This window comes from Dioscorea cayenensis, chromosome 4, assembly GCF_009730915.1.
Source record: "Dioscorea cayenensis subsp. rotundata cultivar TDr96_F1 chromosome 4, TDr96_F1_v2_PseudoChromosome.rev07_lg8_w22 25.fasta, whole genome shotgun sequence".
NCBI classification, from domain to species: domain Eukaryota; kingdom Viridiplantae; phylum Streptophyta; class Magnoliopsida; order Dioscoreales; family Dioscoreaceae; genus Dioscorea; species Dioscorea cayenensis.
Window position 1 is genome coordinate 21,199,951 of NC_052474.1, and position 53,576 is coordinate 21,253,526.

Sequence of the window (53,576 nt, forward strand, 5' to 3'; positions counted from 1 at the left end):
GAAGTTACGGCTGTTGTAAACGCCAAGCTTTTGTATGTTTAAAGCGAGATACACATAGTGTTTTAAAATAGCTGGGTTAGCTTCGTTTAACTAGAGTACTATATCATGTAAATAATATGTTATTGTTTAGTCGAACGCGTCAGCGACATCGCGGCGTTGCTAGATGGGCTACCTCCCGGTCGTCGTTTAAAACATATTTCACGTATTTTCTTAAACACCGTTGTCATTGTTTAAAGAGTAACTTGAGTATTGTTTAACTTTTTCTATCGTTCTGATGACGTTGTTTCCATTGTTTTACTAGGTCTCTGCTTAAAATTTCGAGAGTTCACGCCACCAATCACGATTGCTTTTCGCTTTTATTTATAAAAGATTTACAACATTTACAACATTTACAAAAGATTTACAACATTTACAACGTCCGCTTCTGGACTTTGGAGCGCTCACGACTCGACCCTGTATATCGAAACAAGTGCCTCAGACATTCGAACGCTCACAGTGGCCTGATAACAAAGCGCATCAACCTTCGAACACGCAAAGCGTACTAACATTAGGTTAAACAACACACATTCATGAAAACGACTATTAATCAATGTGTCGTGGTAGGGACTTAAAGCGCACGTGATCCCGATAGCTAAACAGCGAGCGTCATAGCCAGACAATCGACGCGAATTTTCTTAAAGCGTTAACGGAAAGTCTCAAGCGGTAAAATGTCAGACCCTCGTACAAGGACGTTTACTTTGATCTCCTCCTCTAGAGAATCCTCACGATCACGCGATACGTGAAAACTTTCTTTTCATACCCAAGTCGAAATGCTCTCTTAATTGCTTTCCTCGTCCATCACTGGAGAATCCTCTGCGATTCGAGCAGATGTAGAGGACTTGCACTAGGCAGAAAGATAGTTTAACTAGTTCTGTGACTACGGCTAATCGATCTCTCGAGATAGGGCAAGAAGACCGCGAAACATCCTTTCGGGATAGAGTGGTTTGCCCATGGGAAGGGAGGAAGAGGAGGAGGAGGAGGAGGAGGATGACGAGGGACGATTTGTGGGTTGGTTGTCCAGCTGGGGGAGGTTCTTCACAGTTATTTGATGGTGCTGAAGTCCACAAGCTGGTACTCTTCGTGATCCGAGAAAAAGTTAAGCACGCGTTAGCAAGCGCTTTGGTGATCGAGCGATGCAGATATCTAACGGAGATGTTCTGTTACTGCTGCATAAGAATTAACGCCGCTAGTTAATTCTACGCACGGATACCATACACTCTGCACACTACGCGCCATACGCCAACAATTCAGGATCGAACGAAAAAGATCACAGCTTTTCACGTAGAGACTTTCAGAATTTACGCGTTTATGAATGAGTTATACACGAAAGATAACGTTAAACGAGAGATGGGAAGTATTAAACGGATGTGATAATTATTAAACATATTAGTAAAATATTTAAGCGGATAATAGCAAATAGTTAAACATTATTTAAAAATATCTGAATAGATAACCGTAAAGCGAGAAGAACTTTTACAATGAAATGAACTCGTCGTAATTATCTGCTCTGCTCGTCGTAATACAACTTTACGACCATAAAGCTAGAAGGCAGTAACGATCGCCTACTCTCTCGATAATAAAATCGATCATGCTCGATTTTGAAGATGAAGCCTGCAGCCTATGACCCGATGGAAATCAATTTCCTTTTACGACCGGAATTTATATATTTCGGAGTATGATAATGAGGAGAACAACAAGATGTAATGTAACTCTTGCCATTTTCTATCGAAAACCAAGAGAAAGTCCCTTCAAAAAGGTTGAACGTGATGTGATTTTGGTGACTTTCGCTTCATCAATTTTCGAGGGCTAAAATGGGATTTCACAATATGGACGCATTTGAAGTGAGCGGTGGGGGTAAAGGGAAGTTAAACACTAAAGTCTGGCTCACGTGGTGTCATAAAGTAGAAGGGGTTTTGGGAAGTTTTGAAAATTACGAGGGGTGAACAGTAATTTTCCCTATATATATATATATATATTAGTTTACATCAGATGATATAAAATAAGAGAAAAGAATATTGAAAGCAACGTATAAAATTGGAATTTAGTGATTCTTTCTTGCCAACATACCTACCACAAAGGCACAAACCTAAAAATGTAAAATCTCGTGGTCCACTTGAAAATTTCAAATCTTTTGGAAAGCTAAATTCAATCATGGCACACAATATGATTATATATATATATATAGCAAAATATCCTATAGACGTCCATAGATAAAAAATTTATAGACATCAAATCATTAATTGTTGAATTGTGATCTAATAACCGACATTGATAAACGGTAATATTATATAATGTACTGTTCTAAATAGTAATTACTGTATTTGTTACAGTATTAACTACTATTTATTAATATTAGTTGTTGGATTTAGATTCAATAACTGATAATGGATGTCCATTAATTTTTTATCTTTGGACATTTATAGATGAATGATTATATATATATATATATATGACAAGTAATTTAAAATATTTGAAACACTTAATCAAATAATTAGTGGAATAAAATGTTTGTTTATTCCACGAGATATTCTAAAGCATGATTTAATGATAATTAATAAGGCCTTTACCATTTAATTTATACTTTTATACAGAAATTTTAAAATAATTTACCATAACTACCTAAGTTATAGTTTCTAACTATGACCCGTTGTCGGTATATAATTAAAAAAAACTATAAAAAAAACACCCATATTTATTCATATAATTAAAAATAACAGTGTATTTTTCTTCTGGTTTGATTGTTGATATCCAAGAGCCTATAAACCTTTAATTATTTCAGGGTAAAGTTACTGAGAGTGAAACTCACATCACTTTTTGAAATGTACCTTTAAAGGTTGGACCAACTACCATTGGTCATATTTATTTTTCAATAAAAAAAAATAATGTATAGTTCAGTTTTATATAAAATTTTCCAATTGATCAGTCATAGAAACATTCAATAAATAAACTTAATATATATATAGTTTTTATATAAATATAATAATAATCACATATTTTTGTAATTATTTATTTTTGATCTATACATCCTAACAACTTTCAAAATTATTTTGAAGAAAAACCACAACCAAATAACTACCAAAAAAACCCTCCAATCACTTATTTTTTTAGTCATATGAGAATTAATCATTCAACCAGCACACCCTCAACGAGGAACAAATAATTTGAGCTGTGAGCATGTACTCATAATCAGTGATCTGTTACCATTATTGTTTTTAATGATTCTTGAACTCGAGATATTTTAATTGTTTTACCTTTGTTTTTCACAATAAAATCAAATATTGCTAGGTTATGAGCTTTTTAGTTTCCAACCACTCTTTACTTGCTTTATCTGATATATAATGTGTTTAAATTGATAATATATATGTTAAACAAATTTTTTTCCGCCTGACAAAATAAAAAGTTCTAAAAGACTTTAAAAAAAAAACAAACAAGCTTTGAAAGATGACCATTATTTTTTTTTCCTTGCTTTTGTTTTTATTTACAACATGGGTAAGTCTTTCTACATACACTTTATTTACATCTTAAGATTCTCAACCAAGAGAACCATTGCTATATAATTGTAGTTAATATATATATATATATATATATAGATATATATATGAGGGTCATTTTTTTATGGACGTCCATAGATAAAAAATCTATAGATACCTCATTATCAATCGTTAGATTTCAATCCAATAGCTAATATTTATAAACAGTAATTACTACAATAACTTATACAGTAAAAACTGTTTGAAACAATATAAAAAACAGTAATAATATTCATCAATGTTGACTGTTAGATCGTGATCCAACGACTGATAATTAGACATTTATAAATTTATTTCTCTGTGGACGTCCACAGAGAATGTATATATATATATATATATATATATATATATATATCAAAGAAATAAGTAAATAACTTGGCAACTACTTCCCAATGGGATGACGTTTGACAAAATGAATGAAATGATCACGTGGGCTGCTGCTATAAGAGCCATTCAACTCTTTGTAATGACAATTATATAAAGCACTTATCATTGTACGGAGGGGCGGGCTGCTGTTATAAGAGCCAATCAACTCTTTGTAATAACAATTATATAAGGTACTTATCATTGTACCGTTTAAATAAAAGGAGCTTTAATATGTTCATAGTTGCAAGCTAATTATATGATTAAATTGATTAATTTGGTTTAAATTCATGTAGATGGTAATGTTAAGTATGTTCATAGTTTTTTCAAATCTATGGACTTTTGATAAATTTGACAGCTTCTATTTGTCGAGTAGCTAGTAGAATTATTCTTAATTATTGTATTTTAGCACTGTTAGCTTCTAAAAAATATTATATATGAAATGATGTTCCGAGATTTCAAATTTAACGGCACCTAGAGATGATGAGCTTTATATATTCACATATTTATTGAGCGATTTATTTGAAAATAAACAGAAAAATAATACGAAGTTTTGAAGATTTAGATTTTTTTAATTATACAAATAAATTTGTGTACAAAGTTTATATAATTATGGGAAAACTAAGGAATTTTTTGAAAAAACACCGCATAAAAAAAATTCACAACTCATTTGACTGGAACGCAACAATCGTATTTTTAAAAAAAAATGTACACCTTTTTCTGCTATAATTTTTAAAACTGCTTATATGATTCTTTCTTGGATTTCTGCAGATTCTGAATCACATCAACAAAGGTCTCGGAAGGTGTTCGAAAAGATAAAAGCTCTCCTTAAACTTTTTGCACTCAGATCCACCGACCTCACTCGACGATATGGCGACCAACCTCGACTCAGGAGTAATTGCATCACTGCCTCTCGAGATGGCCTCCTGTCTCCCGATGGTCGACTACGGCCTGCAGTTTCCTGCGCTTTTTTTCCTTTTCTTTTTTCTCTACTCCTTATTTTCCTCATCTCTGGTGAGGATAACTGTTTACTTTTTCCTCTGTTTGTTATGTTTGTTATTTTCACCCTTTTACTTTGTTTTCCCAGTTTCTTTTCTCATTAATAAATTCGTGGTTTATCTACTTTATTCAAAAAAAAAACTCATTTGTTTATTGATAAAATCAAACAAAAAAATATTAAATTATTTTGTTTTTTTTACAACACTTTGAAATCCGGAAATCAATCCAAATTCATTGTTTGCGTATATAACAATAAGTGCGTAGATAATGAAGCACAATTAGTGTTAAAATTTTATTTTTAATTTTTTTAACTTTATAATTAAGATATAAATTTATAAATATAAGTTACGATTCTACCATATATTCAAATCATCACCAAAAAATATTAAAAAATTCCGACGAACTTTAAAACTTGCATTGAATGGCACTCTAACCAAAACATTTTGGCATATGTTATTAGAATTTTTCAACAATAATTGATGCAACGAATGACCCTTGCTATTGATTTGAGATAATATAATTTTATTTTTTGAAAAAATTAAAAAAACTTGTGGTTCGCATTTTGCCGACAAAGTTTTTTTATTTTTAATTTATATAATTTCTTCGGTTAACAAACGTTAACTCTTTCTTATTTGGTGAAAAGTAAAATCATTTATCATTTCAGTTAAAAGTCTACCACTTGAGATTATATATATATATATATATTGTGATTTTATTTTTTAGTAAAATTTTGGGGAAAAATTAATAGAAAGAAATAAAATCATATGGCCTATGCTTTAAATGAAATAATGATTCCGCTCTTACCAAATATGTAAAAAATAGCACGTTAACATTTTTTCTTTTTATCAGCCAGAGAAATCATATAATTTAAAAATTAAAAAAAATAACAATTTTTGACTTATTTTCACAAAAATGAGAAACCACACGGTTTTTTTTTTAAAAATTTTTGTTTTTCTTTTTCATATAGAATACATTCATTACTAAAGCCAACTGCCTATTGAGAATAAAAGATTAACAATTTGACCTACAATAAAAGAGTGTTATTTTATTCATCCCAAAATAGCAATTTAAAGATTTGACTCCGTTTTAATTTTTTAATGCAACGGTGGTTAGCTTGATTTGTGGCTTGAAGTGTTCAAATGCTAAACTTAAAAGAAAATCTAGTTCATAACTTATAAATTTAGAAAAATCATAATCTAAAATTCAAGAAATATTTGAAGATACAAATGATCTTAAAACTTGAAAAATAAAATAAATTAAAATAAAGGACACTAAGTAAATGGTGACATATTCAAGTATTACAGTTCTTTTTTTGTATGATGGCCAGATAGAAAAAAAAAAATTGGGGAAAAAAGTTTCTACTTCTTTTAAGTACAGCCAAATCCATGAATTTATGGTTTTTTAATGATATTAATAAAATAAATTTGTTATTTTATTTTATCTTTATTTGCATTGATTCTTAATGGGAAGTTTTTATAATAGAATTTACGGTAAGAGTAATGCTATATACAACTAACTGGTTGCACGAACCACGTGGCTGGTGACGTGTAATCCAGTTAATTTTAATTAGTTTTAACTATGATGATAATATCTTTTTGTTAGTCACTTTTATCTCTCCCTCTTTTAAAATATATTTTTTCACCTCTCCCGTGCCCTCACACTCTCTCTCTTTCTTTCTCCCGTGCCCTAGCCGCTGCTCTCCCATGTCGTAGGTGCCGCCGCCGGAGAGCTCTCCCGTGCCCTAGCCGCCAGAGTTACTTCGATCTCGGATGCCACTCTCCCACACCTCTCTCCCGTGCCCTCACTCTCTCTCTCTCCCGTACCCTAATCGCCGCTCTCCCATGCCGTAGTTGCCGCCGCCGGAGATCTCTCCAAGCTTTGTATTCATTTAAACCTCCAAGCTTTTCAGGAACTTTCTTCATTATATGCCAAAGGCAAAGTCGATGATGGGACTTTGGGAAAACCACTCTATCAGCGCCTTGAATAGCCATACATTGGTCTGTAATAATTGATTTAGGAGCTTTGCCTGACATACACTGCAACCAAGTTTTAAATAGCCAAACATAAGTTTCAGTATCTTCCTTCGACAATAACCCACAACCAAATAATATTGTTTGTCCATGGTGGTTTACACCAACAAATGGAGCAAATGACATGTCATACTTATTCGTTAAGTATGTTGTATCAAAAGAAATCACGTCACCAAATGCTTCATAAGCGGCAATAGACCTTGCATCTGCCCAAAAAACATTTCTGAAACGGCCTTCCCCATCCATGTCAATCAAATGAAAAAAATTTACGTTTCTTTGTTGCATGCGAGAGAAATATTTTCCAAGTGCCTCTGCATCGCCAACTCCAAGCCTAAATTCCCTTGCTTTGGCAATGTAATTCCTACAGTCTTTCTCAGTGTATGTTAAATTTTTATATCCCCCACTTTCAACCGCTAGGAAATGAAAATTTTTGCTAAGGCTAATTCCCGCTTGGTCATTTAATTCAAGTCTTCTTTTCACATATGCATCAATTTCCTTATTGCACTTCTGAAAACGAGATTTTTTCGGCTAAGAGCATGATTATGCTCTAAATGAGCACCCAAAATAGTAAACTGCCCATCATTGCTAACAATAATGTTAATTTTGGCCGGACAATTTACTTTAGTTGATAGTCTTGGATTGAAGGAATTTTTTGATGTAGATATCCGTTTGCCACCTCTTGCACATGCTAGCGTATAATACTTCAATTTTCCATCATCTCCCAATCTTGTGCTTTTTTTTGTGATGCCAAACCCTTCTCCTATAGAATACTGAAGATAGAAATTGTAAACTTCTTCCTCAGAACCATATATCATACCGACCTTTGGCACAATTTTTTCAGATGATTCTAATTGAACCAAATTTTCTCTATGAGGTATTTCTAAGCTTGAAGATCCATCTCCCATCTCATTTTTTTCTTGCTCAGAAAAACTAACTACCAATTCTTCCATGTTCTTGTTGCTTTAGGTCTATATTGAAGGACAAATGATAAATACAACAAATTAATATATTCAAAGACAAATGTTAAATACAACGAATGATAAAGACAAATGAATTAATGGACAATTAAGTCACCCAACCTTAGGTCTATATTGAAGGACAAATGATAAATACAGCAAATTAATATATTAAAAGACAAATGTTAACTACAACAAATGATAAAGACAAATGAATTAATGGACAACTAAGTCACCCAACCTTGCATCACTTAGGTGAATATTCCTACAATCCTATTTTTAGGATTTCTATTTTTTCAAACAAATCATTTTTTCAAAAATAAATAAATTTGACCAAAACCCTTGCAATGTTTTATTTAAGTATTTACTGTTTTAAATATATAAACAAATGGTGAATTAATCGCCAATTAAGTAACCCAGTTTTGCATCATCTTACAAACCTATGTTAAGAATTCAATTTTTGTAAAACAAAATCAATTGTAAAACCAAGGTTTCATCTAGATTATGGATTTAAGTTACAAAGAAATCTACCACCATGATTATGCATTGAATGTAAATTTCCAGTCTCATGATTCATACAAGCTTCTTTATACCTGATTCCAGTGACAATGAAGGGGAGCAAAGCGACGATAAGGTCAATAAGTGACGAGTAACAGAACAAGCTTGATTTGAGAAGAGACGTAGGAGTGAGGAGACCGGCATCCGTGGTCGGAGAATCTCTAGCGGCTAGGGCACAGAAGAGCTTGGGACCGGGAGAGTGGCATCTGAGACGGGAGAACTCTCCGGCGGCGGCAGCTACGGCATGGGAGAGCGGCGACTAGGGCACGGGAGAGAGAGAGAGAGAGAGAGAGAGAGAGAGAGAGAGAGAGAGTAAGGGCACGGGAGAGAGAAAGAGGGAGAGAGAGAGAGAGTAAGGGCATGGGAGAGTGATTAACAAAAAGATATTATCATTATAGTTAAAACTAATTAAAACTAACTGGATTACACGTCACCAGCCACGTGGTTCGTGTGGCTGGTTTGTGTAACCATTTAGTTGTATATAGCATTACTCTTTAGGGGCCGTTTGGTTCGTGGTAATGACATATTACCACGTAACGTGATTACCATGGTAATATGAGTGGGAATGTTATATGGTTGGGAATATTGTGGTAATTTAATATAACCATGTTTGGTTGGGAACTCTTATTACCGGGAATAATTCATTACCGTGTTTGGTTGCTATGGTAATCTATTTGTTAAAATATACAAAGTTATAAGATTACCACGGTAATCCAAGATAGACACCAAATTTAGTGGTAATGGGATTAGCACTTTCTTGGTAATATTTATAAGTTGGTAATGTGATATTACCATCCAGATTACCACTTGTGCAATGCCAAACGTGGTAATATTTTTAGATTACCACGTAACACGTGGTAATCTTTCTACATTACCGCGAACCAAACGGCCCCTTAGGGTAATCAAAGTTACAGAATCTTTAATAGAAATAGCACGCTCATTTAAAATATAAATAATTAAAAATTAATTTATAAATTCATTATGTTTTCCAAGTGAATGACCCCCACAATATATTATTAAAATCATTATTTCATTGTTAAAATAAAAGCTGAATATAAGGAGAGAATCAATCTTGTATCAAATGGGTCAAAATATCAAAATAGTCTCTTTATTTGTGTTTTTTCGGCATTTTAGTCCCTCTAATATAAAATCTGTTTTTTTGTCCTCGTATTTATATAATTTTATTCTTTTAGTCCCTCCAATTGACAAATCTATCTTTTTGGTCTTTCCAGCTAATGAACTAGAGGGACCAAAAAAGATAAAAATATATAAATACGAGGACCAAAAGAGCAGATTTTATAGCTAAAAGATGAAAATGTGTAAATACGAGAAAAAAAAAGAGCTGATTTTATATCAGAGGGATTAAAGAGGTGAAAAAACGCAAAATAGAATGACCATTTTGGATATTTACACCCTATCAAATATAATCAATTTAGTTTTTTTTTTAATTTATTTTTAAAACTACATCACAATAAATGTGACTTGACCTATGAGAGTTATAGCCAATGACTATCCACCTACTGGTTATATAACCAACCAAAACACTGAAGGGACTTTTTTTTTAAAATATATATATATATTGTTGTTTTAAATTAATTACTAAAATAAGCATTTCTATAATTATTTATCAAAATAGATATTTCTATTTTTTTAATATCAAATTGTAATTTTTTTAAATAGTTGTGGGTTCCACTATTTTTTAAATATTAGAATTTTTTTTTTTTTAAAAAAATTGTAGGTCCCACAAGTTTTTTAATATGAAAATTTATATTTTTAAAAAACTAGGATGAGTCCTACTAGTTTTTTTAAATTAAAAATAATTTTACACTAAAACCCTTATAATTTCATAAAAAATTTTATAACTAGTTTTATTCCCACTTCTACTTTCACTAATTCTATTTTCACTAATTATAATAGATAAAAATTATGGGTAATTTTCGGTCAAAATTTTAAATGATAAAAATTGTTGTGGTTAAAACTTTTTATATAAATAAAAATTAAAATTATCTCTAATATTAGATTAGCCAAAAATGTAATCGTTAGCGTAGTGAGAGAATCGAGCGATTGATCGGGATAAGTATGGTGCAGTTGTTCAGGGACAAATTGTTAGAATCTCGATAGCCATTTCGGTAACTCATTATATGACTCCTCCCACATGGCTATCAACATTACAACAATTTATCACTGGGACAACTTACCACCAATAATTTATTCCATCAATCCCTCAATAATACTCTCTATCTACCCAAACAATTACATCTTTGACTATTCTATTATTGGAGATCATTTTAATTTTTATTTATATAAAAAGTTTTAACCACAACGATTTTTATTTTTTAAAAATTTTGACCGAATATTACCCATAATTTTTATCTGCTAGAATTAGTGAAAGTAGAACTGGAAATAAAACTAGTTATAAAAAATTTTATGAAATTATAAGGGTTTTAGTGTAAATTTTTTTTTTAATTTAAAAAAACTAGTAGGACCATCCCAATTTAAAAAAAAAATTTAATATTAAAAAACTAGTGGGGCCTGCATTTTTTTTAAAAAAAAATAAAATTTAATATTAAAAAAATTAGTGGACCTCACAACTATTTAAAAAAATCAAAATTTAATATTAAAAAAAAATAAAAATACCTATTTTGATAAATAATTGTAGAAATTCCTATTATAGTAATTAATTAAAAAAAGCAATATTAAAAAAAAAACCAAATAATTAAAGGCATTCAATCACAAAAACATAATTTTTTTAAATTTCAAAAATAAAAATTTTTCATGTGTTTTTTCACACATATTTTTCATATGAAAATATATTTATTAAAATATTTGGTCCTAGAAAAACATTTGAGATTAATTTTTTTTAAATATTAAATCTAACTATAAATTATTATAATATCAAGTAAATAAATAAATAATTGCAAAAGCACTAATTCAACACATGAAGAATATTCACATAGCACCCACTATATAACAAGATGTACCACCCACCACTTATCAAAACACATATTCCTACATTACAAACTTTCACCACCACCACCAATGGCCATCTCAGACCAGTCCGTCACCACCGGCAACGGCGGCTCCGGCGAAGTCTGCACGGCCGCCGCCGGCGAGAACCGCCCATCTCATCCCAATTACATTCCCAATCACATAGATAACCCTTCATATGTGCGCATTCTTGACACCACTCTCCGAGACGGCGAGCAAGCTCCCGGGGCCGCCATGACTACAGAGCAAAAGCTCGATGTCGCCCGACTTCTCGCCCACCTCGGCGTTGACATCATCGAAGCCGGCTTTCCTTGCTCCTCTCCGGAAAGTTTCAACGCTGCTAAAGCCATTGCAATTGATGTTGGGTGCCACCCGGTGATAGCCGGAGGTCATGTGCCGGTGATTGGCGTGGTGGCTAGGAGTAATAAGAAGGATATAGATATTGCATGGGATGCAGTGAAACATGCTTGTCATCCACGTATCAATACTTTTATTGCCACTAGTGACATTCATATGAAACATAAGTTGAGGATGTCAAAGGAGGTGGTGGTTAAGACGGCGGTGGAGATGGTGGCTTATGCACGTAGTCTTGGTTGTAATGATGTTGCTTTTGCTGCAGAAGATGCTGGCAGGTTTGTTTGCATTTTACTTTCTTTTCATATATATATATATATAAATGTTCTTCATATTTGAATGTTATAAGGTAATTAACATAGGTGAGTAAAAAGAATGGAAAATAAAAATATGTTGTTAATAGTTGTGGGTTCAACTAGTTTTTATTTAAGGCGTCCTGAAGGTAGCTAGCCTTCATAATATAAGATTAGTACGTATATAGATGTAGACCATTATAGGAGTTCCAGCTGTATGTATTTCTCATTTTATATTAGATGAAACTCTTTTATAAAATTATAAGGGTTTAGTGTAAACTCTTTTATCTCATTTAAAACCTATCAAAATCTATTAATTTTTTAATATAATTTAATTGTATCTTATATTTTCTCTCTAAACAAAGTATTTTAATTTTTTTTTAAAAAATGGATTAGTATGTCAACAATAAAAGGTAAGTTGGAAAAAAAAACTATTTAATGGTTGATAAATTTTTCTCAATGAATATATAAAAAAGACCAAAATAAAGCCATAAGTACATAGGACCTGAGGGAGTATATATCATAAATTTAGAAAAAAAAATGATTAAATTTTAGCGTGCATTTAATTTAGACGAGGAAACGTAACTATTAGATAATAATTAAATTTTGTACTATTTGAATTTTAAGGTAACGTGGGTCAGTGGGTGGCTTAGAAAAAGCATGAAAAATGGAATCACTATTTGATAAATATATTGTATTATTTGAATATTAAGGTTACGTGTATGACTTAGGAAAAAAGCATGGAAAAATGACATAAATTGTTAGGTTACCAGCAAATACAATTGCAATTTGTTAACGACTTGGAAGACAAAAAGACACTGACTCATAGAAAATAGGCATGGGTTAAGGTTACGTGTATTTTTTTGAATATTAAAGTTACGTGTATTTGTCTATTTTATTTTTAAAAAAAAATCATAAGAATTGTGCGCGGTTTGTCTAGTGTTAGTATATTTATTTTATTTTTTTTGACACTAGCTAGGTGATAAGCACCCTTATATAAGATTAATAATTATAAACGTGTACTAAAGAATTTTACATAAAAAATTGATATCAATATGTCAAAAAGTCATTGATGTATATTTATGTGTAGAAAATAGAAGATAAGTTTTAAATAATAATAATAGTAATAATAATAATGATGCTGGATGAATTTGTTGACCAAAAGGGTCAAAACTAGTAATATACTATATGATAAATTTATAAAAGTAAATGATTGATAAGTATTCAATTAATGGTAAATTAAGAAAAAGTAGAAGTGCCCCTCTATTGTGAAATATATGTTATTTTGAGAAAATCTTTTTATTTCAAAATAGTTGCCCTTTTATAATATTAAAACGATATTTATTTATTTTTATTTTTAATTTTTTAATTTTTTAAGTTATATAAATAAAAAAAGTTGTATTCATAGTCTCAAGAATAAGTTATGTTTAAAAAAAAAACAGTACTTTAGTTGGTATGAATAAAAAAATTAAAGAATTTTCATTTTATAACTCTTGTTTATCTTTGAAAATTATCTTATGGTTTTAAGAAAAAAATAAAATAAATAAATTTATGTAATTAAAGATTAAAATGACCATTCATTTAGTTTTAAAACAGTGTGATGAATTATAATGTAATAAATAGGATTAAAGTTTTCTAGAATGATTGAAAGTTTGACTAGAGTTTTTATCAATCAGACTAAACTAATAATTTAGAATTATATTATATGTAAAATATTTAGAATTCTAATATTTCAATCATTTAAAAATTTAAAAATATTTAATCTCAAAAAATTATTTTTTCCTTTTTTATATGTTTTTTTTTCCTTTTTTGTTCATTTAGACGTATAAATCTAAATGTTTACTTTTTAATATATAATATTGTTTAAGCATTTTAGAAATTTAGTAAAGTTTTCAATAAAATGTTTATATTTCCACAAATGTCTTCAACTTGTTTACTCAACTGCTTAAATCTAAGCATGCATGTGAAAATAGAAATAGATAGTTAATGAGAAGAGTAAGCACTTCTTATATCTAATTAAGCAGTTGAAAAATCAAAATTACATATATATATATATATATATATGGAATATGTTTTAAAAAAAAATTATTATTAATTGATATTACTTAATTGATTAAAGTGATAATAAATATTGAAACATATATACAGGTCAGATAGAGAGTTTCTGCACCATGTATTGAATGAAGTGATAAAAGCAGGAGCCACAACCATCATCATCCCTGACACTGTTGGTTATAACATGCCATCAGAGTATGCAAATCTCATTGCTGATATCAAGCTCAACACTTCAGGGGCTATCATTGCCACCCATTGTCACAATGATCTTGGCTTTGCCGCTGCTAACACTCTTGCTGTACTTCTCCTTAAGCTTCTTCTTAAATATATATATATATATATATATTAGAAGTAATTTTTTTTTTTAATGTCTATTAATTGGGAGCACTGAAAATATAGGGAGCTGAGGCTGGGGCAAGGCAATTAGAGGTCACAATAAATGGGATTGGAGAGAGAGCTGGAAATGCAGCACTTGAGGAGGTATTCTTTTCTATTATATTCCTATATTGTTAGTTCATGTTTTAATAAATAATTAAATAAATGTGTATTCTAATTCTTTGCAGGTTGTGATGGCAATCAAATGTAGAAAGGAATTGCTAGGACTTCATACAGGCATTGATACTAAATACATTGTTGCAGCAAGCAAAATGGTACCTTAATTCCATCATTATTTCATAATATATGTGTATATATATTTGAGCAACTCTCAGGTGAAGTGCCAACTATGTAATTCCATGCAGTTCTCAATATAATGTTTACAGCTATTTCAATAATGACTTAAGCTAGCAGGGTTGAGGTTGGTTCAGGGTTTATATATATATATATATATATATTTCTAAGACACTCTGCAATGATATTATTGAAAAATACACAAACACTATACCTCTCGCACTTCTACCTAAGTCAGCCTTCCTATATATATATATATATATATTGTTGTATGTTAATATTGATGAATGTTATATACGATATTTGTTTGTTTGTATTTTTCTTATAAAATCAATATTATTATTATTATTGTTATTGTTGGTGTAGGTTGCGGAGTTCACCGGTTTATATGTGCAACCGCATAAAGCTATTGTTGGAGTTAATGCTTTTGCTCATGAAAGCGGTATTCATCAGGTATATATATACATTGTATTAATTTATACATATGTGATATTTAGAAGTTTTGACTTGTATAATTTGTAATGATGTTTTATATGATTAGGACGGAGTTCTTAAATATAGAGGCACTTATGAAATTATCTCCCCTGAAGATATTGGTTTGTCTAGATCCAATGAGTCCGGTATTGTTCTTGGAAAACTTAGGTAATATGTCAATAATCTCAGAGTTCTATAAACATATCATGTAAACATTATATATATACTGAAATATATATATATATATATATATATATATATATATATATATTTTTTGCAGTGGTAGACATGCTCTAAAAGCTCGGCTTTTGAAGGTAAATAATTCATGAGATAAATTCAATTTATTTTGTGTTGGTTATTATATTAAAAAAAGGTTTATATTTCAGTTAGGACATGATGTGAATGGAAAAGAGCTAGATGACATATTTGCAAGGTTCAAAGAAATTGCTGGCACAAAAAAGGTGATATATATATATATATATATATTGATTATTAAAAATGAAATAAATAAATAAACTATTGACAACTGACTAAATAATTTGTCATTTTTGCAGAATTTTTCCGATGATGATATTGAAGCACTTGTTGGAAATGAAAATGATCATTTAAAAACAATATGGTCACTTGTCGATATTCAGGTTCTAATGTTATCACATTAATATTTTTATTTAAAAAAAATCTCTAATTTTCATTCTATCAGATGAAATATCTAGTGGGATAATTAATTTTTAATTGTGCACACATTCGTGATCATTGCTCTTATCAAATTTATGAAATATATAAAAAAAATTATCAAATACTGATATTTCAAGTGATTAATTATTTACATTCATGCTCTTAGGTTATACATGGAACAATTGGTTTTCCCACAGTGACTGTGAAGTTAATTTCTTTTGATGGAGATGAAAAAATTTCATGCTCAACTGGAGAAGGTGTTGTAGATGCAGCATTTAAAGCAGTTAATAACATTGTCCAGGTGAGTTTCTAAATAACTAAATTTTAAATAATCATATATATATATATCGGTTAACTTTTTTTGAATAATAGACGATAAGTATCCTTTTTATATGAATATAAACAGATCTCGAATAAAGATCGAAATCCAGGATGATACGATATGATATGACAGCATGAGAATAATATAAAAAATCCCGGATGAGCGATGATAAACAGATGACGATTTAATAGTCACTGTCGGGAGGGATTTGAACCCATGACTTCCTCCTTATACTTTGGTGTCATACCATTAGGCTATATATCGGTTAACTTAATTAGTAAATATGAAATATATGATACTAATTTTATTTTATTTTTTAAGGTACCTGTGATTTTAAAAAAATACACAAATTCAGCCGTGGAAGGCATCGATGCTCTTGCTTCTACTCGTGTTGTTATAAGTCTCGATAGCAATGACATAAAAACTCAAAATGATCGGACTTTTAGGTCAGTTTTATATTTTTTTAATTAAATAATTTATGAAATTTTTTCATATTTTGCTAAGATTGCTATAACTTTTTTTCTTTGCAGTGGAATCGGGACAGGAAAAGATATCACCGTTGCGAGTGTTCAAGCTTATTTAAATGCGCTAAACAAAGCAATGAGTCTCAAAAACTTATCGGCAAAAATAATTCGGGCATGATCAACATTGTTAATTAATGTGTCTTTGAATCCAATATTAAGAGATGAAATAATTAATCCGGGCATATATAATCAACATTGTTAAATAATTGGCAAAAACTTATTGGCAAAAATAATCCGGGCAGTGTGATGGAGCATGCAGCAAAGCACAGTACCTGAATCCAATATTAAGAGATGAAATGCTATTTAATTCTATTTATTCATGGCTTGTTATTTCTATTTCATTTAAAGCATCAATAAATGTTGTTTAAACAGATGTGAGTTCTGTTACATTATTGGTATTCACTATTCATTGTGTAACAAAAGAGAATAATTAAATCTCCATTATATATATATATATATGTTTGTCGTTAGCAGCTTTGATTTCTTAATTAAATTTGTTGATTTATCCATTTTAATCAAATATATATATATATATATAATGTCAGTTGGGATATTCTCAAATGTATTCTAAATTAAACAATAATAGTAATTAAGTTTTTTTTAAAATTTATCAAAATCCAATGTAAAGAGATTGTTGTTTCATGTTACACAAACCAAAACATGCATGGTCAAATTGCTAAATAAAAATTTAAAAGGAATATTTATCAAATTTATTTATACGATTTTATTTTATTTTTGAATTGTGTACAAACAATAGATTGAAATGTAACTAAAAACCAAATCAATTCATATTAAATCTATTATATCTCAATTCTCATACCCTCATGCAAGTAAATTTTATTTGCTCTTGCTAATTAAAAAAAAGTTAAGCCATTGAACTTTTTGGTACATATATAGCATTTGCCTGATTACCAAAAACACTGGTGTGATAATTTTAAAAGCCTTTGGTTATAAATACATGTTTATAGCCCAAATTTTGTGTTATTAGGTGAGAACAGACATGTCAATGTTACACTTATATACATATACAACAACAAATTTTGATTTAACAACTGAATATGAATCTTCACTTTTGTAATGAAGTAAAAATTGGTTTTTCTCCCAACTCAAAAATCAAGGTTCAAATCCTATCTTTAGTTACTCCATATTTTTTAATATTTATGAATGTATGCAAGAAAGAACTATGAAACTATGTCATTAGAAGATTCACAAAGAAAAATATTAAAAAAAAACTACCATAATGAACGAAATGGTGAGTTTGAATCCCTCCTAATGCAGTTTTTTTAAATATTATATTTTAAAATTTTAATTACCAAAATGTGCATGTCCGTAATTATTTATGGACATGCGCATTTTTATTTTTTTAATATTTAAATTTTATTTTTATTTTAATGCGATGCTCACTAGTTTTTTAAATAAAAACTATGGCCCATTAGCTTTTTAAATAAAAACAGTTTTGCATTTAAACTCTTATAATTTTCATAATATTTTTTTATAACTTATTTTTTTAAGAGGTTGATGGGGATGAATTATTTTTTTATAACTTATAAAATTATAAGGGTTGTCATATGAAATTGTTTTTTATCTTAAAAGTTAATGGGCATGTAGTTTTTTATGTAAAAAACTAGTGAGGTCCATTGTTTTAAAAAAAATTTAAATTTTAATATTTAAAAAACAAAAATGGGCATATCCATAAATAGTTATGGACATTCGCATTCTGGTAATTAAAAAAAAAACATCCTAATGCATAGTTGAAACATAAATGATGTGCAAAACCCTTCTTCCCCTATGCATGGTTAAGACATAAATACTGTATAATTAATTGTTTATACGCATTATAAGAAAGAAAATTAAAACACAAACAAGCATCACTTCTCAAGAGGCTTATCAATAGAGGCAGAAGCTTCTCAGTGATCTTGTTGGGTGTATCATAGGGTCTGCTCGAGGTTTACGATGAGGGCGCTTAACTAAGATCATGCTTGAGGATCTCCTTGTTGGCCTTCTTTGCATGATCGGAGATGGAGGCAAATCCAATGGTGTACGTGATCCCAAGCTTTTAATTTGCTAGCTAGCTCCTCCATGCACCTTCTGTGGAACCCTAACCCTAGAAAGAAAGCAGACGATGATTTTGATCTTTTGAAGCTGATCTTCAACTTATAAATAAGTTACGGGCTAAAGCAGTTATGTTGTTGCTTGTTTGTTTGTTTGTTTGTTTTTTTTTGCATGTGCGCTACTGAAAAGTTTAATATGCTCTATAAAGTGAAATGAAATTGTTTTATATTTATGAGTGGATAATGTAAGCGACTGAAATATTTTTAATATGGCAAATCGAACCACATTCTATTTAAGAATGTGTTAAGATTAAATAGGAAAAAAAAGAAGAATTTTTTTAAACATATGTATATTATTGTTACTATCATAATAATAATCGAACGATAACACATTTAACTCTCATATGGATGTAAAGGGTTTAACTATCTCCTAAAGTATTTAAAAAGTGGAGATATGCTCATCTTGTTTTTGACTCTTTATATATATATATATATATATATATACTAATACGTTTACTGATGATTAAAAGTAAAAAGAAGAAATTGAGAGAGCATGAGAAGGATAGGTGGGGTTAAGATTGAGTGGGGATGTCTCCACAGACGTACATCAAATTTAAAGACATTCATAGAAAGTAGAAATTGCAAGCATATATATATATATACATATATATATATATACAAGTCTAGAAAAAGAGAATAATGAGATAGAATGAATTTTGTCTCTAAATATTCATGTTGAGCATTTACAATTTATAAATGGCCCAACATAAACAGAGAAGGTGGGTTTGTTCTATTGGTAATAATTGAGCCACGTATACCTCCTCTTCTTATTTTAATTTTTTTAGTATCATAAAATATAAACGTAAACATACACATGCATCATGGAATAAGGTTTTGTTTTCTTAGTATTATAATGCATATAGTTGTTGAATATTCTTGATAGAGATCCATTCCATAATTAGTACATACTATTGTCTAATATACACGCACGTATATATAATAGCGGCCATCCTTTTTCTCACTGTATATATTATACAAATTAATCAACCTAGCTAGCCCCACATTTCAACAAAGCAAAAGATTTCTTAGAATATATTCTTCGTCTTTTGTTTCTTTCTCTTCTGCTTTTTTAGAGATCATTGTCAAAAATATTTAGTTCATGCATGTTGCGTTTTGAATGCGCCTTTATATATATATTGATTTTTTTTTATTTGTGTAGATTAAGAATATTAATTGTTGTATGCTTTGAAATGTTACATATATATTTTTGTTTTATACGGATATATACACCTCTTTCGCTCGAAGGTATAGAAAAAAATTATTTCTGAAATTATATATGCAATTATTTTTTTAATGTAATACATAGAAAATTAATGGATATTTGTTGCATTTCTTTAGTTAGTATTCTATGAAAAATATTGTGTTTTGATAGGTTTGGAAAAACAGTGTGGAATTAGAAGACAAAAGATGAGGAATATTAAAAAATTTGATAAGCACATCACTTTAACATGCATGCAATATGCATGCATGAAGCATGCTTTCTTGATTGCCATGGGAATCTATCTATCTATATATATATATATATATACACACTATTCAAAATGTCAATTCAGTGCTTCACAACCATGCAAAAGGATAAGGACGATGTGTCAACCATCAAACCTATTATTCTCTACTTACCAAAAAAGGGACATTTCATGCAAATTATTAGATAGAAAAAGAAAATGCTTCATTATATACATTCAATTGTTGAAATCAAAATGATAAGATATATATGTGTTCTAAATTATTGTTTATATTAATTGATATTTAGAACTTGAATATATATATATATATATATGCATGCATGAAAGATGACAAGAGAGAGGCACGTAGATTATATTCTGCATGGCAATCTCTCTTCCACTTGTAGGTTGGCATATTGCCAATCTCTATCTAAATGGTATATATATGATATAAATAAAGTATAAGATTCCAACTTCTTTCTCTCTCTCTCTCTCTCTCTATATATATATATATGAATGACACTATGTCAATACCATGTCACCATTTTTCTCCTCTTTTCACACATTATATATACACACTTCATCATCTTCTCCCCTTCATATCAAATTAACCTTCCATTCTTCTTCTTCTTCTTCTTCTTCTTCTTCTTCTTCTTGAGTTAATAAATTATTTATATATACATGTCTACAGAAAGAGAAAGAGATCCATTGGTTATTGGACAAGTAATTGGAGATGTGGTTGATCCATTTGTTAAGAGTGTGAATTTAAGACTAGTTTATGGTACAAAAGAGATCACTAATGGATCTGGATTTAGAAATTCAGCTGTTGTTAATCAACCTTCAGTTGACATCAGAGGAAATGATGGCAACTCTCTTTACACTCTAGTAAGTATTTTTTATCATTAATTACTGTTTATTAATTTTAAAAATGCTAATTAATTAGTTTCTGATTCTTTATTTAGGTGATGGTTGATGCTGATGCACCAAGCCCAAATAATCCTTATCAAAAAGAGTATCTCCATTGGTGAGTTTTATTTATTTATTTATTTATTTTTTTTGCTTTATTTTGTCATAGTATATAATAACTTTGTTTTTTATATATATTTTTTTCAATCTTAATTAGGTTGGTGACTGATATCCCAGAATCAAGAGATGTAAGTTTTGGTGGGTTCATTTTACTGACATTTTTATCATACAGTAAAATTCACTAATTATCTTCATGCATGAGTAATTAATTAACTCTCTTACCCTTTAATTAAAGTATCACAAAGAGATGGTGATACTTTAAGAGACAAACAAAGAATGGAGGGCTATATGATATTCCCAACTCTTCGAGATCGGCACCGGTGTATTGCCATTTAGAATCAAACTGTAATCCCCATGAACAATGAATGTTTGCAAGATATTTAGTAGTATATAATTTTTCATTTCTGCAACATTAATGAGCTCTTGTTTGATCATACTTATTTTCTGAAATTTTTCAAACCCAATCATGAATAACAACTAATGCATGCAATAATGTTCTACAAATTGTCAACAGTTGTTTCTCCATTGAAAATTTCAGGAAATGAAATTGTATGCTACGAGAGCCCAAAGCCGTCGGCCGGCATTCATCGTATTGTGTTTGTGTTGTTCCAACAAAAAGTTCAGCAAACTGTGCATGTGCCCGGATGGCGTCCAAACTTTAACACTAGAGATTTTATGGCATTTTACAACCTCGGACCGCCCGCCGCCGTGCTGTTCTTTAACTGTCAAAGAGAGCATGGTTGCGGAGGTAGACGGTATGCTTGTTTCTTTCTTATCAGATATTAGAGAATACGAAAATTTTATCGTACTATTCTTATTAGTTTTCATTGTGAAATTTACAGATACTGCGAATGAGGAGGTTATCTATTACATGCACACATCATTTCCCTTATGGCTTCTACTGCTGAAAAAAAAACAGAGCATTAATACATAAAATATTCAAAATCTACATTTAAGATTAATTATCTGCAGAAACAGACATGTGAAACTGATATGAAAGTATGATAATTCTGTGATTTTAGACTGTTGTTTTCTTCACAGATAACAACTTGATCAGTAGAAGCAAGAGTATCGATGTCTTCGATCTATGAATTTATTTATACTTTTAGAATCATAAATATTTGCATAAATTAAAAGAAGAATTGAAACAAGTTAATAATACAACAAATTTAAACAGTAACAATTTATGAAAATTTCTGAAACTTACTTCCACAATGATAATGGCTTAATTTGCATGATGCATTAACAGGACTTTCTTCAATTGAGCTTGAAATTAATATTCTCTTCTTCTGCACAAAAAAAATTAACTTAATTCTAACTGTGGAAAAGTCAAGAATTCTTTGAACCTTGCAAATATGTTATCAAATTCCTTAATTTTCATTGATATTGTACATCAACTGAAAATAAGATTTATTAATTTCATTGTTGTATAAAGGCCATAACCTTAACACAAATTAGGAATATTGTTTGATTTAGTACATTGAAATATTTAAGTCAATTCCATTAAATTTAATATAAAGTAATTCAATTCATCATATAGATCACCATAGAGTGACAAATCCAACCTTTAAAGGTGTATATTAAATATGAAACTTCTCAAGGATATAACTACAAAAAAATAAAAACCTGATCCGGTTTTTTTATCCGAACCGAATTACAACTTCGGCCCGAATTCGGTTTTATTTATCCCTTCGAAGTTTATTACTTTATTTATCCCTTCGACTTCGAGATCGAGAGATCGAGAGAGAGAGAGAGAGAGAGAGATCAACGCCATCGTCTTCTTTCGATTCTAGGGTTAGGGTTTCAGAAAGGGAGTAGGAGCCATGTACAACGGCATCGGCTTGCAAACTGCTCGGGGATCGGGCACCAATGGCTACGTGCAATCCAACAAGTTCTTCATCAAGGCGAAGGCAAACTCCGTCTCCCTCCAGCCTCCCTTCCGCCTCCATCGCTGATCCTGGCGCCAAGAAGGCTAACAAGGAGATCCTTGAGCACGATCGCAAGCGCCGCATCGAGCTCCGCCTCGTCGTCCTTGAGGAAACCCTTGCTGATCAGGGATACACCCAAGCTGAGATCGCTGAGAAGCTCCGGGAAACTCGCGCCGCCCTCGAGACTGCCCCTCTTGATAACCCTCCTGAGAAAGAGGTGATTTTTCGTGTTTGATTCTTGATAGGGGTTGTTGAATCGATGTTCAATTGTTTCTTTGTGAGTCTTTGTGTGATTTGTTGAATTTGGGGTTTTGTGGTTGTGTTTGGATTTATGGAGAATTAATAGTAGGAAATGTCTTTAAAATTGATTATATTGTTTTTTTTTTTTTTCCGTCCATGAATTTCATGCCCTAGGTTTGCATTGAATTCTATAGCCTTTCTATTGATTGAATTCATATATGTTCAGTTAGGGTTTGTTTTTCTTTTCAAAAGAGCCAGACAGTGGAGGTGATTCTTTGTACTTGATTGATGATAATAAATATTCATTATATTGTTTCTTTCTCTTAGGCTTACCAGGATTTCTTGGTTTTGTGATTCACTTAGGTAATGTTTGTTAGGAGGAATTTGAAGTTACATGTAATTTGAGTTACATGGTTTTTAGAAATCCAGTGTTTGGTTGACTGGATTCTAAAAACCCATGTAACTCAGATTACATTCAATGAGGGATTTGGTTTTACGCCCAAATTGAGCGTAAATCGAAATCCAGGAGTTGAAAATCCTTAAATGATGTATATATATACATATGTATATATATATACATATATACATACGCATATATATACACATGCACATGCTTATGCATATATACACACATACATATACACATACACATACCCATACATATATATTTTATATAAACGTACATAGGTATGCTTACATTATACATACACACATATGCATACACACCCACTTATACATATACCTATGCATAGTATGTTTACATATACAATATTCATATATACATGTACATATATGATGTATATATATATATATACATATACATACACTTATATATATGTATTTTTCAATTTCAGATTTATAAATCTTTCCAAACAAACAAAAAACAATCTTATAATACACCCAAACAAACGTAACTGCACTATATTTTAAAAACCAAGTATTTCCAATTACATTATAACTAAAAATCCCACTGTATTTAGAATTACATCCAACCAAACGCCACCTTACTTGACTTAGGGTTTGTGGTTGTGTTTGTATTGGTCCTTAATATTTAAGAATATTAAGGAAGAAAACAGGTGTTCTTAATGCATTTTTTATCCCTTGTAATTGATAATATGCCTTATTGAGCATTTAATTTGTTGTTTTTCTACTTTCTAAGTTTGAGACTTTTTCAAGTATGGTGTGTTTTTTGATTTATATGTTCAATTAGGGTTTGTTGTTTGGCTTTGAGGGAGAGCAATACTAAGAGAAGATAAAATAGAAAGAATTCCTACAAGGTTGAAAACTTTCTTGTTTATTGATGGAATTCAGGCTCTTAGTTGTTGTTGATGCTGGAGATAGCTATTCTCATTTCTCCCTTGCCATTATGTGCAACATTCAAGTCAATGTACTCTTAAAATGAAATAGAGTGACATCAAATATAGCGTGATGAAAATGTTTGTAGTAGTCAACATTCAATACATTGTTTTGAATTACAAATTTCATTGAATTATAAGCTTGAACCGTTGAACATGAATTAATTCCAAGATGATGTCCCGCACTCTATGGCAATTTGTTGCAAGTATGCCATTCGGTATTTGTTCCTCTTCTTGTAATTCATGTCAGCTTGTGTGTTGTCTTATGACTCTTGCTTTGTGATGTATAACTAAAGAGTGAACCTATTTTGCAACTAAAAACTGTATTAACCAGCTACACAACTCGTAGTCATGATTTGCTTTCCTCCAATACTTCAGGATCTCAGATACACAGACCCATCAAATTGCTGCACGGAAAGAAAAACAGCTTGAAACTTTCAGAGCTGCCCTTGGTATCAAACTTGGTGATGAATCCCCCAAGCCTGACACTGAAGAGCAAAGGCATCAGGATAAAGCCCAAGTTTTAGAAACTGAAGAAAGTGGTGGTGAGAAAGACAGAGAACAGATGAAATTAACCGATGGTAAACAAGACCATGGTGACAGAGAGAGGGAGAGTAGCAAGAACGCAAGAGCAACAGAAGAACACAAAAGTAAGGATGATTTGCATGACAAGAAGAACCGGGAAAAGAAAGCGAATGAAGTTGAACACAAGAAGATGGAAACTAAAAAAGGAAGATACAAGGATGTTTCTGCCTCTGATAGTAGCGGAGAAGATGTTAAAAATGACAAGATGAAACCACCCCGAAATTCTCGGGGGCTTGATTCCCGTTATGACACTGATATTAGGAGAAGCAAGAAGAGCTCAAAAGTTTCTGAGAAGGATAAAATCTCCAGTTACCTTGATAGTAATGAGGATTCTGACTCCAGCAGTGAGTCTGGTGGGGAAAGGACTAGAAAATCAAGGAAGGTTGCGAAGCAAAGGAAATATGACAGTGATTCAGGAACAGATGGAGACAATAAAAGAAAGAGAGGCAATGTGAAGGAGAGACCATCTAGCGGGAGAAGGTATGATCATGATAAATCTGATTCTGGCCATGACTCAGGCAGGGAAAATACTAGAAAATCAAACAAGTATGTTAAGCAACGAAGAAGGTATGACAATGAGTCTAAAATAGATGAAGATGCTAAGAAGAAAAAGGGGCATGCCAAAGAGCTACCTTCTAGGAGGAGGCATGATTCCGATAGTGATTTTAGCATGGATGAGACCAGAAAATCAAGGAAGGTTGTCAAAAAACAAAGGAGATATGATAGTAGTAGTTCTGAAACAGATGAAGATGATGGAAGGAAGAAAGCCCATGTCAATGAAACTTCTAGGAAGAGAAGGCATGATTCTGGTGATTCAGATTCTGATAGTGATGATTCAGGAATTGGCAAAGGGAGAACAAGTAAACATTACAATGACAAAAGGAACAAAAATGACTCTGAAACTGTCCAGGAAAAGAGAATCACAAATAATAAGAAAATACTGGAGAAGTCAAGACGGCATGATTCTGAAGATTCAAGTTCTGGTGCTGATTATACTGAAAGTCATAGTTCAGATTCTATTAGTGATGGTGATTCTAGTGATGCTAGTGATTCTAGTGGCTATAAGAGGATGGATGCTAAAAATGGCAAGAGGTTGAAGTCTATTGTGGAAAAAGATATGAGTTCTGGAATCAGCAGAAGGGATGATCGGAGGACAAGCAAGATTACTAATGAAGATAGGAATAGAGATCACTCAAGTCTATTGAAGAAAAGTGAGAAGAATCGTCATGTTGAAATGAAGAATGATAGGAAGGAAGTTGGTGATAAGGAGAATCAAGCTGCACAGGGAAAGAGGAAAATTGATGATGGGCGTGATGATCTACCAGTTTTGGAGTCAAGACATTCTGGCCTTGGAAAATCAGAGAAAATGAAAGAGAGTGTGGAGGCCAAGAAAGACACATATAATAGAGATCATAGGACTCATCATGAAAGACGAGATAACCAGAAGAGAGATGATTACAAATATCATGGAAACTCTCAAAAACATTATGATGAAGATGATTATGGCCAAAGACACAAGAGTAGGGATGACAGGAGTAGGGATGACAGGAGCCACACCGATCCCAAACGGAGAAAACTTGAGAGTTCTAGACAGTATGCAAGGAGTAACAGATATGACAGTGACTCTGGTGAAGATTTAAAGTCACACAGGCAACGTTGATTCATAACTAAGGTGAGTTCTTTCTGTTCATGCTGTAGCCTTTCCAATGTGCAAGCATAAAGAATGATGAGCTTAGAGGCTGAGCTTTAGATATAGTGCACTTTTGCAAACAAGTAAACTATATACTACAGTACAATAGTGGGCAAGTAAAGAAGAAGACATGCAAGGTGCTGTTTTTTACTGTGATGTTGCGGCATTTCCTATTTTTTTTCTTAAAAAATCTTTTGTTTACTTTTATATATGTTGTTTTTGTGAAGATTCATTATATTGTCGTATTCTTTGTACTAAGTTTTGGTTTATATCTTCTTCTCTCATTGCTGCAATGGAGAGATGTTGTCATTTTTAGCTCTTTCAACAGTGCAGTAAGCATTGGAAGCAATCAAGATCTTTAAATTCTTTTATATGATTATTCACTTTAAATTGATAGAGATTGTCTTTTTTAAGTGACCATAAGTTGTCTTATTTTATTTTTTATTTTCCTTTTATTTACAAAACTAGATGTTAAACTTACCATGTGTGTGAACTGATGCCTGCAGCTGACTTATTTGCTATTTTCAACAAATGTCTTTGCTCCTTTCTAATTGAATAGAGTCCCTGGAATTAAAATGGGCCGTTCTTTTGCATTTAATTTGTACATTTTAACGTTTTAGTGCTTACATGACACCCAGATGATAGTTTAAAAAATAATGATTTTATTTTATTTTTCTATGTAGATGTAGAAATCACTTATTTTTTTTAAGTGTAGAAGTATAATAAAAAAAAATTGAACTTCTTAAAAATTAATTTGGTAATCTGTTGACACAAATAATAATGATAATAATAATAATAATTTTTATAGTATGTGCAAGCTGGAAAGATGTTCCACATCAGCAGATTAAAATTAGTTACAATTTTTTTAAAAGAATTATTTAAAAATTGTTTATGATGCAAAGATGTTATCAAACAACGGACAAAAATGAAAAGAAGATACAAAATATTTACACATGTAAAACAAAAATTTTAATGAAATTTATTAATGACTGTCTAGTGTCTATGCATTAATAAATGGATACAAATTAAAATAAAAGTGACAAATCGCCCACAATGGCCATTCATGAACATGATGAAAGTTACCTATGGTAGAACCAGAATTTAATTAAGCAACAGTAATAAAGAAGCAATTTCAAAGATCATGCACATAATCAGGAACAAAGCTTAAAGAAATTCTTATCACACACTACAGTGCAAGCATATAATTCATTTAACAAGACAATTATTACACAAAATTATACATAAAACCGAGAAAAAAGAAGTCCAAGTTGTTTGTTCTGACCAAACTTTTTCTTCAGGATATCAGGTAAAACCTCTCTTGACAACATATCAAGTGAAAACCATCAGCATCCCATACTTCACTTGGAAATACACGGTGGAAAACATGATTCACCTACAAAATTTAAAAAAAAAAAACGTTTGTTATCAAAATATGTACACCATACCAGTTAACACTTTTCTCAAAAATACCAGAAATAAAAGAAAGAAGGTGCAAGAAAACATGAGCGCGCTTGCGTAGATACAAATTAAAGCTACCATTAATTTAAACCCAAATCAAACCTAGGTTATGAAAGAGCAAAGCTCAAATAAACAATAAAGCTCAACAAATAGATAAGTATCATACCATCTTTGAATGACAGTTCATACGATGAACTGCATGAATCAACGTTGCCTGTGTGACTTTAAATCTTCACCAGAGTCACTGTCATATCTGTTACTCCTTGCATACTGTCTAGAACTCTCAAGTTTTCTCCGTTTGGGATCGGTGTGGCTCCTGTCATCCCTACTCCTGTCATCCATACTCTTGTGTCTTCGGCCATAATCATCTTCATCATAATGTTTTTGAGAGTTTCCATGATATTTGTAATCATCTCTCTTCTGGTTATCTCGCCTTTCATGATGAGACCTATGATCTCTATTATATCTGTCTTTCTTGGCCTCCACGCTCTCTTTCATTTTCTCTGATTTTCCAAGGCCAGAATTTCTTGACTCCAAAACTGGTAGATCATCACGACCATCATCAATTTTCCACTTTCCCTGTGCGGCTTGATTCTCCTTATCACCAACTTCCTTCCTATCATTCTTCATTTCAACATGACGATTCTTCTCACTTTTCTTCAATAGACTTGAGTGATCTCTATTCCTATCTTCATTAGTAATCTTGCTTGTCCTCTGATCATCCCTTCTGCTGATTCCAGAACTCATATCTTTTTCCACAATAGACTTCAACCTCTTGCCATTTTTAGCATCCATCCTCTTATAGCCACTAGAATCACTAGCATCACTAGAATCACCATCACTAATAGAATCTGAACTATGACTTTCACTATCATCAGCACCAGAACTTGAATCTTCAGAATCATGCCGTCTTGACTTCTCCAGTATTTTCTTATTATTTGTGATTCTCTTTTCCTGGACAGTTTCAGAGTCATTTTTGTTCCTTTTGTCATTGTAATGTTTACTTGTTCTCCCTTTGCCAATTCCTGAATCATCACTATCAGAATCTGAATCACCAGAATCATGCCTTCTCTTCCTAGAAGTTTCATTGACATGGGCTTTCTTCCTTCCATCATCTTCATCTGTTTCAGAACTACTACTATCATATCTCCTTTGTTTTTTGACAACCTTCCTTGATTTTCTGGTCTCATCCATGCTAAAATCACTATCGGAATCATGCCTCCTCCTAGAAGGTAGCTCTCTGGCATGACCCTTTTTCTTCTTAGCATCTTCATCTATTTTAGACTCATTGTCATACCTTCTTCGTTGCTTAACATACTTGTTTGATTTTCTAGTATTTTCCCTGCCTGAGTCATGGCCAGAATCAGATTTATCATGATCATACCTTCTCCAGCTAGATGGTCTCTCCTTCACATTGCCTCTCTTTCTTTTATTGTCTCCATCTGTTCCTGAATCACTGTCATATTTCCTTTGCTTCGCAACCTTCCTTGATTTTCTAGTCCTTTCCCCACCAGACTCACTGCTGGAGTCAGAATCCTCATTACTATCAAGGTAACTGGAGATTTTATCCTTCTCAGAAACTTTTGAGCTCTTCTTGCTGCTCCTAATATCAGTGTCATAACGGGAATCAAGCCCCCGAGTATTTCGGAGTGGTTTCATCTTGTCATTTTTAACATCTTCTCCGCTACTATCAGAGGCAGAAACATCCTTGTATCTTCCTTTTTTAGTTTCCATCTTCTTGTGTTCAACTTCATTCGCTTTCTTTTCCCGGTTCTTCTTGTCATGCAAATCATCCTTACTTTTGTGTTCTTCTGTTGCTCTTGCGTTCTTGCTATTCTCCCTCTCTCTGTCACCATGGTCTTGTTTACCATCAGTTAATTTCGTCTGTTCTCTGTCTTTCTCACCACCACTTTCTTCAGTTTCTAAGCCTTGGGCTTTGTCCTGATGCCTTTGCTCTTCAGTGTCAGGCTTGGGGGATTCATCACCAAGTTTGATCCCAAGGGCAGCTCTGAAAGTTTCAAGCTGTTTTTCTTTCCGTGCAGCAATTTGATGGGTCTGTGTATCTGAGATCCTGAAGTATTGGAGGAAAGCAAATCATGACTACGAGTTGTGTAGCTGGTTAATACAGTTTTTAGTTGCAAAATAGGTTCACTCTTTAGTTATACATCACAAAGCAAGAGTCATAAGACAACACACAAACTGACATGAATTACAAGAAGAGGAACAAATACCGAATGGCATACTTGCAACAAATTGCCATAGAGTGCGGGACATCATCTTGGAATTAATTCATGTTCAACGGTTCAAGCTTATAATTCAATGAAATTTGTAATTCAAAACAATGTATTGAGTATTGACTACTACAAACATTTTCATCACGCTATATTTGATGTCACTCTATTTCATTTTAAGAGTACATTGACTTGAATGTTGCACATAATGGCAAGGGAGAAATAAGAATAGCTATCTCCAGCATCAACAACAACTAAGAGTCTGAATTCCATCAATAAACAAGAAAGTTTTCAATCTTTCCTTCAATCTGTAGGAATTCTTTTTATTTTATCTTCTCTTAATATTGCTCTCCCTCAAAGACAAACAACAAACCCTAACTGAACATATAAATAAAAAAATACTTCATATTTGATAAAGTCTCAAACTTACAAAGTAGAAAAACAACAAATTCAATGCTCAATAAAGCATATTATCAATTACATGGGATAAAAAAATGCATTTAGAACATCTGTTTTCTTCCTTAATATTCTTCAAATATTAAGGACCAATACAAACACAACCACAAACCCTAAGTCAATAAAGTGGCGTTTGGTTGGATGTAATTCTAAATACAGTGGGATTTTCAGTTACAATGTAACTAGAAATACGTAGTTTTTAAACTACAGTGTAATTATGTTTGGTTATGTGTAACTGGAATTACTGTATTATAAAATTTTTTGTTTGTTTGGAAAGATTTGTAAATCTGGAATTGAAAAATAATGTGTATAAGTGTATATATATGTATATATATAGATATCTCTGTAAATGTATATATCAGATGTATATATGAATATATGTATATGTAAACATACTATGCATAGGCATATGTATAAGTGGGTGTATATGCATATGTATGTATGTATAATGTAAGCATACTTATGTATGTTTATAAAAAATATATATGTATGGGTATGTGTATGTGTGTAAATATGCATATGCATATATGTATGTGTATATATATGCGTATGTATATATGTATATATATACATATGTGTGTATATATACATTACCTAAAGATTTTCAACTCCCGGGATTTTGACTCACGTCCAATTTGGGCATAAAACCAAATCCCTCATTGGATGTAATCTGAGTTACATGGGTTTTTAGAATCCAGTCAACCAAACACTGGATTTCTAAAAACCATGTAACTCAAATTACATGTAACTTCAAATTCCTCCTAACAAACATTACCTAAGTGAATCACAAAACCAAGAAATCCTGGTAAGCCTAAGAGAAAGAAACAATATAATGAATATTTATTATCATCAATCAAGTACAAAGAATCACCTCCACTGTCTGGCTCTTTTGAAAAATCAAACCCTAACTGAACATATATGAATTCAATCACTAGAAAGGCTATAGAATTCAATGCAAACCTAGGGCATGAAATTCATGGACGGAAAAAAAAAAACAATATAATCAATTTTAAAGACATTTCCTACTATTAATTCTCCATCAAATCCAAACACAACCACAAAACCCCAAATTCAACAAATCACACAAAGACTCACAAAGAAACAATTGAACATCGATTCAACAACCCCTATCAAGAATCAAACACGAAAAATCACCTCTTCTCAGGAGGGTTATCAAGAGGGGCAGTCTCGAGGGCGGCGCGAGTTTCCCGGAGCTTCTCAGCGATCTCAGCTTGGGTGTATCCCTGATCAGCAAGGGTTTCCTCAAGGACGACGAGGCGGAGCTCGATGCGGCGCTTGCGATCGTGCTCAAGGATCTCCTTGTTAGCCTTCTTGGCGCCAGGATCAGCGATGGAGGCGGAGGGAGGCTGGAGGGAGACGGAGTTTGCCTTCGCCTTGATGAAGAACTTGTTGGATTGCACGTAGCCATTGGTGCCCGATCCCCGAGCAGTTTGCAAGCCGATGCCGTTGTACATGGCTCCTACTCCCTTTCTGAAACCCTAACCCTAGAATCGAAGAAGACGATGGCGTTGATCTCTCTCTCTCTCTCTCTCTCGATCTCTTGATATAAATAAAACCGAATTCGGGCATCTCGAAGGGATATATAAAACCGAATTCGGGCCGAAGTTGTGATTCGGTTCGGATAAAAAACACGGGATCAGATTTTTATTTTTTTGCCGTTATACCCTTGAGAAGTTTCATATTTAATATACACCTTTAAAAGTTGGATTTGTCACTCTATCGTGATGTATATGATGAATTGAATTACTTTATATTAAATTTAATGGAATTGACTTAAATATTTTAATGTACTAAATCAAACAATATTCCTAATTTGTGTTAAGGTTATAGCCTTTATACAACAATGAAATTAATAAATCTTATTTTCAGTTGATGTACAATATCAATGAAAATTAAGGAATTTGATGACATATTTGCAAGGTTTAAAGAATTCTTGACTTTTCCACAGTTTAGAATTAAGTTAATTTTTTTTGTGCAGAAGAAGAGAATATTAATTTCAAGCTCAATTGAAGAAAGTCCTGTTGATGTATATAGCACACAAATTAAACCATTAACATTGTGGAAGTAAATTTGAGAAATTTTCTCAAGTAATTACTGTTTAAATTTGTTGTAGACATTTGTTGAAAATGGCAAAGAAGTCAGCTGCAGGCATCAGTTCACTCACACACATGGTAAGTTTAACATCTAGTTTTGTAGATAAAAGTGAAATAATAAAACAAAAATAAGACAACTTATGGCCAGTTAAAAAAGGCATTTTCTATCAATTTAAAGTGAATAATCATATAAAAGAATTTAAAGATCTTGATTGCTTCCAATGCTTGCTGCACTGTTGAAAGAGCTAAAAATGACAACATCTCTTCATTGCAGCAATGAGAGAAGAAGATATAAACCAAAACTTAGTACAAAGAATATGACAATATAATGAATCTTCACAAAAACAACATATATAAAAGTAAACAAAAGATTTTTTAAGAAAAAAAAAAAGTAGGAAATGCCGCAACATCACAGTAAAAAACAGCACCTTGCATGTCTTCTTCTTTACTTGCCACTCTTGTACTGTAGTATATAGTTTACTTCTTGCACAAGTGCACTATATCTAAAGCTCAGCCTCTAAGCTCATCATTCTTTATGCTTGCACATTGGAAAGGCTACACCATGAACAGAAAAGAACTCACCATGGTTATGACTTTGTTTTCTTTTTTTATCTTTTATTTTCCTATTTTGGAGTGATATGTTTAATATTCTACTCAGAAAATAAATTCGATTTACAGGCAGATAGTTTTTGGGAAATAGTCATTATAAGTTACACATGTAATAATTTGCTATTCTCCTTATATGCATGCAATTGAAATTGTAAAAGCAACTCAAGTTGAACAAATAAAAGAATGGAGAAAAGACTCACAGATCAAAATTAAGTTGGGAGAAGGGGTTGTCTTTCATCAGGTCCAATGCGATGACTTGCCTGAAGAAAAAGAAAAAAAATAAAGACGCAAAATTTAGTTCATTGCAATTATATATAAAAAGGCTTCTAAATAGTAAAAGGTTTATCTTTTACCTCTTCAGTAGCACCAGCAGCTATATTAATGAAGGATGATGCTTCCTTTGACCTGTCCGACACATGTGTCCTCATTAAGTCAATTTGGGCAAACTTAAGTTACGAAATAAATGAAAACTTAAAATATCTCTAAGTGAACATAGAATTGTAATTCCAGTTTAACCTTGTATTTTGAGACTCCATTTCTAGTGATCCATTGGGTGTCTCATCTTTGACTTTTGCAAGTGGGGAGAAGAACTGAGAAGAAAGGTTAACTTTCAGAACATCAACAAAATAATCTGTAAATCAGAATGGCAGAGAAATAAAAATGGCTATTACCTGGTGCATCGATATAAACACTATTGAGATGCCCAGCATAAAATTAACTGTCAGAGTGTGACCGAATAATGCAGCAGATGCAATGCCAGTAAAAATAGTAGCCACTGTTGATGAATATTTCTTCAAAATTGTGTCTGCATGCATCAAAGACTGGTTAAACATAATTTAAAAGAAAGATATGCTGAATAATTTAATACGTAAACACCATCTGCAAGACATCAATAAGCAATAACTCATCTATCATAATCCGCGTACCAGCATATTTAAAGAAAAATGATGATAATATGCCTTGTGCAGCATTATTGCAAATCAGAAACATTGTGGCCCTGGAGTGACCTTCAAGGATGTTAAAGCTACCAGGTCCTGCGTTCCAGATTGCATAGCAAACATTAAGAATTAGTTACAGCAAGATATTGTGCATTGATATAAAAAAAAATTTCAACATCAAGGTACAATATTTGGTGAAAAGAAACTAAGAATTTAGCATGGCTAGTACCCTGCTGTTGTACAACTCACACACCTGTTAATAAATTTTTATAACATTTATATTTTGGCATAAAAAAATGTTCAAACCCCAAAAATTCATAGGTAGGGGAAAAGAAAAAGATTATTTCCAATTATCTTCAGTTATAGATACAGTTTAGATTCAGGAAGATTGAAGCAAAATGACTAAGCAGCCATTAAATAGAACAGCAATGAACACAACCATTTGGAGTGTTGACTACTTGTTGACGTAAATTAGCATTTGGAGTGTTGACTACTTGCTGATGTAAATTAGCATTACTTTAGAGTGCAGGTACTTTCCTCAGCTTGGTAAGGCACTATAACTTTTTTTCATCAATTCTGATATTATGCTCTTTAAAGTATTGTAAATGTTTAATTCCCAAGTCAGTATGGAAAAAATGGGACACTAAAAAATTGGATGTAGTGATATCTAACCAGAGAATTCGTATCTGTCACATCCAATCCATACAAGATAGTGGTAAATAAAATCTATCACTTTGCATCTACAAAGTTATACATTCATGTTATTGATGAGAAAACAACTTCCATAGCATAATTTCACAAAATGCTTACAGGTGTGTATGTATCTGAGTTTTAACACCTACACTTGTCGAGACTTGCTAAGGGTAGAAGGTTGCCAACAGAATGTCACAATTTGAGCAAAGAATGTAAAATGAAGGGGAAGCAAAGTAAAACTCATGGCAATAATTAGCATAAAAATAAAGCAGCATCAACCAGATGGGGCTGAAGCTTACAAGCATCTTAGTGTCCAATAAACACCTTCATCAATTGATTAACTCGATAGCAATTCACACCAGAAAATACACTCAGGTCTCATAGAAAAATGGATTTTAAGAAAACTAGATAAAGGATAAGTATGAAGATAGTCAACTTATATAATTAGATGATGCAGGAGGGCTGTCTATTGCATGTTCCTTTGTCAGCACAAAAAAAATAAAAATAAAAAGGTTAGGATCTTCAATGCAATTCCTAAAGAGTCAAATATCAAATTCAATTTAATCTGGCATGTACTGTTCTAATCAGACAAGAATAGAGTGAAGAGTATATAGTTGCAATTGTTCGCCACTTTCTGCTAATTTTATCCATACATTTTCTTCAAGGGAACAACAACACTTCATGGTGAAACAGAAAATCAGTTGAGCAATTAAAGTACTATAAATGGGTGCATTTTTCCCCATTCCTGCAACAAGTGTCTCAATTGTAGGTTAACCAATAAAAATCAAAGGTCTTTACCAAAAAAATCTAGCTTGCTGAACAGGCCAGACAATAATTATTCATATTGGCCATGACTCAATCTAATGCGGATGGGTTGAAAGCATGCACTGAACCTTAAAGATTACTCCTTAAGGAATTCCAACTACACTTTCTTTAGAATCCATGAAATAGGCACCATGCAATAAGCTGTCAAAGTAATTGATCCTTTCATAGGACAGGCATAGATACTGACAAATCTGTGGTTGCCATAAGAAAATTCACAAAAAGATTGCGTGCATAGGTTGTATGTAACTTTTCATTAACAAAAAAATTAACTAGCATAGAGTTTGGTACCTTTGATGATTGCAGTTATAACAATGCCAAGAAAATTGAAAAATGCACCATAGCCATACAAAAATAAGTTCTGCAAAGGGGAAAAAATTCAAATTGAAGCACCCAAAGCAAAATAAAAATTAGAAACAATGGACCAAGAAGTTGCTAATATACATTAAAAAAAAACAGTTTCTGTCAAGTGGTAAAAGTAAACTTTAAGTCAAAACAGTTATCTTTCTACTAAACAAAAGAGACTCCAAAGGGTGCATTTGGTTGTGGAATAACTCTTATTAGATTGTACTAGATTTAATTTTCTAAAATAATAAATATAATTACAAGTTGATGATTAAAAAAATTATTAAACTGCAATAAATATCAATCAAACCTGGGTTAACTTTGTTTCCCTCTAAAAACAAATTCAAACTTCAAAATTCTTAACTCAAACTATTTCAACCTTATTCCACCCCAAACAAAACAACACCATAAAGCAATAGTATCAATCGCCTAAAGAGTGTCATTTACACTATATTCTACAAGGCAATCATCAAGACACTAGAACTACAGTTACAGAATACCTGAAGATAGATGCTTGTCTCAAACTGGCTTTTTAACGCATACTCATTGAAAACTGAGGCCATTGATGGCACAGTCACCTGAAAAATTAGATATAGATATAATGCATAAAGAGAACAGAATCAAGAGGAATACAAAAGTACTCCTCAACCTACTAATAAACTAATCAAAAGATCACACAAGAAAAGCTCTCATCCAAATTATTATGCAAAGTATCAGTAGCAATTCTGAGGACTCACGAAAATCAACGTGTAAATGTATGCACCCGTTGAAACAGGAAGACCAAGTGCTGTAGTACCCTCAGGCAGAGATTTAAGTTGATTAACACTGATTCCAATAAGCAAAAGTGCAAGAGCCTCCCACTGCCAAAGATAAACAGCAATCTCATAAAGGCTAGAACCATTCAGGCCAAAAGCCATTTATTATTTCATCAAATGACTTATCACTTATTAGTTACCACATTTTTAAGAATTTCTGAGATCAACAAAATGGAGATATTTGATTGCAAAAATACCAAGAAAGAGTTGCCCATAGCATAGCCATATTGAGTCATCATCCTAAGGATGGCAAACTCTCTACATGCCTCAAAATATAAAGTATAGGTCTGTTAACAACACAGAACCTAACTAACCTGAATTACAGAAAAACGTCTTTTCATTATCATCTTTAAGAGGAGAGCAATCACCAGTACCTGCACATTATTTCAAAGTAAAAATAGTGCGATAATATCTTATTGTTCAAAGTGTAACTAAATGTAATAACATATGTAACATAATGTACTAAAAGGATGACTCCTAAACATTTAATAGTTCATGGTTAGGAGATTTAAATTGTCAACATAGCATGATTTTGTGTTTGAAAGCATCAGAAAACAGATTCAAGAGAATTAGGATAAGTACAAGTTAACTGCCCAAATTCAAAAGTATTCCACGGTTAGGTCAGAAACAACACTTAAGGGGCCTAACGAGTAATCAGAGGTATTGCATACATCAGACAACAGATTTCTTTTAACATCAGTCTTTGCCATGCATAGAAATTATGACCAATAAATAACTACCAAATTATAAATAAAAGAAAGCAAGAAGACTCCATAACCCTTATTCTTTCCAGGTGGAAAAGTATAATTTTCACTACAACAATCCATACAAGAATCTCCAAAGCCAGGTTTCTGTAAATAAACCATTTGCATGCATTTACTAATTTACTTCAAAGCAATTCAAAAAAACCAAGAAAATGAAAATAGAATCATGAACAAAGATACAGAAAGATCATTTAGGAATCACAATGAGAAAATCATTTATGCTCATACAATTGATTTATAAAATTTAGCATAGTCAAAAAATTAATATAAAAGCAAGCTGAGTATGGAAGCCTTAAAATTCACAATGATCAACAATAAAAAAAAATTGCAGCTGCAGAATACTCCAAGTTAAATGCATATTTTTCGGCCAGCGAATTAACTGACAAGCCAAAGAATAAATCTCAAGAAATAGACATTCTATAACATCCGTGAGAAAGTCAATGTCAACCCCAACCCAAAGTAATACCTTCAGATTGCTCAACATTTTCACAGTAGCAGGGTTAAAGTATAGCTGCGTAAACAAGTAAAATAATTAGAAAGAAATCAGATAAATGTAAACCAATGAGTGCAGCAGTTCACAAAACTTGTCAGCACTTCTAAATAATTAAATCAAGTGTTCCAAACATTTCCAAACATATAACTCTATATGGAGTAAAGGAAGACATTGGATTTTACCTGCATTATGAATTTTAAATAGTTGTTTATTGCATACAAGAGTGCTGGAACAGCAAGAAGAACATTACTCCGAGCTGCCTGCAACAATGCAGATAAGATGGCATTTTAACACTAATTTGCAGCACAAAAACATATTATAGCCCCTTTGAGGAAATTCTTCCTAAACCAAATGTGAGACGATAATGAAACCTAGGGCATCATGTATGCTTATTGATAAGAAAATCAACTAAATTCTAAATATCTGACTGATAAGTGATTCAAATAAACAGAAATGTCATTTCCTTCTTTTTGCACAGAGATATGTTTAGCAAATCATAGGAATTTAACCATATGCAATTTAGATCAACCATACTAAACTTGTGCGGTTACAATCAAGATATCATACTAGATTTCTACTACCAGGAAGCTATCACGCAGTCAATTATGAGGAAATCATACCTGCACAAAAGTAGAAAGTGAAAGAAGTGGTTTTTCTCCAACTTTTTGTCGTCTTGCCTATGAAACAAGGAACAAAGTTAGATGAAATTATCACGGCATAGTTATAAGAAAATATAGAGACAAAAGCTAACAATTGGCCATCAAATGCATGATACTTTCTACTTGGCAAAGGTTTACTTGTTTACATCCTAAAGGTGGCAGCAAGCATACCAGTAACAAATATAAATGTGCCAAATTATGCTAGTGGAGGAACACAGAAAATCCATAACATGTTATTTGAACCACAAACATGATAGGTAGCCAATAAAGGAAAAATTAATAAACTCTAGAGTTATCATACAACAAGTTTTATCATAAAGAGAAAAAAAAAACTGCCTCAAAAGGGCTAACTCATGACCAATCTGGAGATACATATATTGATAATGAGTTCATTATATACTAATCACGTTACTGTATTTGCCATTCAGCATTCTATCCTGTCTGTTGGGTGTGCACCTTTTAGAATCAAGACAGAACAGGTCAGAGAAATTACTGTTAATCATGTTATATAGACTACACATGCATAAGCACACCCAACTGCCAATCCATACTGAACAGTGCATCAGCACATGCACACAGAAAAATACCTGAGACTAAAGGCATAAGGAATTAATAGTACCAAAACATCTTTCAAATAAGCTAAAGAAATAACAAGTCAATAACCAATGTAACTGACAATCCAATCTGTTCAGTGTCATCTATATCATCTGAAATTAATTTAGAATCTTGAAAAATGATCAACTTTGTAGGTGCATCTTACAAAATCATAAGATAATAATAACGAACCTGCAATAATAGCATGACGATGGCAAAGATAACTTTTGCTGCCTCTGTCAAAAAGTTAACACTGATGGGACTAAACATAAAGCGCCCATCTACCTTAGACATGTAAACTAAAATTGGCTGCAGCAAGAGAAAAAAAAATTGTCAAATGGTGTCAATGTCAAATAGAGAATAAGATAAAAGAGCCAAGTAATTGAGACAAGCCTTGTTGATGGAGATTTTTGAAATATATGCAAATGATAAGAGAAAGAAAAGATTACATGCCTTCTGATGGCTTCCCAATGAACATTAAAAAGGACATATAAGCATCAATTCATAGATAGAGGACACCTCTTCATCTTCCACAATATTTTATAAACCCTATTGAAACTTAAAAGGCTGTTGCAGGTCCCCTAAGAAACCATGAGTAGCATCAGTCTCTTTGCTCTCCAAGAGAAATTCAAATTTCAAGGCTTTAACTTAAAATTCATCCTGGCAATTAATTCTTATTCTATTTTATTTTATTTTTTTATTTTATTTTTTTACTACCTATGTAACACATTTGAAACTACAATCCAGACTCAAAACCATAAACAAACAACAACAAAGTATTAACTAATTAAAGAGCCATTAGGCCAACTAATATATAACCTCCTTCACTCGTCTTTTACCCGCATCATCACTTCATTTACATTCTATGCATTCATATAATCTTCTATCACCTCCATTCATGCCCTTTTTAGTCTTTCATTTATTATTTTGGTAATACAACTTGAATGCTCACCAATTCTTTCTCTTAGTTTGTACAACCCCACTAAACCATGCAAGGAATTGTCCGCTTTTAACCCGTCCCATATTGGACCTCATGATTTCTCCTATAAAATGCTTCTCACATATTTTGGTCCAAATCATACATACAAGCACAGAATTTTTATCCCCCGCCATTCTCCCATTTTATGGGTGAAAAGGCTTAGAAGATGATGTAGTACATCAGTCTTGTGAATTACGCCTAAGAATTCCAAAAAATAAAAAATAAAAAATAAGAATAAATACTTTACATCTCTTCACCAAAAGATATCCCCAACCATGTCCTTGAACAAAGGTACAAGATTTAAGGCTCTTTTGCTGCTAAAGTTTCGAATTATGATTTTGTGCCAAAATGAGAGGCTATAATTAACTAGTCTCCTACATGCAATGAGCCAGTGCCCACGCTCATCACTCCCTATATCCTTTAAAAATACACAAAAAGAAAGAAAAAAGGAAAAGCTTTCCAAAACACAAAAGTAAAACGGGTGATGAACGAATATATCACCTGAAGACCAACCAAGACGCAATCACCAACAACCAATAAGACATTGAGCGCTCGCTGCTTCGACGACACCTTGCTCTCTATGCCTATCATACGCCCTCGAGATCGCCTTCGTCGAAGGAGAAAGCAATTTGGAGTGGCAAACACTGCACTCCATCATCCCGTTCTTCATCATCCCAAAACCAATCAAATCACTCACCTACAAAAAAACAAAAAAAAAAACCCCAAATCCACCTCAAATCCAACCCAATTCCCCCTAATCACACCCTGATCCCTCTCTTTCTCATCCCAAATCCCTAGATCTCGCAATAAGAAAACAAACCTAAGATCAAAGACGAAAACAGATCTGGATCACGGATCTGGGAATCAAACACAGCTCCACCTCAACAGATCTACAGATCTCCATCAAACCCTAGCTCTCCGGCGCTCATCGGCATCGCCAGCGAACCCTTCTCCGATCCAGAGAGCAAGAGCGATCTCGAGAGAGAGACGGGTATTTATAGGGTGGAGGAATGTGAAGGTCTCTTTAGCTTCGATTCTAAAACAGTCGCTGAGCTTTCTCTTCTCCTTCTCTCTCTTTGTTATTGTCACCCCCGCTTAGTGGAAATTGCACGCCTTTGCCTCGGGATTCGGATTTTTGGGGTTTGGATCTCGAGGTAGATGTGCGGTAGATGATGCGGGTGTTGAGGTTGGGAATTTTTCCTAGGTGGAGGTCTCTTTAGCTTCGATTCTAAAACAATCAGTGAGCTCTGTCAAAGATTGTAAATGGACTAAACAACTCGCAAGCTACTCGAGACTCGTTTAAAAAAAAATTATTTATTAAATAATGAACTGAGCTTAAGTCTCAAACTGTTTTATTTGTTAATACTCTTAAGAAACTTGAGTCTTGAACCGTTTTATTTGTTAAAGTTCGTAAAAAAACTTGATACTGTACTATATAATAATATAGCAATTTAAATATTTTTTAAAATCATCATTGTAGTTTATGTCACAATGATTGAAAACACTGTAGTACATGAGCTGTAGCTGCATCATTATAGCAAATTAGTGTACCAGTATACAATATAGTTATTATACTGTAGTTATCCTAACGAGCTCGAGCTTGATATTTCCTTAGCAAGAAAAGCTCGAGCTTTTTAAAAAAGTTTGAAATAGACTCATCTCAAACTTGAGTTCAGTTCAGATAGTATTGAGTCAAGTTTGAACATACCAAAACTCAGCTCCATGTTACGTTAGTTTTTTCTTCATCTCCTCTCTAGGTTATAGTCACCCCATTTAGTGGGAATTGCACGCCTTTGCCTCGGGATTCGGGTTTGAGAGTTTGGATCTTGAGGTGGGATGTGCGGTAGAGGATGAAGGTGTTGGGGTTGTTGTTTGGCGTGAGGACTGGGCTGTGATTTGGTGGTTTGATGAGGGGGTAAGTGATATTTGGTTAAAGTGAGAGATGAGACTTGGTTTTCGAACTATGGACTTTTGTCATTGTTTTTTAAAGGTTTAGAGTTTTTTAAGGGTTTCTTTGCATAATTCAAACTCGTCTGGTTGTGAAATGCTTTTCTAACGACTTTCATGTGTAGTGTCCACGTTTGAAATTAATTTTTGCTCAATTATTAAAAATATATAAAAAAATATATTATATAATATTACTATTTAGATTAAAAAATTTTTTAAAATTTAAATTTTTTAATAAACATGGACAAATCACATGTTAGGATGGGTACTTAAGTTTTTAAATATACCATACACACTCTCTGTCTCTCTCTGATGAAAGACTTAATCCTATACTTATAAAAAAAAATCTGATGTCAATAGATTAAGACGATGTTAGCTAAACTCCACTTATGAAAAATTATAATAAATATATATTAAATTTATAAGATTTTTTAATAATTATATCATTTTTTACACTTTACCTTAATAAGAAATTAGAATAAATATATGTTAAATTTATAAGATTTTTTAATAATTATATCAATCTTTACACTTTACGTTAATAAGAAAAATATATAAATTTACTTTTATGAAATGTACAAGTGCAAACTTTTGAATTTTATAGGGTGTTATATAATTTAGAGTTTTTAGAAGGACTTATATGCGATGTAAAAATGCTATAAAAAATGAGATTGGGCATCTCCCATTTCCTCAAAAGGGATTATGCTTTTATTCTCACTGTTCATGGAATGGATATTCTCAAGAATGACTTATAATCATCATTTGCCTATAAAAAAAGGAAACCATTGATATATATTTTAAAAAATATATATTTATTTATATACTCTTTAAAATTAAAATAAAACAAATAAAATCAATGAGCTTTTTGGTGTTCACCCAAGCGAAGATCCGATCTTACTTGATCTCAAGAGTTTTCTCGTGTTTCTTTGTGCTTTCTAATTGTTATTATCTTACTTTCCACATCTAGTAGATTGTCATCTTTTTCTCTATTTTTAATTATATTTAATTGATGGCCCTTTGTTTACTCTTTGTTTTAGATTAGTGTTTTCAGCTTGAATTAGTATTATGTCTTTGGACCATTGTTGTACTTTCTTAAAAAAAAAATTTATAATGATGGTTTATTTATTTATTTTTCAAAAATAAAATAAAATATTTTTAAAAAATAAAAAAATAAGTATTTTTTTCCCATAGTCATGGAAAAAACACACACAAGAATCAATTTATATCTCATGTTTCTTTGTGCTTTCTAGTTGTTATTATCTTACTTAGTAGATTGTTATCTTTTTTTATTTTTAATTATATTTAATTGGTAGTCCTTTGTTTACTCTTTGTTTTAGATTAGTGTTTTCAGCCTGAATTAGTATTATGTCTTTGGACCATTATTTTACTTTCTTAATTTTTTTTATAATGGTGTTTTATTTATTTTTTTTCAAAAATAAAATAAATTATTTTTTAATAAAAAATAAGTATTTTTCCCCATCATCATGGAAAAAAACACACAAGAATCGATTTATATGTTCATAAACTTTATACCCTTGATTTACAACCATAAAATATATAAAGTAAATATAATTTTTACAAAGGTAATTATTCCCTCTTTGCCAGCAATTCTCTCTCTCTCTCTCTCTCTCTCTCTCATTTTATATTATTAAATTATATATAATAATTTAATAATTAAAGGCACTTATGAACGTGTTGAAGAAGCCGTAATGGGTTGGTTTGGGCTGGGCTGGGCTTTTGGGCTTGGTTTAAATGTGGTCATGAACTCTAGTTTACAGTAATTTCCTATAAAATCCAAAAATATAATTAAAAAAAAAAGAAAAAGTTTGTTGACTTTATTTATTTATTTATTTTTCAAAAAAATATTTATTTAGTTATTTATTTGGGTGTATTACCAGTAATATAAAATCATGATAAACTTAGATTTCATTGTAGGCCCATTTTCTTTTTATAAATTTTCATAAATTATACAAATAAACCCCCAAACAATTCTCTATTCACTTTTTTCATAATTTTTGCAAATAAATACAAATTTTCACATTTTTCTATATATTTTGCAAATGTTTTTTTCATGTTTTTCACAAATTTTTCCATATAATAGTAAATTTCTATTTATTATATTTCTTCGATCCAAACACTTTGTCTTAACCACATTTCACAAAAAAAAATAAAAATAAAAAAATAGCAAATGCATACTTAAAGATAAGCATGTTAAAAGATTAACAACATTTAATGGAAAAGTAAGAAAATCACTCATTTTTAGTAATTTGTTAAGTTGAGCTTACCTATTTGGTGAAGCTCTCAAACTAGATGTAATTTTTTTTTAAATACTACAATATTGATAATTCATCACACACATATTATTATGACTCAACCAGCATTATAAAGAAGCTCAATCTCGATCACTTGCAAAAGAGTCAAATACATTATTGTTTAATTATATATAATTTTTTTTAATACAACAGTATATAGATAATTCATCACACATATGTTATATATGACTCAACCAACATTGCAAGAGAGTCCAACCTCGATCACTTGTAAAAGAATCAAATACTTTATTGTTTGGCTAGATGTAATTTTTTTTTTAATATTACAATATAGATAAGTCATCACACACATTCTATTTACGATTCAACTAGCATTGCAAGGGAGTCCAGTCTCAATTACTCGCAAAAAAGTCAAATATTTTATTGTTTGGTTATTGTAACGGTAGCTAAGACCATTGCAGAGAAACCAACGAGCGCTCAGATTTATGATTAAGGGGAAAGAGGAAGAGGAAGGGAAAAAAATAAAACCAATTTTGGAGATGGATCAAGTTTTATTATTGGTGGACAGGCGGCAAGACGAAGAGCCACGCCACGGCCGGAACTGAACACGGGGAAAAGACGCAAAAAAATTAAATATGATTACGCATTAAAGAGCATAACCACTAAATCAAAGTTAAAGAATAATAAATAGTACTATATATAAAGTGGATGAAGTTCTTGTAGCTAGGCAATGTGGTACTAAACTTTTAGTGAAAATATTTTGAAACAAATATGGGCCTAAAGTATATAGGCCCTCTAACATTTTCTTCTTCTTAGCATCTGAACTAATTAATGATCTCATGTTAATTAGAAAAATAATAAAGGGAATATCTTTCACATGAGATTTCAAGTTGTATTCATCACTGGAGTTTAGGGCAAGGGTTGCTATGAAAGACAGATAAATGAAGGAGATGGCAAATTTCATTAACGTCGGTGAAAAATAAATCATTAACCTCATTCTGTCAAAAAAAAAAAAATTAACTAGAGTTGGTAGACTTTAACTAATAGAGTATTCTGTCGCTAATGCTTAAATACTGAAAGTCCTTTTATATTTAGTAGTATTTATTAGTTATTACCAATGAAGTTTCGTCACTAATGATGTTAATACTATAAATTTCACAATATGTTTTTATTTGTTTATCTTGACATACGTGCTGGGTGCTTTAGTTAGTAAAACAGTGCTATTTGCTACCTTTGCATACTGGTCCAATATCAATATGGAATTCAAGTTCAGATAGTGGTTTTTCTTCAACAACCACAATTGTTTGACTTGCATGCATTGTTTGATTTATATATTTATAGGCCACCAAACAAACAAGTTGGTTGTAACTAGATGTAGTTAGATGCAATTATATTGATTGTGATTATGACTTCATTTTGGGAACAAATATTTGATGAAATTTAAATAATGTTTTGATGCTATAATTATTATTTTTTATTCTATTATTGAAAAATAATATTTTTGATACGTGTAGAGTTTTAGATGTTATTGCGCTCTTGCTTTAATTGTTTTCCTACGTTGTCGTTTTTCATTTGATTGTTTTTTTTATGAATTATTATCACAAAAGCAATTAAAGCAAAATAAGTATATAAATACAAATAAGTAAGCATCTTTACAATGTAAATTCAAAAAATAAAATAAAATTTTTGTGAATATAATGAAAATAAAATACAAATTCTCTTCGTTGTGCAAAGTCATATTACATATATACATACAAATGTAAAATTATTTTATTCTTGTTTTTTAATTATAGATTCTCCCATGCATGCGTGTGAATAATATTATTTCATGAAAGGTAATATAAGAAAACACAAATAAGTGATTCAATTATTCAAATATGCACAACATGCAACACAACAAAGGCCCCCAAGAATCAATATTGCCGACGTAATAATAATAAGTATTTGTTAAAGTTTAGTGAAGGAAAATTTATGGCACCTAATTAAATCTAATTAATAAAACAATTTATATATCATATATATAATATAAAAAAAAAGAAAAAAACCATGTAGTTAGAAAGGGATTGTTCATAGGTCATGATAGATCAATGTCAAAGAAGTTCATGTTTATTGCTAGAAAGGTGCATGATTGATCATCCACACAATTGTTTGACTTGCATGCATTGTTTGATTTATATATTTATAGGCCACCATACAAACAAGTTGGTTGTAACTAGATGTAGTTAGATGCAATTATATTGATTGTGATTATGACTTCATTTTGGGAACAAATATTTGATGAAATTTAAATAATATTTTTGATGCTATAATTATTATTTTTTATTCTATTATTGAAAAATAATATTTTTGATACGTGTAGAGTTTTAGATGTTATTGCGCTCTTGCTTTAATTGTTTTCCTACGCTGTCGTTTTTCATTTGATTGTTTTTTTTTATGAATTATTATCACAAAAGCAATTAAAGCAAAATAAGTATATAAATACAAATAAGTAAGCATCTTTACAATGTAAATTCAAAAAAAAAAAAAATTTGTGAATATAATGAAAATAAAATACAAATTCTCTTCATTGTGCAAAGTCATATTACATATATACATACAAATGTAAAATTATTTTATTCTTGTTTTTTAATTATAGATTCTCCCATGCATGCGTGTGAATAATATTATTTTATGAAAGGTAATATAAGAAAACACAATTAAGTGATTCAATTATTCAAATATGCACAACATGCAACACAACAAAGGCCCCCAAGAATCAATATTGCCGACGTAATAATAATAATAAGTATAGTGAAAATGATGCATAATAATATATATATATATAAAAGATAGATATATAGGTTACATCTTATTTTTTTCAATTACAAATTTCCATATTAAATTGATAATTGAAGTTTATCAGTAGCACTACGCATGCATGTGAATGCTATTATTTCATGGAGAGGGTAATTAATATATTTCAAAAAACACAAACAAGTGATTCAAGCATGCACAACAACACAACAAAGCCCCCTCAAGAATGCCGACATAATAATAATAATAATAATAATAATAATATAACATTGTAATAACACCCCATGAAGTGACCACATATATATGGCTCATAGAGGACTGTAGCCGACACAAGCGTTGACTAATCTTTTATTTTTATAACCCCTCTCCATCTCCAAAAAGTTATTATTGTAATGTTTATTTTTTTCTTCCTTTTCTAGTGAATTTTTATGTTTCTTTATTAGTCTTTTATGTGTTGTAATTATATTTATGCTCAAGTTATTGTCATTATTTTGTCACAACTTATTTATTTTATAATAATGTATTATCTATAATTTTTTTTATATATAAAAAAAAAACACAATGCTTTTATGAGAAACCTCCTTCACACTCATCTTTATATCATAAACTCCACATGCATCACCTTTCCACATCTTTCAACAGTTCCTTCCAACTACCTTCTTAATTAAATTCTTGCTTTATACTCGTCAATAAATATCAATATTATATATATATATAATTATATATATAATGTTTGAAGCGTCAAAGAGTCAAAAGTGAGGCTATTTATTTGGCATTTTCACGGAAGGCATGCAATGCAAATTAATTGCAAGAACAGTTGTCTATATTCCAGGCAATGACCCTACATTACTCATTTATATCTCATGTTGCCCTTTTCTTAATTTCCATTATTATTTTAGACCATTACATTATGGGTTTTTATTTTTATTTTTATTATTTTTGCTAGCATGCTGCTTCAAAAATTAAAAATTATTTATATATCCTTATAAAATAATGTTTGTTAATATATCTCTATATAAAGTATTCTTCTCTGTTTATATACCTCTCCACAAAAATTTTCAATAAAAAACTTATGTTTTTACCCTCTTTTCTTTAGTTATTTTGAAAAACTATATATATATATATATATATATATGGAAAAACATCATCTAGGTAAGTACCTAGATTTCAAATTTAGAGATGTTTTAAATCTAAGCCGTTGGATCATCATTTGATGATTGATTGTTTACATAAACACTGTACACTTTTTACCGCTTTATGATCACTGCATGACAACACCGTAGAACGCGGTCCCCTCATCGTTCATAATCGATAAGAGCCATCGATTACCATCCATCATTACTACGGACATCCCCTAGATTTGAAATCTAAGGACGTCCTGGGATGATGGATCTCATATATATATATATATATATATATATATATTATTAAGCAAGACATTTAATTTTTTTTTTTTAAAGAATAATTTTTTTTATCAATATATTGGTTGCATGGGAAGTTTAACAAATTTACGCATAAACAATGATTGGGTGAGCAAAAAGACCACAAAAATATGTCCATTCATTTGAAAACAACTAATTATTATAACAATAATAATAACAATAGTTATCTAAAATAATTATTTATATTATAAAAATAAAGTCATAAATATAAATGTCACTCTCTATTTTCATGGCTACTGTCTTTTAGCCCTTCTAATATAAAAACTCGCCTTTTTGCTCCGATTTTTTACATTTTTATCTTTTTAATCCCTCTAATCATGGGACTATTCTTTCTTTGCTCTTCTACATAATGAATTAGAGTGATCAAAAAGTGATTTGACGCAGACATTTAGAACTAAAATGACGATTTTACAACTAAAAGCGATGTAAAAACGTGCAAATATAAGGACTCAGTGCATGGATTTATATTAAAAAGCGATTAAAAGATGACAGAAACTAAAAATGTATGACCATTTCGATATTTATACCTAAAATAAACTAAAAAAACCTCAAAAAATCATAATGTTGAGTTTTACATATGCATATTTATAAATAAAAGTTTATTTTTTAATCGAAAGATTAAAATGACTCACTTTAAGAGACCATGATCAAGATCAACATAAAAAATAAAAAATAAAAAAAGCAAAACTTTTAATGCATCACCAACCACCAAATAAGTAAAAACTATACAAATATTTTATGGAAAGCATTTGTTCACAAGCAAATATTAATGTGGGCAAACAAAGAGACAGTTGGACTTTCTATCTCAATCTGAACATACTACAAGTCAACAAGCAAATAAGGCTCAAGCAACATTACTTCTTTATCTAAATTTCCAAGTTATATATATTTATATATTTTGCGCATATTTCATTTATTTAATATAATTTAGAATTACTGGTTTGAAACAAATAGAAGATATATCTTAGATAAATAATGTGTTTACTTATAAATTGATTAATGATATTTATTTGTTATTCTTCTTCTTGTATAATAAAAATCAAACTCATTAATTTTAATTCTAAACTATATATATATATATATATATATATATATATAATTATCTTGTAGTATATATATTAATCTCTAAAAAGTAACATCAAATTAATTTGAATAAAACTTCAAATTTTTATTGCTCACCTCCAAAACCAACACAAATAAATAAATAAATAAATAATGGACATCACATGATTTTTCTATGCCACTCTTAATTGCACCATCCCTTTCATTTGTACTCCAATTTCATTTTTATGTAATTAACCCTAATTACTCATCCCTAACCCTAATTACTCACTAATTACCCACCAACACTCCTCTACATAAACAACAGTCTCCAATCTCCACAACACAACACCAAACTCCACAAAACATGGGATCCTTATCACTCCAAGAACAAACCCTTGTGCATGACCTCAAGGTCACCATTCTAAGCTCCACAAAACTCTACCCTTCAGAGAAACGAAAGAAAGAAGGTCCATGTTCCTCTCAAACATAGACCAAGTCCTAGACTTCAACGTTCATACAGTTCATTTCTTCAAGAAAAATACAAAATTTTCGATCGAAAATGTCGTCGAAAAGCTCAAGTTGGCCTTAGAAAAATTGTTAGTAGCTTATGATTTTTTGGCAGGTAGATTAACTTTTAACAATGGTGAAGGAAGGTTGGAGATTGATTGTAATGGTGAAGGTGTGAGATTTATAGTTGGTTCAAGTGAGCTTTTGTCTTGAAGATCTTGGTGAGCTTGATTACCCAACTGGCTTTTTAAACAACTTGCAGCGGAGCAAGCGTTTGATGATTGTGTTGAGGAGTAGTTAGACCAACCTCTCTGTGTTTTTCAGGTACTTGTATATTTGATTTAATATCATGTTAGATAGAATTGATTTTAGTTTATGAAAAATATTATTTTAAGTATAACTAGAATAATTAAATGATTTTAATTTTAATAGTTAGATTCGTAGGAAAAATATATTTTTCTTTACATTAATTGGGTTTTTATTTGTATCAGATATAAGAGCTAGCTAGTAGTTTTGATAGCTTCATATATATATATATATATATATGGGGTATACGTATGCTTGTTATTTTTTGTTCTTTTAAAATTAACAAGAACCATTTGTTTAAATTTCAAAAGATTAAAGGATTTTTATATATAATTCAGGAACCACTTTATATATATATTGTTCTATCGACTAAATCAAACTTTCATTTATTATTCATAGATTAAACATAAAAATAAAGATATATTTTATGAACATAAAATGCACTTTTTAGACTATATATATGTAACAAAATCAGTCTTCCGCGTATGTCACACCTTTTATTTTTCTATCATATAATATTTGTTATGAATAATTATGCATTTGCACTAATATAGTATTAGAAACAATACTTTAATTCAACCAAATTTGATTAACCTTCCAACATTTAAAAGGATCACACCACAAGCTAAAGCCCTCCACCCACACTGTCACAAGCATCACCATCTTATTTACATATATAAAATATATTGTCCTCATCATAAACAATATATAATTCTATTTTTTTAAAAAAAATTATTTTACTTTTTATTTTATGAAATGACATAAACAAAGAATGAATTGATGAAGCACCACCATTCATTCTCTGCCTAGTGTCTTGTTCACCACTACTTCATCACTTCAATGTCCACCATATATATACTATGCATACAAAGTTCATCATCACATGCTAGGACCTTACAATATATATATATATATAGGAAAAATATGGAAAAATTATATATATATATAAACTTAATGATAAATTTATTTACACCACAATTAATTAGTAATTATTCATAATATGTTTTCCCCGCTCAATTTCACCAAATTAAATTAGGATGATCATCCTTCAAATGTGAGGCTGTGCAATGGAGTATGCAACAACCATTGCACATCTGATGGAATAAGTTTCCAAACATTCTTGATAAACCTCGTGCCATCGTCCGCCGGGCAAGCCTCGCTCGTGCCGCCATGCAACGACCGCCATCTCCTCGCCGCCCGTTCTCCTCCCACCGTCAAATTCCACCCTGAACTCATTAAACTCAACCCTCCTCTAACCCCAACTCTTCCATGATCACATGCACCAACACGAACCTCAAGCTCAATCACAAGCTCTTCCACTTAACCCTCAAAAGACATATATCTACCCTCAAACACAGCTCAAGGTTGCAAATACACCATCACTAGCTTCAATGTAATGGCAGCTCATCTATGGAGATGCAAAGCATTAGTATCAAATACAATGAAGCTCAGTACTGATGAAACAAGCATGCTTTTTGCTGTAAATCTCCGGCCAAGGCTGAAGCCACCTTTGTCACAGTCTTACACTGGCATACGCAGTGTTATGCTTGGTGTTCAACCACAAACAAAGCATTGAAAGAAGGGAGTTTTAAGGAAGTAGTTGAAGTAGTGTGTGAAGGAGGGAGGAGAATGGATGATGAGTATGCAAGGTCAGTGATAGATTGGGGGGAGTTGTATAAAGGGTTTCCAAAAGGAGATGTGTTTGTGTCTTCATGGTGGAAATTAGGGTTTGAGGAAGTGGTTTATCCATGGGGGAAGCCTGTTTATACGTTGCCCTAGGGTTGTGCCAAGCCAGGATATTACTGTGGTTTTTCCTGCCATTGAGGTTGATGAAGGTGTTAATGTTTTTGTTGCTCTTCCTTGTGAGCTCATGGATCACTATTCCACTCTTTTTATGAGTTCCTTCACTAATATATATGTGTGTGTGTGTGTGTGTGTGTGTGAGTGGGTTATATTGTGATGTAACAAAAGGAACCTTTTATGTGGAAAAGACTTATATATTAATATTTATGATGTATTAGGAATAAATGGTTATCAAAGGGTTATCGTTTAATTTCTTAACGTTTAATTATATATAATATCATGCTT

The 53,576-nt window shown here is 31.3% G+C and overlaps 5 protein-coding genes across 5 annotated transcripts; 3 read left to right on the top strand and 2 right to left on the bottom strand.

Annotated features, from left to right (window-relative positions):
* Nucleotides 1-11,465: 11,465 nt before the first annotated feature.
* Nucleotides 11,466-17,234, top strand: LOC120257887 (2-isopropylmalate synthase A-like). The gene is made up of 12 exons (XM_039265180.1): nucleotides 11,466-12,095; nucleotides 14,259-14,463; nucleotides 14,565-14,645; nucleotides 14,729-14,815; nucleotides 15,201-15,287; nucleotides 15,376-15,476; nucleotides 15,589-15,622; nucleotides 15,695-15,769; nucleotides 15,863-15,946; nucleotides 16,150-16,284; nucleotides 16,627-16,751; nucleotides 16,836-17,234. Exons 1-12 carry the CDS (start codon nucleotides 11,515-11,517, stop codon nucleotides 16,945-16,947), a joined length of 1,707 nt encoding a protein of 568 aa, XP_039121114.1. The 5' UTR covers nucleotides 11,466-11,514; the 3' UTR covers nucleotides 16,948-17,234.
* Nucleotides 17,235-21,057: 3,823 nt separating this feature from the next.
* On the top strand, nucleotides 21,058-22,491 carry LOC120259259 (protein FLOWERING LOCUS T-like). Its single transcript, XM_039266833.1, has 5 exons — nucleotides 21,058-21,270; nucleotides 21,348-21,409; nucleotides 21,509-21,549; nucleotides 21,950-22,166; nucleotides 22,254-22,491. Exons 1-5 carry the CDS (start codon nucleotides 21,067-21,069, stop codon nucleotides 22,264-22,266), a joined length of 537 nt encoding a protein of 178 aa, XP_039122767.1. The 5' UTR covers nucleotides 21,058-21,066; the 3' UTR covers nucleotides 22,267-22,491.
* Nucleotides 22,492-23,177: 686 nt separating this feature from the next.
* LOC120258775 (dentin sialophosphoprotein-like) lies at nucleotides 23,178-27,582 on the top strand. The gene is given in 3 exon segments (XM_039266210.1): nucleotides 23,178-23,312; nucleotides 23,314-23,556; nucleotides 25,290-27,582. Coding segments are annotated over 3 exon segments (2,211 nt in total). The 5' UTR covers nucleotides 23,178-23,234; the 3' UTR covers nucleotides 27,180-27,582.
* Nucleotides 27,583-28,328: 746 nt separating this feature from the next.
* LOC120258926 (dentin sialophosphoprotein-like) lies at nucleotides 28,329-32,909 on the bottom strand. Its single transcript, XM_039266401.1, has 3 exons — nucleotides 32,510-32,909; nucleotides 28,834-30,738; nucleotides 28,329-28,602 (listed from the first exon to the last, which is right to left on the bottom strand). The coding sequence occupies exons 1-2, from the start codon at nucleotides 32,827-32,829 to the stop codon at nucleotides 28,872-28,874; spliced, it is 2,187 nt and encodes a 728-aa protein (XP_039122335.1). The 5' UTR covers nucleotides 32,830-32,909; the 3' UTR covers nucleotides 28,329-28,602; nucleotides 28,834-28,871.
* A 749-nt stretch (nucleotides 32,910-33,658) lies between these two features.
* Nucleotides 33,659-41,873, bottom strand: LOC120258521 (CMP-sialic acid transporter 3-like). The gene is given in 16 exon segments (XM_039265963.1): nucleotides 33,659-34,023; nucleotides 34,278-34,337; nucleotides 34,431-34,482; nucleotides 34,594-34,667; nucleotides 34,749-34,882; nucleotides 35,004-35,111; nucleotides 36,822-36,891; nucleotides 37,376-37,453; nucleotides 37,613-37,735; nucleotides 38,005-38,064; nucleotides 38,921-38,965; nucleotides 39,130-39,207; nucleotides 39,568-39,624; nucleotides 40,393-40,509; nucleotides 41,681-41,759; nucleotides 41,761-41,873. Coding segments are annotated over 15 exon segments (1,218 nt in total). The 5' UTR covers nucleotides 41,853-41,873; the 3' UTR covers nucleotides 33,659-34,023; nucleotides 34,278-34,286.
* Nucleotides 41,874-53,576: the final 11,703 nt, after the last annotated feature.

Excerpts from the sequence above, each read along its gene's own strand:
- LOC120257887 (XM_039265180.1), top strand. The coding sequence starts at position 11,515 with ATGGCCATCTCAGACCAGTCCGTCACCACCGGCAACGGCGGCTCCGGC. Across the intron at positions 15,288-15,375 it reads ATGAAAGCGGTATTCATCAG|GACGGAGTTCTTAAATATAG; the intron begins GTATATATATAC and ends TTATATGATTAG. Across the intron at positions 15,770-15,862 it reads AAATTGCTGGCACAAAAAAG|AATTTTTCCGATGATGATAT; the intron begins GTGATATATATA and ends TCATTTTTGCAG.
- LOC120258926 (XM_039266401.1), bottom strand. The coding sequence starts at position 32,829 with ATGTACAACGGCATCGGCTTGCAAACTGCTCGGGGATCGGGCACCAAT. Across the intron at positions 30,739-32,509 it reads GATAACCCTCCTGAGAAGAG|GATCTCAGATACACAGACCC; the intron begins GTGATTTTTCGT and ends CCAATACTTCAG.
- LOC120259259 (XM_039266833.1), top strand. The coding sequence starts at position 21,067 with ATGTCTACAGAAAGAGAAAGAGATCCATTGGTTATTGGACAAGTAATT. Across the intron at positions 21,410-21,508 it reads CAAAAAGAGTATCTCCATTG|GTTGGTGACTGATATCCCAG; the intron begins GTGAGTTTTATT and ends AATCTTAATTAG. Across the intron at positions 21,550-21,949 it reads ATCAAGAGATGTAAGTTTTG|GAAATGAAATTGTATGCTAC; the intron begins GTGGGTTCATTT and ends TGAAAATTTCAG.